The sequence below is a fragment of the Schistocerca piceifrons genome, chromosome 9, assembly GCF_021461385.2.
Source record: "Schistocerca piceifrons isolate TAMUIC-IGC-003096 chromosome 9, iqSchPice1.1, whole genome shotgun sequence".
NCBI lineage: Eukaryota > Metazoa > Arthropoda > Insecta > Orthoptera > Acrididae > Schistocerca > Schistocerca piceifrons.
Window position 1 is genome coordinate 61400504 of NC_060146.1, and position 72089 is coordinate 61472592.

Here is a 72089-nt window from a genome sequence, read left to right on the forward strand (position 1 = left end):
GACGATGATAATGATGAGTACCATGTATTTGTGGAGTTTAAGAATAATGAAGTTTCAGAGTTATTTGTGAATACAGATAAGGTAAGTGATGTTTGTGTTGATGTAAGTGAGAGTCATGGAATACCAGTCCAGTCAAAGTAGTTTTTCATTAATGTCATGCAGAGTAATGATCCAAACAGCAAACATGAGTTATCTGTAAGCCTAGAGAATAAAGGTGAAAACTTTTCGAAGTTTGTTTGGGACCAGATTGATGATAAATGTGCATTCTGGAATAAGTTACCTGTGGTTAGTCAAAATTTGTATCCAAATTAGTGGAATGAAGTGAAAGAAGATCTAAGCAGGAAGTGTAACTTTGACAGTAATATATTTTATGTTCCTTCTGTAATAAGTGATGTTAGTTGTGCTGTGGAACCCTTTCAGTTTGTTCAATCTTTACCTGACAACATGAGTAACCAAAGTAATGCTATGATACCAATAAAGTTGATAAAACCCTTTAAGGACAGTGTGGATGCAGCATTTGATGAAATGAATGAGATCTTTTACATGAAGTGACTAATAAGAGAGATAATGATTCAGATTTTGATGTTCTTATATCAAGATTGATCAGTGCCAAGGGAACTGTTTGATTGATACCCCGGTAGCCCAATTTGTGGCATATCTGAACAATTTACAGACAAAATCCAGTACAGTAAGAATTTTGTGGAAATATGGCAGCATGTGTAAAGATAAGAAAAGCTACTGATAATCAAAGGAAATATGTAAAATATCAAGTACTGCTAACATTTAGTATAGAGGACAACACCTTTGAACATGAATGCGTAATGATACCTAGTGTAGAAGAAAATATACACTATGTCCATAGACTGCGTTTTGTTTGCCATGTTCTACACTATGTGATCAAAAGTATCTGGACACCCCAAAAACATTTGTTTTTCATTAGGTGCATTGTGCTGCCATCTACTGCCAGGTGCTCCATATCAGCGACCTTGATAGTCATTAGACATCGTGAGAGAGCACAGCATGGGGCACTCCGCAGAACTCACGGATTTCGAACGTGGTCAGGTGATTGGGTGTCACTTGTGTCATAGATCTGTACGCAAGTTTTCCACACTCCTAAACATCTCTAGGTCTACTGTTTCCGATGTGATAGTGAAGTGGAAACATGAAGGGCATGTACAGCTCAAAAGTGTACAAGCCGACTTTGTCTGTTGAAAAGGCAGACATCTATGCAGACCATCACACAGGAATTCCAAACTGCATCAGGATCCACTGCAAGTATTATGACAGTTAGGCGGGAGGTGAGAAAACTTGGATTTCATGGTCAAGCGACTGCTCATAAGCCACACATCACACCGGTAAATGCCAAATGATGCCTCGCTTGGTGTAAGGAGTTTAAGCACTGGACAACTGAACAGCGGAAAAACATTGTGTGGAGTGATGAATCATGATACACAATGTGGTGATACAATGGCAGGGTGTGGGTGTGGTGAATGCCTGGTGAACATCATCTGCCATCGTGTGTAGTGCCAACAGTAAAATTTGGAGGTGGTGGTGTTATGGTATGGTCGTGTCTTTCATGGGGGGGGGGGGGGGGGGGGGGCTTGCACCCCTTGTTGTTTTGTGTGTCACTATCACATCACAGGCCTACATTGATGTTTTAAGCACCTGCTGGTTTCCCACTGTTGAAGAGCAATTCGGGGATGGCGACTGCATCTTTCAACACGATCGAGCACATGTTCATAATGCACGGCCTGTAGCGGAATGGTTACACAACAATAACATCCCTGTAATGGACTGACCTGCACAGAGTCCTGGCCTGAATACTATACAACACCTTTGGCATGTCTTGGAATGCCAACTTCGTGCCAGGCTTCACTGACAGACATTGATACCTCTCCTTAGAGCAGCACCCCATAAAGAGTGAGCTGCCATTCCCTAAGAAACCTTCCAGCACCTGATTGAACGTATACCTGCGAGAGTGGAAGTTGTCGTCGAGGCTAAGGGTGGGCCAACACCGCACCCAATTCCAGCATTACCAATGGAGGGTGCCACAAAGTTGTAAGTCATTTTCAAGCAGGTGTCCAGGTACTTTTCATCACATAGTGTATCTTATCTATTGACTGAGTTTAAATTTATTTGTAGATTCATAAAACTATATAATTGTGTGGAATTTAGTATTGAAGATGTGATTTTTGAAGTTCTGTCTTATCTATTGGCTGAGTTAAGCTGTATGATACTCTACTTAATTATGTTTTGTGATAGATTTGTGTTTTAGAATTTGATACATATATGTCATGAGACTAAATGAGTAGATCCTTTCGCAATTCTGAAATAGGATAATATTCATAATTTGTACAGCAAAGATTAGGAATAGTATCTTAGTATATCTGTGCTTATCACTTACTTTGTTCAATTTTTGTTTCATTGTATTTAACTCTGTTTGTTAATATTTCGTCTGAGAATACCTTTTAATCGCACCAGACATAAATTCCATATAGTTGACTTTGAAAAATGAATATGGACAGCGTATCTTGTGTGATGTGAAGAAGGTATTGAACAGCATATTTAGTACATAAAACAATGTTTCAGGTTTTGATGTGAATGCTACATGGAAGTTACTTATCCATTGGAGTGCATGATGTGAACCCAAGGGAGGAAAATGAGAGATGTGTGAGGATTCATCCCTACACTGCTGTATGGCTGTACCCTGCTGGACCAGTCAACTCACAAGAGATCATAGGTGCTGGTTAATGTACTCAAGCATTTGTCAACTACACCAGTGTTGGGAGTGATATTTGTGAATTGTTAGCCAAGACACCTAAAGACAGTGTTATTCTACATAAATGCATGTTTGTTCAAGTAGAGGGTTTGACTTTCCATCACATTATGTAACTTTACACCAGTACATATTTTTTATCAATTGTAAATGAATATTCTAGGTCTTTATGTACATGGGTTAGTTTGTATCAACAAGTAGCAAATAGTGTGGAAGATATTTACAAGTATAGACAATATAACAAGATGTACACATATCTGTTTTCATACTCTGATTATGTCTAACTACGCCTCTGTTTACCTGTATTTATCCTAAATATTGCAATATTGTATCTGATTGGAACTTGCATTGTGGACAGACTCACGCTTAGCTCTATTTTGGGTACCCCTGGTCATTGCAACTGTGTGTGTGTGTGTGTGTGTGTGTGTGTGTGCGTGTGTACGTGCGTGCATGCGCGTGCACGTGCACTCAAGGAGAGCATACAACCACTGATTCAGGCTAGATGCTTCTTACAACTACTCTTTGCAAATAATTGGACTTACTGATATGAGTATGAGCTTTATTCATTTTGCTGTGTCGAAACATTTTTGGCTGGTTTGTACATGGTGTGGTCTGAATTCAGGGGTCGGTACCCACAATGTAAACTTAGGCCCTAATATTTTTCCATTATTTTGAACTTTCATGAGCCAACATATCCTTAAATACTTTGGTTTATGTGGCTGATTGATTTTATACTATTTTCCTATTCATGATTGAGTATATTCTTCTGGTCTGTACCTGTCATTGTGAGTTTTTCGAGTCGGCTCACTCATTGTACACTTAGGCTTTGAAATTTTTCTCTTCTCTTTCGAAGGTTTTAAACGAGTGATTTTATGAATGTAAACTTAAAAATTGTAATTCTGGTAATTTACATTATCTCTGTATCTATTTCTATAGTTTAGTGTTACAATGTTGCAGTTTCAACCTTGTATTAATTGTCTTGTGACAGAATGTTCCACAGACCTGACAATCTTAATGCCATATACTGATATATGAATAGATTATGTCTTGAACAGTAGATTTTTTCTTATGTTTTCTGTAATATGTTATGTATCAGATACTTCTATTTGTTTGTATTCTATCTTTTGGCATCGTTTTGTACACCGATTGGCATACCTTACAGTCTGTCACAAAATATTGTTAACATTCTGTTTCCAAATTTTGTAAGGGGGATATTGTAATGGGACACCCTTAGTGAATATCAAAAAGTACTTTCGAATCTTGTAAAGGCTAAAATTATCTCAGCTGTTTCACTAAAAGAATTTCATATGATTTTTGTATATCTCTCACCTGTTTCATTAAAAGAATTTCATATGATTTTATATACACTCCTGGAAATGGAAAAAAGAACACACTGACACCGGTGTGTCAGACCCACCATACTTGCTCCGGACACTGCGAGAGGGCTGTACAAGCAATGATCACACGCACGGCACAGCGGACACACCAGGAACCGCGGTGTTGGCCGTCGAATGGCGCTAGCTGCGCAGCATTTGTGCACTGCCGCCGTCAGTGTCAGCCAGTTTGCCGTGGCATACGGAGCTCCATCGCAGTCTTTAACACTGGTAGCATGCCACGACAGCGTGGACGTGAACCGTATGTGCAGTTGACGGACTTTGAGCGAGGGCGTATAGCGGGCATGCGGGAGGCCGGGTGGACGTACCGCTGAATTGCTCAACACGTGGGGCGTGAGGTCTCCACAGTACATCGATGTTGTCGCCTGTGGTCGGCGGAAGGTGCACGTGCCCGTCGACCTGGGACCGGACCTCAGCGACTGACGGATGCACGCCAAGACCGTAGGATCCTACGCAGTGCCGTAGGGGACCGCACCGCCACTTCCCAGCAAATTAGGGACACTGTTGCTCCTGGGGTATCGGCGAGGACCATTCGCAACCGTCTCCATGAAGCTGGGCTACGGTCCCGCACACCGTTAGGCCGTCTTCCGCTCCCGCCCCAACATCGTGCAGCCCGCCTCCAGTGGTGTCGCGACAAGCGTGAATGGAGGGACGAATGGAGACGTGTCGTCTTCAGCGATGAGAGTCGCTTCTGCCTTGGTGCCAATGATGGTCGTATGCGTGTTTGGCGCCGTGCAGGTGAGCGCCACAATCAGGACTGCATACGACCGAGGCACACAGGGCCAACACCCGGCATCATGGTGTGGGGAGCGATCTCCTACACTGGCCATACACCACTGGTGATCGTCGAGGGGACACTGAATAGTGCACGGTACATCCAAACCGTCATCGAACCCATCGTTCTACCATTCCTAGACCGGCAAGGGAACTTGCTGTTCCAACAGGACAATGCACGTCCGCATGTATCCCGTGCCACCCAACGTGCTCTAGAAGGTGTAAGTCAACTACCCTGGCCAGCAAGATCTCCGGATCTGTCCCCCATTGAGCATGTTTGGGACTGGATGAAGCTTCGTCTCACGCGGTCTGCACGTCCAGCACGAACGCTGGTCCAACTGAGGCGCCAGGTGGAAATGGCATGGCAAGCCGTTCCACAGGACTACATCCAGCATCTCTATGATCGTCTCCATGGGAGAATAGCAGCCTGCATTGCTGCGAAAGGTGGATATACACTGTACTAGTGCCGACATTGTGCATGCTCTGTTGCCTGTGTCTATGTGCCTGTGGTTCTGTCAGTGTGATCATGTGATGTACCTGACCCCAGGAATGTGTCAATAAAGTTTCCCCTTTCTGGGACAATGAATTCACGGTGTTCTTATTTCAATTTCCAGGAGTGTATAATGTATTATATTTCAGGCTAAAATGTAAGAAAAGAAATTAATTTGTTACTAGTGATATGTACGGTACAGCTAAAATTACTCTTCATATAGAAATATTTGAAATTATGAAATATCTGGCATACTTAAAATTCCTATTATTTATGCAATCCGACCTAATTATTAAATTTATTTCTGGATTCATTTACAAAATAATGATATAGCTTGGTGGAGATTATTCTTCTGTCAAGAAAGTTTGTAATCTCTTTTGTTTGGTAAATTCTTTGGAATATTGTTAGTACCGCAGAATGTAAGTAGTAGTGGACATGCCTCTGAGGCAAATGGACATGTTTTTATATCTTGCAATAACAATATAATTTGTGGTGTCATAGAAAAATGGAAATTGTAAAGACCATGTGATATTGTAAGAATGTGACAAAAATAAAGTTCAAGAGTAAGACAGGCAAATCTTCAAACATTATTATGTCAGCCTCAAGAATCTACCCCTAGATGTGACTGCAGCCAACAGTGAGAAAATGAAGATGAGTAAAAAAGGTTTTTTTTGTATATCTTACACCTCTCAAAGTTTTTGAAACTAATGAAGAGGGTGGAAAATTTAATTTTGATGTGTGGGAGGGTAAGACTATAACACTGTTTCTGTTCCACCAGGTGCAAAACATTACCTTTTGTGGATGTACACAAATCATTGTACAGTAGTTACTACTTTGTCTTAGCTCAACCATTCATTTCTTTTTCTTCTTGTTGTTGTTGTTGTTGTCTTCAGTCCTGAGACTGGTTTCATGCAGCTCTCTATGCTACTCTATCCTGTGCAAGCTTCTTCATCTCCAGTACTTGCTGCAACCTACATCCTTCTGAATCTGCTTAGTGTATTCATCTCTTGGTCTCCCTCTACGATTTTAACCCTCCACGCTGCCCTCCAATGCTAAATTTGTGATCCCTTGATGCCTCAGAACATGTCCTACCAACCAATCCCTTCTTCTGGTCAATTATATTGAATGCCTTTTCATTAGTTATGTGATCTACCCATCTAATCTTCAGCATTCTTCTGTAGCACCACATTTCAAAAGCTTCTATTCTCTTCTTGTCTAAGCTATTTATCGTCCATGTTTCACTTCCATACATGGCTACACTCCATACAAATACTTTTAGAAATGACTTCCTGACACTTAAATCTATACTCGGTGTTAACAAATTTCTCTTCTTCAGAAATGCTTTCCTTGCCACTGCCAGTCTACATTTTATATCCTCTCTACTTCGACTATCATCAGTTATTTTTCTCCCCAAATAGCAAAACTCCTTTACTACTTTAAGAGTCTTATTTCCCAATCTAATTCCCTCAGCATTACCCGACTTAATTCAATTACATTCCATTATCCTCGTTTTGCTTTTGTTGATGTTCATCTTACATCGTCCTTTCAAGACACTGTCCATTCCGTTCAACTGCTCTTCCAGGTCCTTTGCTGCCTCTGACAGAATTACAATGTCATCGGCGAACCTCAAAGTTTTTATTTCTTCCCCATGAATTTTCATACCTACTCCAAAATTTTCTTTTGTTTCCTTTACTGCTTGCTCAATATACAGATTGAATAACATCGGGGAGAGACTACAAACCATGTCTCACTCCCTTCCCAACCACTGCTTCCCTTTCATGCCCCTCGACTCTTATAACTGCCATCTGGTTTCTGTACAAATTGTAAATGGCCTTTTGCTCATTGAATTTTACCCCTGTCACCTTTAGAACTTGAAAGAGAGTATTCCAGTCAACATTGTCAAGGTATAAAGACACGATACAGGATGGGAATGGTCGGTGTTGTTCACGAGCCAATTGATGACAAGTAAGCAGAGATCCGCATACGGGCACCTGCCGATTTTTGTGATTTTGGCTTAGAGCGTGCGGTACCCACACATCCAATTTTTGAACTTTCCTCACTGCAATGCAAATGTCGCATGATGGTTCACGCAGTTCATCACATTTGCTGGTTCTTGAGCACACTGAGGTAGACTGACAAGGATTAATGTGTTTAAATGATCTTCATCAAACTCCAAAGATCTTCCTGAATGTGGAGTCACTAATGTCAAAATGATCCTCCTTAAAATGAGAAAACCAATTTCTTGCTATGGTATGGTCTGTCCAATGACGTCTCACCATACAGGGCACAAAAATGGCTGCCTCCATTGCTGTTACCTCTCTACTGAACTCAATCACAAGAATATTTGAGAAATGTCCTGATTTCTCCATTTGTCACTCCATTTTGTTGTGTCCACAGCTCATCTCCGAATGCCAAACGACATTACATAAGCTCAAACAGCAATCGTGAATCACAAATTAAAAATAACAATTAATGAATAAACCCACAGCTGCTGGAATACCAATGAGTAAACAAAAATGCCACAAACTTATATACCAATCTAATAACCACCCTGGTCATTATTGTGGTGACCAAAATGATTGAGCTCAAGTTGTGGTATGAAGATTATCCCTAAAACATCGACCGAGCGAGGTGGCGCAGGGGTTAGCACACTGCACTCACATTCGGGAGGACGACGGTTCAATCCTGCATCCGGCCATCCTGATTTAGGTTTTCCATGATTTCCCTAAATCACTCCCAGCAAATTCCGGGATGCTTCCTATTAAAGGGCATGGCCAACTTCCTTCTCCATCCTTCCCTAGTCCGATGAGACTGATGACCTTGTTGTCTGGTCTCCTTCCCCAAACAACCCAACCCAACCCTAAAACATCGTAGAACTACCTCCACATTGAAATACATCCAGCATGTAGTAGAGGTTATACACTTCATTCAGTTCTCAGTACAGTCAGAACCTTGCACCATTTAAAAAATTACAAATGCTCATCGTGTGTGGTCCCCTTCACAATGTTCACTAGTGAACTGGTCCAGGTGTCTCTGCATTCACTAACAGAAGGAATACCTGTTGGGTTTGACACAAACTGACAATGAAAAGACATGATATTTGTCTCCCATCCCTGTCAGTTAGGATCTTTTCATGACCACTCTCCTTGTACTGTGTACATGGCTGCAAGTGATACACCATTCTTTGTACAAGTGTTCAACAGTTGGTGCTGATACACCATCAAATATGGCAAATTTTTCAATGAGTGATCACGGGCACGTCCAAACACCGTAGCTCCCTTCTGCCAATTTGGTATGTCTTCATCTCCACCCATCTTACCGTGCTGATTCCATACAAGTGACTGGCACATCTTCATATATACTCTGTGAACCATTGTAAAGTGCATGTCAAAGGCTACATCCCACTGTACCAGTTATTAGGGCTTTTTCCCATTCCGTTCACATACGAACCACGGGAAAAATGATTCTTTAAATGCCACTGTGTGAGCTGTAATCAATCTAATCTTTTCCTCACAATCCCTATGTGAGTGAACCATAGGGTTGTAGAATATTCCAAGAGTCATCATTTAAAGCAGGTTCTTGAAACTTGGTCACTAAACTTTCTCAGGATAGTTCCTGTTTGTCTTCAAGACTCAGCCAGTTCAGTTCTTTCCACATCTCATCGTCAATGACACTCTCCCGTGGGTGAAACAAATGTATTACTATTCGTGCTGCCCTTTTCTGTGTATGTTCGATATCCTCTGCTAATCCTATCTGGTATGGTTCCCAGACACTTGAGCATTATTCTAGACTGGGTCACATGAGTGATTTGTAACAGTCTCATTTGTATATTTTTTTGTTTTGTAAAGTGCACAATTTTACATTTTTGAACATTTATTGGAACCTGCCAATCACTGCACTACTTTGAAATCTTATATGAAGGCCTGCAGAATATTTGTACCACTTTGTTCAGACTGTACTTTGTAGTAGCTGAATGTGTCCTCTACAAAAGTCTCAGTTTACTATTAATATTGACTGCAAGATCATTAATATACTACCAAAAAATCCTCAATCCCAAACAATTTTACACTCTGGGCAACCGCAGCTGTTGAAAGGCGTGAAGTCAGGAATATGAAAAAAGGGAGGAAAGTTTATCTGTTTAGCAAGAGTAATAGAAGGCAGATTTCAGACTACCTAACAGATCAAAACGAAAATTTCTGTTCCGACACTGACAATGTTGAGTGTTTATGGAAAAAGATTAAGGCAATTGTAAAATGCATTTTAGACAGGTACGTGCCAAGTAAAACTGTGAGGGATGGGAAAAACCCACTGTGGTTCAACAAAAAAGTTAGGAAACTACTGCAAAAGCAAAGAGAGCTTCACTCCAAGTTTAAACGCAGCCAAAACCTCTCAGACAAATAGAAGCTAAACGATGTCAGTGTAAGGAGGGCTATGCGTGAAGCGTTCAGTGAATTCGAAAGTAAAATTCTATGTACCGACTTGACAGAAAATCCTAGGAAGTCCTGGTCTTACGTTAAATCAGTAAGTGGCTCGAAACAGTATATGCAGACACTTCGGGATGATGATGGCATTGAAACAGAGGATGACACCCGTAAAGCTGAAATACTGAACACCTTTTTCCAAAGCTGTTTCACAGAGGAAGACCGCACTGCAGTTCCTTCTCTAAATCCTCGCACCAACGAAAAAATGGCTGACATCGAAATAAGTGTCCAAGGAATAGAAAAGCAACTGAAATCGCTCAACAGAGGAAAGTCCACTGGACCTGATGGAATATCAATTCGATTCTACACAGAGTACGCGAAAGAACTTGCCCCCCTTCTAACAGCCGTGTACCTCAAGTCTCTAGAGGAACGTAAGGTTCCAAATGATTGGAAAAGAGCACAGGTAGTCCCAGTCTTCAAGAAGGGTCGTTGAGCAGATGCGCAAAACTATAGACCTATATCTCTGACGTTGATCTGTTGTAGAATATTAGAACATGTTTTTTGCTCGAGTATCATGTCGTTTTTGGAAACCCAGAATCTACTCTGTAGGAATCAACATGGATTCCAGAAACAGCGATCGTGTGAGACCCAACTCGCTTTATTTGTTCATGAGACCCAGAAAAAGTTAGATACAGGCTCCCAGGTAAATGCTATTTTCCTTGACTTTCGGAAGGCGTTCGATACAGCTCCGCACTGTTGCCTGATAAACAAAGTAAGAGCCTACGGAATATCAGACCAGCTGTTTGGCTGGATTGAAGACTTTTTAGCAAACAGAACACAGCATGTTGTTATCAATGGAGAGACGTCTACAGACGTTAAGGTAACCTCTGGCGTGCCACAGGGGAATGTTATGGGACCATTGCTTTTCACAATATATATAAATGACCTAGTAGATAGTGTCGGAAGTTCCATGCGGCTTTTCGCGGGTGATGCTGTAGTATACAGAGAAGTTGCAGCATTAGAAAATTGTAGTGAAATACAGGAAGACCTGCAGTGGATAGGCACTTGGTGCAGCGAGTGGCAACTGACCCTTAACATAGACAAATGTAATGTATTGCGAATACATAGAAAAAAGGATCCTTTATTGTATGATTATATGATAGCGGAACAAACACTGGTAGCGGTTACTTCTGTAAAATATCTGGGAGTATGCGTGCGGAACGATTTGAAGTGGAATGATCATATAAAATTAATTGTTGGTAAGGCGGGTACCAGGTTGAGATTCATTGGGAGAATCCTTAGAAAATGTAGTCCATCAACAAAGGAGGTGGCTTACAAAACACTCGTTCGACCTATACTTGAGTATTGCTCATCAGTGTGGGATCTGTACCAGATCGGGTTGACGGAGGAGATAGAGAAGATCCAAAGAAGAGCGGTGCATTTCGTCACAGGGTTATTTCGTAACTGTGATAGCGTTACGGAGATGTTTAGCAAACTCAAGTGGCAGACTCTGCAAGAGAGGCGCTCTGCATCGTGGTGTAGCTTGCTCGCCAGGTTTCGAGAGGGTGCATTTCTGGATGAGGTATCGAGTATACTGCTTCCCCCTACTTATACCTCCCGAGGAGATCACGAATGTAAAATTAGAGAGATTCGAGCGCGCACGGAGGCTTTCAGACAGTCATTCTTCCCGCGAACCATATGCGACTGGAACAGAAAAGGGAGGTAATGACAGTGGCACGTAAAGTGCCCTCCGCCACACACAGCTGGGTGGCTTGTGGAGTATAAATGTAGATGTAGATGAATTCCAGTTGCAGCTGGTAAAATTGTCGTTTATTGAAACATGACCGGTTTCATGGCTTTAAGGCACATCATTGGTGCACTTACATTGTAAAAACAAAGCACAGTGTCACCACTTTTTACAGATATTAAGATTAGAAAAAATAGAATGTCTAAACCTTACCCACAGCATTAAAAGATCATAGGCACGCCCATCACTCCTAGGCAAAGGCTACTATTCAGAGAATGTCGTCAATGTTATGGCGAGCGAAAGGTAAAGAAGATGTGCCCCATTCATTAAAATTTGCCTGCATCTAAAAGAGAAAATATATTTTATAGTGAGCAGATGATAATTTAAAAAAAAAAAAAACATGTTAGATTGGTGAGAAAGAATTGTCACTGCTAAATGGTTAGTCGCAGCACACGTAAACTACAATAGAGAATCAGGTGGCAGAGTCTTACCAGTATGACAGCTCAGTGCAGGTCAAGGCAAAAGCAGCCCACATAATTGACAAAGAGAGACTAGCTGGCTGGCGGAACAGAAGCTATCCATGTGGACGGTGTGACGTAGTAAACTTATGACTAGGAGTGCTTGGTCACTACCTTTACAAGCAAGAATAGTACAGTATGTTATTACCTATTAGCACCTAATCATACAAACAAGTAAAGTTATCCAGGATGCTATGGTACTTTAATTCCAACTGGCTATTCAACATGAACTATGCATTTTCTTTTTTATGTCTAAATATTTTCACTTCCTCTGCTAAATTCAAAATATAGCTGTTTTCTTTTTTATGAGGTATTTTTAAATTTTTTGAAGGGCTTGTGACGCTGTGCCCCTCTTCACATTAAGTGTACTGTTAATGCGGAGCGAGGATTATTTAGGTTAAAGTGCTTCTGAAATCTTATTCAAAATGACCTACCAGTTTGCCCTATTTTTTAGGGCACTCATTGCATATAATGCAGTATACTCCTGCTCAATTATATTTATTCACCACAGCTTTTTCCTTGTGCCTGAGTTTTCTGCCTGAAACTGAAAATGTAAAATACGCTGCAATAATGCCTTTGGATCTCATACGTCTGCCAATTTTTTTTGGATACTGCACCCAGATATGGTATTCAACAAAAAATAGACCATTCCCTTGTCTGCTCGGCTGGTCTAAGCATTATAAAATCTGCCTCTAATGCACCATGGGAAAGAGTTTCTCTTTTTCAGTATACTTCTATCAACTGCATTAATATGAAGAGGGGCACAGCATCACAAAGCCTTCCGAAAATTTAAAACCCCCCCCAAAAAAAAAAAAAAAAAAAAAAAACAGCCATATTTTGAACACATCAGAGGAAGTGAAAATATGTAGAAATACAAAAGAAAACACACAGTTCACTTTGAATAACCAGTTGAAATCATAGCACCACAGCATCCTGGATAACTTTGTTGCATGATTAGGTGCTAGTAGGTAATAAAATTCTGTAGTATTCTCGCTTGTAAAGGTTGTGACCCAGCACTCCTAGACGTAAGTATATGACGTCACACTGTCCACACGGATAGCTTCCGTTCTGTCAGCCAGCTGGTCTCTCTCTGTCATTCATGCAGGCCGCTTTTGCCTTGCCTTGCACTGCGCTGCCCTGCTGTCACACCGGTAAGACACTGCCACCTGATACTTTCCACATAGTAATTTGCACGTGCCGCCAATAATCATGTTAGCAGTGACACCGCTCAATACAAAGTATATTTTCTTGTTTTAGATGCAGGCAAATTTTAATGAATGGGGCTCATCTTCTTTACCTTTCACTCGCCATGACATTGATGACATTCTGTGAGTAGTAACTTTTGACTAGGTTGACACTGTACTAGGTGTTGACACTGTACTTTGCTTTTTAGCATGTAGGTTCACCTGATGATGTGGCTTAAAGCCATGAAACTGGTCGTATTTTAATAAACAACAACTTTACCAGCTTAAGCGGAATTCTTCCTGACGTCAATACTCAATCCGATCGATCGTAGCTTTGGCAACACGTGTAGGTGTGGTACTGAGTCAAATGCTTTTTTCATAAGCTGAGAAATACTGCATCTACCTTACTGCCTTGATCCACGGCTTTCAAGATGTCATACAAGAGGAGGGCGAGTTGAGTTTCACATGACCTGTGCTTTCCAAATCCATGTCGGTTGTCATGGAGGAGATTGTTCTGTTCTCTGACATGAGTTACATCATTATAAATATTTTGTCGATTTAGCTGGTCGATTCTGAATTTTATAGGTAGCCGTGTGCCCACGCAGTGTGGATCCCAGGACTCATGGTTACTTGCGTAATTCTCAAATGACCAGCTAGTTCCAACAATTATTATTTATACACAGAAATAGAACATCAAATAATAAGATTTTGAAAGTACTACACAGAAGTATTTGTCATTTGGCTGTACACGAGGACTGCACCACCATAACTAAGAGAATAAGTAAAAAAAAGAAGAAGAAGAAGAAGAAGGAAAAATAAGCTGCAACAACAATAATAATTTCACGTGGCTTAAACAATTATCCATTAACAGTGAAATGTTATAAAGTAGTGACTTTTCATTCATATGACAAAAGGTACCTCATATACAGGACAAAGAAATGTTGTATTATAATTCTAAATGTTAATTCCTTTTGAAATATTAATATGTACAATAATTTATAAAATTATTGAAAAATTGGTTTTAAAAAACGGAAATTTGTTGAGAAAAATGTTGGTAGTCTAGGGATACAGAGGATATATGTAGCCAGCTAAGACCACGGGCTCACGATCACCTTGCAGATGCGTCCGCGCTACCTCTATGTGATTCCTCGAGGTCACTGGTTAGTTGCCCTCAATGCTGCTTATCTTCGGAGAGTCCGACCCTGGCCCTAGTTCCTGTGCTGCTGCTTTGAACTGGTGTTAGCTACTCTGTAGCTGGACTGCCCTCGGGTTGAATGGACACCGACTGACAGACGACGCTCTTTGACTGAGGGCTGTTTAGTTTATCGTTACAGCCCAAACTGACTGAATTCCAGCTGAGATTTAAAAAGAGAAATATTAGAACTGTTATGCTATGACAACATGTTGTTTCGAGATAAAGTCTTATTAAAGGACATACAAAACCTTGTCCGTTTGGTATGTTTTCTTACTATAAAATGCTGACAGCAAAAATAAAAACAAGAGGGGTTTTTTCAGACCATTTAGTTATCTCTGATTTCCTTTTTCTTGTCATTTTTACTTGAAATTTGTTATAAGACATTACTTAAGTATAAACAATGTTCTTCCTGAAGTTTATAGCAGGGCAAAATATCGACACACTGCTGACATTGCCCTATATTCATCTATTGATATTATCCCACTCAAACAACATGCAGAGACCACACTTTAATGCCTTTGTTAATGCTGGAAATGTTATAAAATCCAAGCTAAAAGATGCACAAGAAGACATACTGTGTAGCTGTTGCCATTAAAGAAGTATTTAAATGTTTACCTCAGTTTAAACATAGACCAAAATCATCATCAAAATTCATACAATCTAGGCTTTCACGACCGGTATTGTCTTCACTTGAAACTTCCGGACTGAAAGACCGTGAAGATCATCAAAATTCAATAAAATCAGTTTTTAACAACACAATAAGACTGTCTTTCACAACAACTCATCCCCTCTACACCTACATCTGGCATCATCCGCTATGCTGCAGCACTTATCTCTCATAGACAACAGAGATACTCAGCTGATAAAAAAATGGTGTCGGCGTTGCCTGACAAGTCAGAATTGCCCCTGATCTCCACTATTATCAGACACATATAGCTCGTCATCTGCAACTAAATCATGTTATGGAAGGAAACATTCCACGTGGGAAAAATTATATATAAAAACAAAGATGAGGTGACTTACCGAACAAAAGCGCTGGCAGGTCGATAGACACACAAACAAACACAAACATACACACAAAATTCAAGCTTTCGCAACAAACTGTTGCCTCATCAGGAAAGAGGGAAGGAGAGGGGAAGACGAAAGGAAGTGGGTGTCTATCGACCTGCCAGCGCTTTTGTTCGAAAAACAAAGATGATGTGACTTACCAAATGAAAGTGCTGGCAGGTCGACAGACACACAAACGAACACAAACATACACACAAAATTCAAGCTTTCACAACAAACTGTTGCCTCATCAGGAAAGAGGGAAGGAGAGGGAAAGACGAAAGGATGTGGGTTTTAAGGGAGAGGGTAAGGAGTCATTCCAATCCCGAGAGCGGAAAGACTTACCTTAGGGGGAAAAAAGGACGGGTATACACTCGCACACACACACATATCCATCCACACATATACAGACACAAGCAGACATATTTAAAGACAAAGAGTTTGGGCAGAGATGTCAGTCGAGGCAGAAGTGCACCTTCCCTACCCTCTGGCTCCTACCCTTGTAACCGCGCCCGGTGTAAAACCTGTCCCATGCACCCTCCCACCACCACCTACTCCAGTCCTGTAACCCGCAAGGTGTACACGATCAAAGGCAGAGCCACGTGTGAAAGCACCCACGTGATTTACCAACTGACCTGCCTACACTGTGAAGCTTTCTATGTGGGAATGACCAGCAACAAACTGTCCATTCGGATGAATGGACACAGGCAGACAGTGTTTGTTGGTAATGAGGATCACCCTGTGGCTAAACATGCCTTGGTGCACGGCCAGCACATCTTGGCACAGTGTTACACTGTCCGGGTTATCTGGATACTTCCCACTAACACCAACCTGTCAGAACTCCGGAGATGGGAACTTGCCCTTCAGTATATCCTCTCTTCTGGTTATCTGCCAGCCCTCAACCTCCGCTAATTTCAAGTTGCCACCGCTCATACCTCACCTGTCTTTCAACAACATCTTTGCCTCTGTACTTCTGCCTCGACTGACATCTCTGCCGAAATGCTTTGCCTTTACAAATGTCTGCTTGTGTCTGTGTATGTGCGGTTGGATATGGGTGTGTGTGCGAGTGTATACCTGTCCTTTTTTCCCCGAGGTAAGTCTTTCCGCTCCCGGGATTGGAATGACTCCTTACCCTCTCCCTTAAAACCCACATCCTTTCGTCTTTCCCTCTTCTTCCCTCTTTCCTGATGAGGCAACAGTTTGTTGCGAAAGCTTGAATTTCATGTGTGAGTTTATGTTTGTTTGTGTGTCTACCGACCTGCCAGCACTTTCGTTCGGTAAGTCACATCATCTGTGTTTTTAGATACATCTTCGTTTTTAGATATATATATGGCATTACTTACATTTAGCTTTCGAAAATCTTTCTTCATCTGCATTCTCAAAAGTTGTTGAGAAATGTACACAAACACTACACGTATTTTTTGGGAACTTCATTTGTAAATAGGATTAACACTTTTCAATGTTACCAAAACACAGTGTTAATGTAGTTGTTGCATGTGCAGTCCCAATTAGCATTCTCTTATTCTCAAGTCAGTTTGATGCCAATCTGAATTTTCTTTGCTTATTGCCTCCACCTATGTGTGCATGCTTGTGTGATAGCTGTTTGTGATACATTTCATAAATTTCCTTTTACGTGTTAAATAGTGTGCCAGTGATTGGTGTCGTGTAGTCATTACAATCTGTATTCTTTCAGCTAATGCCTTCTATATGTGGAAGTGTTTCTTTGATTGTTAAGTCTATTTTATAGACTTTTTATTTTTAAATCTGATTTTATTTTAGTTGGGGGATGGTTGTGAGCTATTAGGTGGCCAGCAAATGCTCTGAGGTGTCCTGAATATCTTAGTTTTGAAGTTCCTGCATTTTAGTCCTATGTATACTGACTGACAAGAGTTGCATGATAATCGTATATGACTGATCTGTTGAACTTATCTGTGGGTGTTCCCTATGTTCTGTGCTTTTTCTGTGTTGTGTTGTCTATTTGTATCCTATTCGTAGTCCCTGTTCCTTTAAAATGTTTACTATTCTTTGAACTACTTTAAGTTTTGGGTGAGTATGAGCCACTTTCTTTTGGGTGCGAGTACTTGCATCATCGTGTCTTGCATGTGGCCATTGTTTGTATGTCCCGTTCATCTGTGTTGTTATGCAAGGTCTTGTGTACATGTAGCCAGTTCATTCCCTTTCTGTCTACATAGATTTTGACTTACTTTATGTATCTTACAGGTATCATAGCCATTTTCCATTACTATTTGATTTATAGTGTTTTGCTTCTGTTCTGTTTAATCTGTGGAGCACGAATCTGAAGCTTGCTTGTTTCTGTGTCAATGAGCGGTTTAACTGATTGTACGTTTCCACAATACTATAAACCATGAGTGCTGTTTATTCTTTATACAGTGAGATCCAAAAAATTTAATGTTAACATAGAAGAGACAATATTTTAAAGAAACAAGAGCTTCACATATGAAACAGAATAGACAATATAACACAGTAAAAACTTAGAACACAGGACACACACACAAATAAATTCAACAGATCAGCCAACACTTGTCACTAAAATACACAGTGAAAATATGCAAGAACTTTAACACGAGACATCCAGAACACCCCTGAGTTCCGCAGAGTAACAGTTCCCATAGCAAATTTGCTGACCACCTAACAGCCCACAATCAATACCAAATTAAATTACAGACATGTTTGAAAACATTAATATCCAGCAACAACCTCTACCTTCTATCATAAATTTACAAAAGAAGAAAACTTTCACATTCATAAGGCATTACCAGAAGGAAAATAAGTTACAAACGACAACACTACACTACGTGATGGCACAATATTTTAACACATTAAAAGATCTTTATAGAAAAGATGACATAAGTAGCTAAAAAAACACACACATACACACACGGAGGAAAAAAGTCAACGAAACCCAAATTTGGCACCACATTGACTTGAGAAACAAGTGAATGCAAACTGGGATAAAACTCACAACAGCAACACTAACACTAAGATTTGGTAAAGCTGAATAATGTCATTGCAATATGTGTAATGTTTGTGTGTGGTTCTCAGCAACTTATGGGAATGCAGGTAAAACAGGATTTTTGAAAGCTAAATGTAAGAACTAGTCTCAAAATATTTTCACACAAAAAATTATGTTTAGATATAAAGAGATATGTTCTCTTGCAAACTAAACTCCCTTTCCCACCATCTAACTTCAGACGACAAGCACACTACACAATAATGTAGAAAAATTCAGGTAATGAGAACAACAGAAAAAGACCGGTTTTTAGGCATCATGTTTGTAGAATGATTATCACTTAAAACATGTTCACATTTTACAGACATGAACAAAGAATACACACTAATGGTGGCACAAAGATGATGAAACATCTACATCTACAGCTACATGATTACTACGCAGTTCACACATTAAGTGTCTTGGGAGAGTTCGTAAAACCACCTTCAGACTATTCTGAAAAAACTAACCTTTAATTTTTCAGTGGAATTTCTGATTTCTCTTAATGAGACACTCTTCCTAGTTCTTGATAATACAAAATGAGCTGTCTGTCTTTGAACTTTTTTTATGTCCTCTGTCAATCCCATGTGGTAAGAATCCCAACACAAGACGGATGGGCAAGTGAAGTGTGTTTCTTTAGTAGACCTGCTATATCTTGTAAATGTTCTGCCAGTAAAACACAGTATTTGGTTTGCCTTTCCTACAACATTATCTATGTGATCATTCCAATTCAAATTGTTCATAATTATAAACACTAGGTATTTAGTTGAATTGACAGCCTTCAGATTTGTATGATTTTTCGTGTAGCCAAAATCTAATGGATTTCTTTTGCTCCTCATATGGATGACCTAATACTTTTCATGACATAGAGTGAATTGCAATTTTTTGCACAATACAGATACCATTCTGCAATTGGTTTTGATCTTCTGATGACTTTACTAGATGGTAAATGACAGCATCATTTGCAAACAATCTAACATGCAGCTCAGATTTTCTCGTAAGTTGTTTACAAAGATCAAGAACAGCAGAGGGCTTACAACACTTCCTAGAGAAATACCAGATATTACTTCTGTTTTCCATCATGTGACCTTTCTGACAGGGAGTCATGAATCCAGTCAGCCAACTGAGACAATACGCGACAGGCACGCAATTTGATTAGAACTCACTTTCGAGGGATGGTGTCAAAAGCCTTCTGGAAATCTGGAATCAATATGAGATCCCCTGCTAATAGCATTCATTACTTCATGTGAATAAAGGACCAGTTGTGTTTTAAAGGAACAAAAATTTTCTGTATCTGTGCTATGTGTCAATAGATCATTTTCTTCGATGTAACTCGTAATCTTTGACTGCAGCATATGTTTCAAAATCCTACTGCAAATACTTGCCAGTGATAAAGGTCTCTAATTAAGAGGATAACTCCTATTTCCTTTCCTGAGTACTGGTGTGACATGTGCAACTTTCCAGTTCTAAGATATGGATCTTTTGTTGGGCAAATAATCGCATATGATTGTTAAGTATGGAGCTTTTATATCAGCTTACTCTGAAAGGAATCTAATTGGTATACAATCTGGACTGGAAAACTTGCCTTTATTAAAGCTTCACTACACTTTCTGGCCACTGTAGCCGAGTGGTTCTAGGTGCTTCAGTCTGGAACCGCACTGCTACTACGGTCACAGGTTTGAATCCTACCTCCGGCATGGATGTGTGTGATGTCCCTATGTTAGTTAGGTTTAAGTAGTTCTAAGTCTAGGGGACTGATGACCTCAGATGTAAAGTCCCATAGTTCTTAGAGCCATTTGAATCATCACTACACTGAAGATATCTACTTTTAATTTATACTTGTTGGCAACTACAGTTGGTTCAAATTCTGGAATATGTACTTCGTTTTCCTCGAGTCTAGTAATTCCACCTTAGACGCATTGTCTTCAGTAACAATGCCATCACTATTGTACAGTGAAGGTATTGATTGTATCTTGTTGCTGCTGCTGCACATTTCATACAAACAGAGTCTCTTTGCATTTTATGTCAGTTTTTGTGAGTGAGTGATGTTTTGGAAGCTAATATTAGCATCTTGTATCAATGTCTGCACTAAATTTAAAGCTTCTGTAAAACACAGCCAGTCTTGGAGATTTTGTGTTCTTTTAAATTTGGAATGTTTTTTTGTTGTTTCTTCAATATGTTGTGATTTGTTTTGTGTACGATGGCAGATCATCTCCATCTCTCATTAATTTATTCTTTACAAATCTCTCAACTGCTGTTAATACTATTTCTTTGAATGTAACTGACATCTGGTCTACACTTATTTAGTTACTTTGGAAGTCACCATCAACTATAATTTTATGAGTGGAGTAACAATTTGAAATGAGGCTCAAGTTTCCTTTAAACCTTTCATCACATACGAATTTAACTTACAGGAAAAAAATGTTTGTGTAACAGGCAGACCTTATATCAACTAACCATATCTGCCAATACAGCCATTGCAAGGACAACAAAAACGATGAATATCTGATTGAATATTTGTGCACATTTTGTGAGACAGTACTTTGCAATAGATAACTATATGATACGCAAAACGTCTGAGGTTACAATTAATATTGCCTGCAATGTTAATGTTAACATAATTCCTGGGAACATGTCTTACGTTCCAGAATGAAATTTTCACTCTGCAGTGGAGTGTTCACTGATATGAAACTTCCTGGCAAATCACTCCTGAGTAGCTCGGTTGGTAGAGCTCTTGTCCATGTGTGGCAGAGGTCCCGAGTTCGAGTCTCCGTCCAGCGTACAATTATAATCTGCCAGGAAGTTTAACATATAAGATATTTTTACATCTAAATTTAAAGAACAGCAACAGTCAGTCAAAAAAATCTGTAATTTGCTGCAGATCTAGATTTCAACTATAAAATAGTCATCATTGCTGCAGTACTGGAAATTTCATATAGGTACCAACAAGTCAGAGCATAAACTTGTTACAAATGACACTGGCCTTTACATGGCAGAAACAAACATCTACATCTGCCAAAGAGATTCCATTGAAGATGAAATGCTGTGTCCTCCCCAGTATGAAATCTCCAGTCCAGTCAAAAATTTTGCTTGTCACCCTATACAATTATACTTTCAATAATAAGCAGATGTGTGATACTGAGCCAGAAGCTTTCCTACTTGACTGCCTCATTCCATGGCTTTCAAATGTCATGTGAAAAATGCATGAGTCGAGTTTTACACAGTCGAATTTATGGACTACTCCTGGTTGGCATGGAGGTCACCCTGTTCCAGATATCTCATTATGTAGGCACTCAGAGTATATTTTAAGCTTCTATAACAAATGTATGTCACGGACACTGGATGGTAGTTTTGAGGATCATATGGTCATATCTACTACCCCCCCCCCCCCCCCACCCCAATGAACCATGGACCTTGCCATTAGTGGGGAAGCTTGCGTGCCTTGGCGATACAGGTGGCCATACCATAGATGCAACCACAATGGAGAGGTGTCTGTTGAGAGGCCAGACAAACGTGTGGCTCCTGAAGAGGGGCAGCAGCCGTTTCAGTAGTTGCAGCGACAACAGTTTGGATGATTGACTGATGTGGCCTTGTAACATTAACCAAAACAGCCTTGCTGTGCTGGTACTGGGAATGGCTAAAAGCAAGGGGAAACTACAGCCATAATTTTTCCCAAGGGCATGCAGCTCTACTTTATGGCATGGAGACCTGCATCAAACCAGTCTCTGGACTGAAGACCACAACAACAACATCTACCACCCTTCCTGTGGATTGGTATGACCTACGCCTACGACTACTGGAAAAGATTTTTTTTGAGAGAGAGAGAGAGAGAGAGAGAGAGAAGAGATCTCCAGTATACTCTATGAGATCAGAAGTATATAGACATCCTTAAAAATGGGAATTGACAATTAGACATTACTGACATGTGGACCCGCTAGTATAAGAAGAGGTGGAGAGTACTGTGTTGTTAGTAGAGAGCAGTAGCAGCACAATATATGGGCCAGGAGAGCTCTGCGACTTCAAACATGGAGACTAGTCATTGGATGTTACCAGAGTAACAAATTCATCAGGGACATCGCAACACTTCTAAAGCTGCTCAAGTTGACTGTTGATTACATAACTGTGACGTGTACAAAACAAAGAACAGCCACAACTAAACGAACAACAGGTAGAACTCACGTACTAACGGACATGGGACCACTGAGTGTTGCGGAGGGTGGTTGTAAAAAGTAGCATGAAATCAGTGGAAAGAATCACTCGTGAGTTCCAATGCGCTGTCAGCAGTGCAGCTAACGCAATGACTGTGTGTAGGGGGTTAGAAAGAATGGTGCAGAATGGTTGAGCAGTTCTTCATAAGTCACAAATCTCTGTAATCAATGAAAACTGATGACAGAGGTGGTGCAAAGAGTGATGCCAGTCCTCAATGGACTACTGTACATGAGTGACTAATTGGTTAGGTTAGGTTAGTGTTGTTTAACGTCCCGTCGACAACGAGATCATTAGAGACGGAGCGCGTGCTCGAGTTAGGGAAGGATGGGGAAGAAAATCGGCCGTGCCCTTTCAAAGGAACCATCACGGCATTTGCCTGAAATGATTTAGGGAAATCACGGAAAACCTAAATCAGGACGGCTGGATATGGGATTGAACCGTCGTCCTGCCGAAGAGTGACTAATAAAGCTATACTCTGTGGCAATTAGAATGAAGGGTTTGTGTTTGGCAAATGCTGAAGAACATTACCGGCCCTCATGTGTAGTGCCAACATGAAAGAACAAAGGAGGTGGTGTACGGTATAAGGGTGTTTTTGTGGTTGGGTGGTGGTCCCCTTATTCCTCTTAAGAAAATGCTACATGTGGAACAACATGAATACATGTTACAGCAGTTTGGAGATGATGATTGTATCAGCATGAGAGCGGACCATGTCGTTAAACAAAATCTAAGTGGATAATAACATTCCTGAAATTGACTCACATGCTCGGAGTCCGAACTGCTCTAATGGAATGCCTTTGGGGTGAGTCTGAATGTAAACTTCATTCGAGACACCGGCATGCAACATAGGTTGGTACCGATTCTGTGTGCATAGTTTCACTTTTTGCATAAATGTGGGCAAGCAATTTCATCCTTTCTTCAAGAAATAGGTTGACTGGAAAAGTGAAAATGTTACATGTTCTGCATATACTTGATAATGAACTTCACTGAATGTGGGTTTCACTTTTTGCATAAATGTGGGCAAGCAATTTCATCCTTTCTTCAGGAAATTGGTTGACTGGAAAAGTGAAAATGTTACATGTTCTGCATATACTTGATAATGAACTTCACTGAATGTGGGTTTCACTTTTTGCATAAATGTGGGCAAGCAATTTCATCCTTTCTTCAGGAAATTGGTTGACTGGAAAAGTGAAAATGTTACATGTTCTGCATATACTTGGTAATGAACTTCACTGAATGTGGGTTTCACTTTTTGCATAAATGTGGGCAAGCAATTTCATCCTTTCTTCAGGAAATAGGTTGACTGGAAAAGTGAAAATGTTACATGTTCTGCATATACTTGATAATGAACTTCACTGAATGTGGGTTTCACTTTTTGCATAAATGTGGGCAAGCAGTTTCATCCTTTCTTCAAAAAATAGGTTGACTGGAAAAGTGAAAATGTTACATGTTCTGCATATACTTGATAATGAACTTCACTGAATGTGGGTTTCACTTTTTGCATAAATGTGGGCAAGCAATTTCATCCTTTCTTCAGGAAATAGGTTGACTGGAAAAGTGAAAATATTACATGTTCTGCATATACTTGATAATGAACTTCACTGAATGTGGGTTTCCACCCAAAATTTGGGCCTTGTATACTACAAGTTCTGAAAGAACAGACAATGCTTGTGAGGCATTTCAAAGGGTTTTTGGCCATAAATTTTAGGCAGTCGCTAACATTAAAATGAACATCACAGACAGGCCTCACAGATCCAGTAATAAACGTGAAAAATATGTGCAGTATACACAGGGTTTGATTTTAAAGTACAGAAATGTAACCATGACACATTTGAATTTTTTAAAAGCATTTCTTTATATCATCAAAAGGAAAAATGTGTCTGTTTACATACAGTTGCAAGTAGGCTTACTGTAATACTGGACGTACAAAATAGGAAACAAAACTGATCATGTTCTGTCAGCATGAACTCTGCTCCAATATGTTATCAAATGGAGCCACAATGTGTACACAGGTGTCGTCCCGATACTTCACACGAGTCATCCCCCTGCGGCCATACATGATTCCACCCCAAAACATGACTCAACCACCTTGACAAGAGTGGTGGTCTATGATACAGTTGGGGTCTAAATGTTGCCCTCATTGCTTCCAAACACGAATATCAGTATTGTCAGGATGGAGACTAATATGGGTCTCATCAGAAAGGAGGTTTGGGTCCCACTGCTGTGTAGTCCACGAAGACTACACAGACAATTTAGTGGAGGAGACTCGAGATGCCTTTTGGCACGTAACCTCTGCTCATGGAAGCATATTTTGCATGGTTTGTGTTGACACTTCCAAGATTTTAAACATGGCTGCAACAGCAACTGTTGAAATTCTTCACGATAAAGGATGCCCTTGGCACAATTGTTTTATTAATCTCCATTGCATGATGTAATTTTAGATTTTTTACTTCTGATGAAGGTACATTCATATGTACCGAAACCTTGGTCAAGAATTTTAATAAATTTTTATCCTGCAACTGTTTTTGGCTGTCATCCTTTATCGTGTTGGCACTTCCACTTTTGTAGCTGTTTGGAACAGAGCCCGTAGACTTATAACATTGTGTTAAGGGTTCCTGCCTGCTGTTATATGCAGATATCAGACCTGCACAGCCATTGTTTTCCTTCCACGGCCGCTTATGTGACAATGCCCAAGTAATCCTATCGCTAGAAACCTTTTCCTCCTGTCACTAGAAATTTTTTCCAGATTCTAATGACATCACTTTGTCTCACAGCAAAATTTGCTGTGAGGTCCACCTGTCTCATTCCCTGCTCCATTAGCGTGACTACATGGAGCTTCTGATCGTATGTTGTCAGAAACCATCCTGTAGCAACACAACACTCATAATGACAGGCAGCACAAGTTCTGCAATATTTCCAGTTGATATGATTGCCACTGACTGCATTCACATGGACTGTTTCTGCTACAATTACATTACTAACATGCCAATGTATTGATATCATAATGTACACTCATGCTCATAAATTAAGGATAATTGCAGAATATGGTGCCACACAATGTGGCACTACACAAAACTGGTACTAATAGCATAGGCACATAGGGAACACTCATGACACAAATCTGTAAGTCTACGGTATTTGTGATAAGTTGACAAAACTGTCCCGAAACACATGTGCTACAACGCCACTGTTTCCTGCGCATATACCACAACATCAGTATGGGATATGATCACCATGCACACGTACACAGGCCGTGCAACAGGTTGGCACACTCTGGATCAGGTGGTCGAGCAGCTGCTGGGGTACAGCCTCCCATTTTTCCACCACTGCCTGTAGGAACTCCTGAAGTGTCCTAGGGGTACAAAGACACGCAGCGATATGTCGACCGAGAGCATCCCAGACATGCTCAATGCGGTTTAGGTCAGGAGAACAGGCAGACCACTCCATTCACCTGATATCTTTTGTTTCAAAGTACTCCTCCAAAATGGCAGCTCGCTGGGGCCATGCGTTATCATCCATCAGGAGGAAGGTGGGACCCACTGCACCCCTGAAAAGGCGGACATACTGGTGCAAAATGACGTCCCAATAGACCTGACCTTTACGGTTCCTCTGTGAAAGACATGCACGGGTGTACGTGCACCAATCATAATCCCACCCCACACGATCAAACCAAAACCTCCATACAGGTCCCTTTCAAGGACATTAAGGGGTTGGTATGTGATTCCTGGTTCATGCCAGATGAAAACCCGGCAAGAATCACTGTTCAGACTATACCTGGACTCGTCCATGGACATAACCTGGACCACTGTTCCAATGACTATGTACTGTGTTGGTGACACCAGTCTGTACGGGCTCTCCTGTGACCAGGGGTCCGTGGAATGTACCTTGCAGGTTTCCAGGCGAATAAACCATGTCTGTTCAGTCGTCTGTAGACTGTGTGTCTGGAGGCAACTGTTCCAGTGGCTGCGGTGAGGTCCCGAACAAGGCTACCTGCAGTACTCTGTGGCCATCTGTGGGCACTGATGGTGAGATATCGGTCTTCTTGTGGTGTTGTACACTGTGGACCTCCCGTACTGTATCGCCTGGACACGTTTCCTGTCTGCTGGAATCGTTGCCATAATCTTGAGATCACACTTTGTGGCACACAGAGAGCCCATGCTACAACATGCTGTGTTTGACCAGCCTCCAATCGCTCTAGTATTCTATCCCTCGTAACATCATCAATAAGTGTTCTTTGAGCCATTTTCAACACACTGTCACCATTAGCACGTCTGAAACCGTCTGCACATTTACTCGCTGCACCGTACTCTGGCATGCACCAACACACCTCTGCGTATGTGGACTGCTGCCAGTGCCACCGTGTAACGACCGCAGGTCAAATGCACCGAGGTGATTTAAACCCGCAAACCGCCCACCAAAGCGTTGTTTCACCATGTATCAGCATTATCCTTAATTTAAGAACATGAATGTATTTCTGGATCACAAGATTCAATATGGCAATACAACATTTATTTTGAGCACTGTACTCTGACAAGTGCTGCATTATGGGCACGAGTATTTTATGAAGCGTTTTTAACCACACGTACTACTGGTCCTGCTTGGCAGTCATAGATAATGCAAAGTCTTTAGAGACTTCTTTAGAGAAGAAAAATGCTGTGGCGCCAACTTCTGTTCGTGCAGAGTTAACTTGATTCAAAAACTGACCACCACGCACAGTTTACCTATTTCGAAATGTGTCCACGTGTGCAGATGACCACTCCAAGAGCGGGTCCACTTTTGGTTCTGCGTGCTATCGAGATCACCAGCGCAACAACACTACCTTCTCTGGCTTCAGCTCTTGGGGAAGAGTTAGGTGCCATTTGTCCACAGATATTTAGATGCATCACTGACATTGCCCCGAGAAGGAATCGAGCCGTCATAAAGGCAAAGGCAAAAAGAGGGCACACCACAAGTTAATGTCTATTAATCGATGTCCAGATATTTTTGACAGTATAGAGTACTAGATTGGGCAACGGTCTTTCCGCAGTGGTTACACCGGTTCCCGTGAGATCACCGAAGTAAAGCGCTGTCGGGCGTGGTCGGCACTTGGATGGGTGACCGACCATCCAGGCCGCCATGCGCTGTTACCTTTTTTCGGGGTGCACTCAGACTCGTGATGCCAATTGAGGAGATACTCGACCGAATAGTAGCGGCTTCGGTCAAGAATACCATCATAACGACCGGGAGAACGGTGTGCTGACCGCATGGCCCTCCTATCCGCATCCTCTATGAGGATGACACGGCGGTCGGATGGTCCCGGTATGCCACTCGTCGCCTGACGACAGAGTCCATAGAGTACTAGATTAAACGAGGGGCTAGCTCACGAGGGGAGGCCACGATGTTCGGATCATGGATTTACTTCAAACTTTGTACACTTTTAGCAGTCAAATATTATGTTCGAGTAGTAAGACGTACTACTTAGGCGATTTCGATGGAATCGGTAGGGAAGTTTCACACGTCAGTGATGTACCGGTGGACTGCAACCTGTAATTTAAGATAGCGGCGGTCGTGTGGACAGTATCAAGCGAGGGAGTGCAGTGGTTAGCTCTCTGGACTTGCATTCGGGAGGATGGCGCTTCAAACCTAAATTGCTCCAGGCAAATGACAAGATGGCTTCCTTCCGCATCCTTGACACAATCTGAGCATTTCTCCGTCTCTTATGACCTCGATGTTGACGGGACGTTAAACTCAATCTTCCTTCCTTCGTCTGGTTAGCGTTCAAGTACCGTAATCGGTGGGTCGCAGGAGTGAGTCCTGGTTATCATTTTTCTTTACTTTATACTTTTTTCAACACTAGCCATATTATTTCCTACATATTACATTTGAAAGACACGTGCGTTTACATGAACTTTTATTGAATTTCCAATGTTATTTTACTGTTTACTAATTTTTATTACTACGACAACTATTTTGCCACTTTCACTCCTATACACAATTTAAAAACTTTATCCAGCATGTTCAAACTGGTATATATTTGACTGACAACGAACTTCCCGTGAAGATGCTACAGAAATACTGTCAACTGTACATCGACAATTTTCGGTACTGATTTTTACGGAAATGTTTCGTTACGCATGGTTTGCTTCCAGATTGTCGGTAGGACGAGAAATTTTTCGAAATGTCATCGAGCTATGATTTTCCTTAGGAACATTGTAGATTCATTGTGCTTGCGGGGAAACTGCAGTCATACGATGTAGCAGATGCCGTTTTAATTTATGTTTTCTGTCTATGAATGTACGCTATCATCCTGCAACTTCTAATGTCGGAAGCAAATACGACGAATAATCGTACGTTACCCTCATATTCCGCCATATTATAACTCATTCTATTATTGAATGAAGTTATTTCCACCTTTACTTATCGATGTTTGACTTGAGCTCTAAGCCGGCCGAAGTGGCCGAGCGGTTCTAGGCGCTACGGTCGCAGGTTCGAATCCTGCCTCGGGCATGGATGTGTGTGATGTCCTTACGTTAGTTAGGTTTAAGTAGTTCTAAGTCCTGGGGGACTTACGACCTCAGCAGTTGAGTCCCACAGTGCTCAGAGCCATTTTGAACTTGAGCTTTACAAGCCCGTACCTGCAAATCAAAGCGTCCAGTTGCAAAGCAATTCTCGGTACCTTACCTGATTGCGGGTATAAGGGGTTTCTGAAATCACGACAGACTAATAATTTCAGGAAAACCTTATGTGTATGAGCGTATACTTGTCGATCGATATAAATACATTTGTGGTGACAATAAAAATTAGCAAACAATAAAATTTCGTGCAACTATACGTGTCTTTCCCTCATTGTTACCTTTCACATATAATATGTATGAAACGTATATATTATTTACTTATTTATTTTTCGATTATTCCCTTTTAAGATAACATTTGCATTTGAGTAGTCATGATTTCTTCTTCTTCTTCTTCCTTCGTTCTTCCCAAATTCTCTTCACACGCTCGCTGCACTCTCTCTTGCCCCCTCCAGACCATTTACTTCTTCCTTAAAGTCTTCGTCTGTTTCAGTGATCCATGCTGTCTTGTTCTTGTTAGTGTTTCCTATGTCAAAGATTTGCCTCGTGAGCCTGTTGTTGTTCTTCTTGCTGGTATGTCCATAAAATTTCATCCTTCTCTTTCTAAACGTGTCCGGTATTGATTCTGTCTCTTTGTACATCTCTACTGTTGGCCTCTTCATCCAAATTCCTTAGCCGGCCGTGTGGCCGTGCGGTTCTAGGCGCTTCAGTTTGGAACCGCGTGACTGCTACGGTCGCAGGTTCGAATCCTGCCTCGGGCATGGATGTGTGTGATGTCCTTAGGTTAGTTAGGTTTAAGTAGTTCTAAGTTCTAGGGGACTGATGACCACAGATGTTAAGTCCCATAGTGCTCAGAGCTATTTTTGAACCAAATTCCTTCACGAAACACTGGCCCATATATTTTCCTCGGAATTTTTCTAGCTTGCTTTTCAATCTCTCCGGTTTTGGTATGACCGCGAATCCCTGTAGTTTCTGCAGCGCACAGTACTTCTGGTACAACCACTGTGTTGTAATGCCTTAGTTTTGCATTGACAGAGATAAGATTTTTTACTGTCGTGATTCCAAGTGAGCTTATATGGTTTCTGCAATTCGGAGATCCTTTCTTGATTGGCTATGAAGTTCAGTCCTGATGGTCGGATTATCTCTCGTAGATATTTGAAGTGCTCGAATCCCGATCATACATCGAGATTCGAACAGCGATCGCCCGATTAAAAAGCTTGAACACTAATCACATCGTCGCCGCCATCCTAATGGACCACTAAAAAGTGTAACAAGTTCGAAGTAAATTCGTTATCCGGGGCGTCGTGGCCTCCCTTGTCAGCTGCAACATTGATATAGGTAGCAGAAGCCAGTCAGAGTACCCGCCAACTTCTGTGTATTTGTATCGTAAGTGTTTATTCACTTCATCTGCTGCATATACCGCAGAAACCACCGAGCTGCCCGGGGGCCCTGAAATCCGATCTGCTGTGAAGAATCCGCTGATTTCGAAAGCCGACGCACGCAAATGTCGCATGACGCGAGCTATCCTAGCCTTAGCACCACTGCCATATGTAGTGTTCTACTCTGCCCCGTTCATGACAAGAATAAACCTGATGCATAAGAAACACAAAAGCGATGATTGGTCGATAGCCGTAGCACACGTACACTGGTGTTGTTACGCTCTTGGAAGTAGGTCCTACTTATGTATAAGATATAATACTACGAAGTTACGTTAAATGAAACTTTAAGGGATTCAAATGTATTACGTATTTTTTAATCACGCTTTAGCTACGTAGCTTTTATTTCAAAAATCATGTACAGTCACAGTCTCTACACTGTTGTGCTCTGACGATCGCGCTGTTAATACGCAGTGTGAAAATGGCTGAAGCTAGGGTGACCAGGTGCAATTGTTTAAAAACGAGAGCAAACAGCTTCAAAAAGGAGGTCAAAGGAAGAAAAAAGAGGACACGTCAAACGGGTCAACTGCAGATGAGATACCACCCGTCAGCTTTGGCCAAGTCACGTGACTGCCGGGAATTACCGGTAAAACTAGTAGTTAATTGTTACGTATGGTCAGGTGGTGGTTAACTGAGCAATATAAAAAAAATTAAAAACATTGATTGTGGTGACAGTGTGGCGTCAATTGTTTTGTTATGTCAACAGCACGGAATTGTTTACAAAGCGAAAAACGTAAGAAAATGGTTCAAATGGCTCTGAGCACTATGGGACTTGACATCTGTGGTTATGTCCCCCATAACTTAAAACTACTTAAACCTAACTAACCTAAGGACAGCACACACATCCCTGCCCGAGGCAGGATTCGAACCTGCGACCGTAGCGGTCACGCGGTTCCAGACTGAAGCGCCTAGAACCGCAAGGCCACGCCGACCGGCGAAAAACGGTAAGGCCCTTCACCTCCCTTCATTCGACGCACCGCTACCAACATCTACAATTCAAGCAGCAGCTGACGACATGTAAACTGCACTTTAACCTTCCGAATACAAATAAATTGAATAACTATGAAACAATGAAATAAAACCATGACAGTTAACCTGTCTCGTTTTTCTTAACTGTATTGGCCACTGACAAGGGGAGGCCGCCAATTGTGAAATTCAGATTCGATTCATACTGTGCATAATAAAAGCTCATGGCCAGAGGTGTAATGTGGCAAAGCACTAAGATGCACTTCTCAGCCGTTGTCGAGAAAACCGACAGTTAAAAGAAACCGTTGCGGTGAAATACTCTCTACGATTTACAATTTTCTACAGCGTTGTGGCGCAGCGGTAAACGCTCGGGTTTGTAATCCGAAAGTCGCCGGATCGAATCTCGCGCCATGCAATTTTTTTTTTAGTATTTGTTTTTTGTAATTCAAATGTTTATATATATACACACACACATATATATAATTCCCGGCATTCAGTTGCAACAATTATGCATATAATAAGTTGTTGAAAGTCGTTTGTCGTGGAAAAACTGGCGACTTCGAACATGATTATGTTTTCCGCAAACAAAGTTGTATTTCACAAATGTTATTAATTGTCTTCATAATGTTTACCACGTATAGTTAACGGCAGACGTAGAAACGATATTCCGAAACGAATACGTATAGCGTAAGTCAAACGTTCGAATTAGAATAGAGACCCCACGAACACAAATTTGCTGTGGCAGGTATGAAATATAAAGTCCGTTACTCGCTCGTTACACTTGATGGACAGATGTTGAATGGGCCGAAACGAGCCGCCGCATAACAGCGTAGTTGCCTGCTAACTTCGAAAGAAGGTAGATGCGGTCCCTAGCGCAACTTATAACATCGTCGAAAATCAGTGCGGGCGTGAGAGCTTTGGTACACCCTGTTAAACGGAAAAAGGAGGCGGTACAATTGGAGAGCGATCCGCCTTCACCAACATGCATAAGCAATTCATTAATTCGCGGCATGCAACTTTTTTTTATTATTAGTTTTTTGTAATTCAAATATATATATTTAATTCAAATATATATTTGAATTACAAAAAACTAATAATAAAAAAAGTTGCATACCGCGGGATTCGATCCGGCGACATTCAGATTACGAACCCAAGCGCTTACCGCTGCGCCACGACGCTGTACAACATTAATAACCGGTGAGAGTATTTCACCGCAACGGTTTCTTTTAACTGTTGATTTTCTCGACAACGGCTGAGAAGTTCATCTTGGTGCTTTGCCACATTACACCTCTGGCCATGAGCTTTTATTATGCGCAGTATGAATCGAATCTGAATTTCACAATTGGCGGCCTCCCCTTGTGAGACGTACGTTCCAGCTTCACATATCCTACATTCCGCTTCAAATTCATTTCTCCCTTTCTTGAAAGCCGGATATTTCGTTTAGGCATACCCAAATATTTTACGTAACTCGCTTAAAAATTACACTCACAAATCATACGTGCGCTACAGGAAGCCACGCCAATACAAAGCGGAGATACGAAACGAAAATTTTAAATAATCGATATTTGCATTAGCTTATAGGTCGATCAACGATAACATCGACGATCCTGGTGCCGCCTACTAACACCGCCTTCGTGCGTGTTTATCACGATGGCTGTGCCAATAGTTAAAGTATTTAATAAAAGAGCAATAGAACGGGACGGATTGTGGATATAACTGTATTAGGCTCAACTTTGCGAAAACGCCGGACACTGTAAAAATCTGCCCGGACAAAGAGCTAAAAAGGAGGACATGTCCTGATTATTACGGACGTCTGGTCACCCTAGCAAGCTGCTTAGTGTTCCGTAGTGAAACATGCGTGTGTAACACGGTTAAAAAGTGTCGAGAAATGTTTCTCATAAATTCACAGAGATAACCGCCTTTGAAGATTTTCGAGGGACTATAGGCCTATTACATATAGTTGAGACACCAGCTCACATTGTATGTGAGCGTGATAGATTGATAATTTACTGCAATTTATAATTCCGTGGTTTAAATCTTTCCTGACTCTTCTTTTCTCGTTCAATTTGAAACACCTACACCTCGTAATTGTAAAATTCATCATCATGTTTTTATGAATAATGCACGTCTTCTTATTTCATACTGCACGCGAAATTCCTGTTTTCATTTCAAATATAAATTCTTAATTATCGATATTTTATGAAAGACACTTAATAGATAAAAGTTGCTTAAATAAAGAAAACATAACAGTTTAATTTTTGAAGGCAAAAATGAAAAACCAAATACTCTTTATTTGGACTACGTCCATTGTTTTATACCACAGATGTAGATGAGTGTTGTAGGAACATGGAAAACAATCTTTTTCACAGGACTGAGTACACTATACAAATGCGACTTTTTTTACATTTCCCACTGTACAATATGAACCCAACAGAACTGATCTGGGGCCAAGTTAAGGGATTTGGTCCGAAAAATAATGACTGTTGAGCTGCCTGACGTACTGGAAGTAACGCACGGAGCTTTTTCTCATGTCAACTGCCGACGCTGGCGGGCTATAGAACGGCTCGTCATAAAAGATGAAGAGAAAATACGGCGCTTGGCTGACTTCGTGGATTCTGTTGTTGATAGGCTCGTTATCTACGTAGCAGGTGATACTTACAGAACTGAAATGCATTTCTCAGATTCGGATACGGAAGGAGCTAAGAAATTACCAGATTGTAATTAATACATTCAGTGGCTTCAGTATTCAACAGTACGGTCAAATCGCTGCAGTATGCTTTTGCATTTCACACAGCTCGCTCAGGAAAATTACCCTATGTTTAAATTAGAACTCTTGTTAGTAATTAGAATACTGTGCCAGGAGAGAACGAGTCCATTTTATGCTTTCCGTCTGGTCACCTAAGAAGCACGCGGTAATGCTGGACTTTTGCCAGATATTATTTAATTCTTTTTAAAAATTAAATGACTTTCGAAGCTGTATTGTTTCTTTCTTCGTCTCATGAAATGCAACTGCTCACACCTTTGCAGGTTAGCTGGGCCGCTGGCTGCCCAGTGCTCTCAAAGGTTAATGTGCCTGTAAAGCTGTTCTACGGCGTTATAGCTCAGTCTATGTGCGTGTAACACAACATAAAACGTATACCTATGATCGCACTTGACTGTACTGGTCACAGCTTGGCTTCCGCTCCACGTGAAACGAAATCCAATGAGATTCAAGCAGACGCGGAAGAATACATGGCGGAATGTTTACATCAGGTTCATTCTCACGATGAACATTCTTATGATAAACCTGATCCAAACAAACACAAACACGATTATTGGTTAGCAGCCTAACTTCCGTACTCTGATGTATTAACAGCCATCAAAGTTTATCTTAATCACACTTTGGCTACGTAATTTTTATTTTACAAATTTTTATAAATCGTGTACAGCCACAGCCACACACTCTCTGTAAGCGCTACTTATGCTCTGATTGTTCCGCTGTCGTGATCTCGAGGTAGCGTTCTCGCTTTCCGAGCACGGGGTCCCGGGTTCGATTACCGGCGGGGCAGGGATTTTCACCTGCCTTGTGATAACTGGGTGTTTGTGTTGTCCTCATCATTTCATCATCATTCATGGAAGTGGCGAGATTGGACTGAGCAAAGGTTGGGAATATGTACGGGCGCAGGTGATCGCTCAATTGAGCCCCCCACAAACCAATCATCATCATCATCTTATGAACTGCGAAAATGGATGACACTGCTTCGTAATGAAACACGCACACGGAACACCGTTAATGGCTAGAAACAAGTTGTTCTTAATGTTTTTCACAACATTACAGAGAAAAATCAGCTTGGACGCTTTTCGAGAAATACAATATTGTAATTACAAGAGACTGAATTTTACTCCTTTCGTGGCGTAATCAGTAGCGTTGTAAGTTGATAACCGAGTGAAGTGGTGGGCGGCGGTTCCAAACCCGTTGTGATCTACAATTTCTTTTGTTTCAATGCCTAAATCATTTAAATACGAAATTTATCAAGAAAGATGCACGTCTTGTAGTTTCTAATTGCATATTACATTCATTGCAATTACACATTCTTAATTATCGATATATCATAAAATAAGGTTAAAGATTTTGAAGCTAAGAAAACATTACACAGTTAAATTTTTTGGAGAAAAAAAGATGGAAAACAATAATTTCCCCGCAGTCGAGCACATGGTACAAATGCTGCATCTTTACAGTCGTCACATTTAACACCGCAATCAGAATTGATCTGGAACCAAGTTAAGGGATATATCACGAGAAATAACAAGGCATTTAAGCTGCTAACCTGACTGGAAGTAATGCACAAAGCTTTGTGACTCGTCCACTGCCGAGCGATGGTGAATTGCAGAACGGCACATCATAAAAGAGGAGGAGGAAACGTGGACTATTTGGTGGCTTGAGATTCTACTGCTGAGCGCTTCGTAGCGGCACTGAAATGTACCGCATTCCTCGGAGTCCGATATGGAAGAAGAAGGTTACCAGACGACTGAGTGAAATCCCAGCAGTGCACTTTTACGCCGCACATAGTTCATGCAGAAAAATTACCCTTGTTAAAGTCACAAACTTTCATCACTCTCGTTTTTAATTACAGTACTACGTTAGCTAAGATCGAGAGCATCTTATGTTTTCCAGTAGATCACCTAAGGAGTGTCCGAGTTTTATAATTATTTGCTTCTGTTCAAAAATTAAATGACATTCAAGGCTTCTCTGCTCGTCTCTTTCTGCGTCTTTATTACAACTGTTCACATCACTGCAGGTTAGCTGGAGCTGGACCAGGCAGCTGGCTAGTGCTTTCCAAGTTAAATGCGCCGGTAAAGCTATTGCCCCGTATTATCTTGAGTCAATGTACGCATAACGCACAGCATAAAACGTATCCTCATTATCGTATTCGGCTGTACTCGGGACACCTTCACTTCTGCTCCACGTGAAATGAAATCCAATGAGGTTCCAGCAAACACGAAAGAATACACAGTATAATCAGAATGAGATTTTCACTCTGCAGCGGAGTGTGCGCTGATATGAAACCTCCTGGCAGATTAAAACTGTGTGCCGGACCGAGACTCGAACTCGGGACCTTTGCCTTTTCGCGGGCAAGCGCTCTACCATCTGAGGAAGTTTCATATCAGCGCACACTCCGCTGCAGAGTGAAAATCTCACTCTGGAAACATCCCCCAGGCTGTGGCTAAGCCATGTCTCCGCAATATCCTTTCTTTCGGAAGTGCTAGTTCTGCAAGGTTCGCAGGAGAGCTTCTGTAAAGTTTGGAAGGTAGGAGACGAGGTAGTGGCAGAAGTAAATCTGTGAGGACGGGGCGTGATTCGTGCTTGGGTAGCTCAGATGGTAGAGCACTTGCCCGCGAAAGGCAAAGGTCCCAAGTTCGAGTCTCGGTCCGGCACACAGTTTTAATCTGCTAGGAAGTTACCTTGAGGTTTATCTTATGACGAACGGAGTATCATTCACTCACTGTATTATAAAATTAGATCGGACGTCAGTATATACACTCCTGGAAATGGAAAAAAGAACACATTGACACCGGTGTGTCAGACCCACCATACTTGCTCCGGACACTGCGAGAGGGCTGTACAAGCAATGATCACACGCACGGCACAGCGGACACACCTGGAACAGCGGTGTTGGCCGTCGAATGGCGCTAGCTGCGCAGCATTTGTGCACCGCCGCCGTCAGTGTCAGCCAGTTTGCCGTGGCATACGGAGCTCCATCGCAGTCTTTAACACTGGTAGCATGCCGCGACAGCGTGGACGTGAACCGTATGTGCAGTTGACCGACTTTGAGCGAGGGCGTATAGTGGGCATGCGGGAGGCCGGGTGGACGTACCGCCGAATTGCTCAACACGTGGGGCGTGAGGTCTCCACAGTACATCTATGTTGTCGCCAGTGGTCGGCGGAAGGTGCACGTGCCCGTCGACCTGGGACCGGACCGCAGCGACGCACGGATGCACGCCAAGACCGTAGGATCCTACGCAGTGCCGTAGGGGACCGCACCGCCACTTCCCAGCAAATTAGGGACACTGTTGCTCCTGGGGTATCAGCGAGGACCATTCGCAACCGTCTCCATGAAGCTGGGCTACGGTCCCGCACACCGTTAGGCCATCTTCCGCTCACGCCCCAACACCGTGCAGCCCGCCTCCAGTGGTGTCGCGACAGGCGTGAATGGAGGGACAAATGGAGACGTGTCGTCTTCAGCGATGAAAGTCGCTTCTGCCTTGGTGCCAATGACGGTCGTATGCGTGTTTGGCGCCGTGCAGGTGAGCGCCACAATCAGGACTGCATACGACCGAGGCACACAGGGCCAACACCCGGCATCATGGTGTGGGGAGCGATCTCCTACACTGGCCGTACACCACTGGTGATCGTCGAGGGGACACAGAATAGTGCACGGTACATCCAAACCGTCATCGAACCCATCGTTCTACCATTCCTAGACCGGCAAGGGAACTTGCTGTTCCAACAGGACAATGCACGTCCGCATGTATCCCGTGCCACCCAACGTGCTCTAGAAGGTGTAAGTCAACTACCCTGGCCAGCAAGATCTCCGGATCTGTCCCCCATTGAGCATGTTTGGGACTGGATGAATCGTCGTCTCACGCGGTCTGCACGTCCAGCACGAACGCTGGTCCAACTGAGGCGCCAGGTGGAAATGCCATGGCAAGCCGTTTCACAGGACTACATCCAGCATCTCTACGATCGTCTCCATGGGAGAATAGCAGCCTGCATTGCTGCGAAAGGTGGATATACACTGTACTAGTGCCGACATTGTACATGCTCTGTTGCCTGTGTCTATGTGCCTGTGGTTCTGTCAGTGTGATCATGTGATGTATCTGACCCCAGGAATGTGTCAATAAAGTTTCCCCTTCCTGGGACAATGAATTCACGGTGTTCTTATTTCAATTTCCAGGAGTGTATTAAAGTTGTACTGCCGCGCGGGATTAGCCGAGCGGTCTCAGGCGCTGCAGTCATGGACTGTGCGGCTGGTTCCGGCGGAGGTTTGAGTCCTCCCTCGGGCATGGATGTGTGTGTTTGTCCTTAGGATAATTTAGGTTAAATAGTGTGTAAGCTTAGGGACTGATGACCTTAGCAGTTAAGTCCCATAAAATTTCACACACATTTGAACATTTTTGAAAGTTGTACTGACAGTAATCCTGCTTTGTGGGTTTCTGAATGAACTATAGAACATTAAGTTGTGAATTGTATCACACAGTAATCCACTTGAGCCGGGGTGAATCAAAGCACATCACCGTCGGTTGTGAGACTGTTGCATTTATTCATGTTTCTGAAATCTGTTGACCTTAAGTCATGTTTATCTGCGCTATAGGGCCACAACATATATCTGAAAATTCACGAAAAGCTATACCACTGATTTCCCAGATATTCACTTACATGTGAGATCTACGGCTGTGCGCGTAAGGCCCTTATGGATCTCAGCGCCACATATGTATTCTATTCCAGTTATCATGTTGGTAGACATTACTACTTTAGTTTAATCATTTCCACAAACGCCAGTTTGTGTTTGAAGTTAGTTGTTTATTGTGCGGGAATCGGCTTTCGTGAAAAGTGTAAACATGAGCTATGTTGAATCTATTTTAAATGCTAACAGAAAAGTAAAGCTGTGAGGGCGGGTCGCGAGTCGTGCTTGGGTAGCTCAGTCACTAGAGTACTTGTCTGCGAAAGGCAAAGGTCCGCAGTTTGAGTCCCGGTCCGGTACACAGTTTTGATCCGCGAGGAAGTTTCATATCGGCGCACACTCCGGTGCAGAGTGAAAATCTCATTTCGGGAAGTAAATTATCTGGGGAAGTTAGCCAGAAAGGGGCTAGGGCCTCTGACAACACATCCTGTGATTGGGAGAGTGACGAAATCGAATAAGAGTGACTGCGAATATTTAACAAGGGAAATCTACAGTTAGCACAAGTTGTTGGATGGGTACAGCGTAAGAATATCTGATTTGTAACCCGGAAGTGAATTCGTGAACTAATACATCTGTTAGGAATCTTGCACATTTGTCTGAAAAAAAAGGGAAAGCACGAAAATTCCCACTTACAAAAAAATGCGAAACGGAGAGTTGTGAAAGCTTACACATTATTTCGTTATTGCGCTAAACTGTGCTTAATTATGTACGAAATAAAAAAAAATCCGCAAAACCATTCTTCCTTTTGCGAGATATTATCATTATTATTACTGTTATTATTATTGGCATTGTAGTTGTATAAATCTGTTGATAAGCATAACTGTTGTACAGCTGCTGCTATTAATTTCACACTCCAAAATGTATCTGAATCTACAAAATTCCGTACAGCCGGAATGTATACTCACGAGGCGCCACTGGCTGTGGTATTGCTTATTTTCCGGTAATAAACAGCATACTGGCGCAGAGATGTAGCGTCGCACGTTCTGTGTACAAAATAATCATGCTTTAAAGCACCTCGCTGGCTGTCAGAAGGACGCAACAGGATTTACTTACGAGCTGGTGCGCGCAGAGGTTCTCTCACGTTCTCTGGCGCTTTGGTACACTTCCCTGGACAAGAGAATAACAGAAAATACTCGCAAAACAAAACCTCGTGGGCAGTTGATGGCGTCATACGATTCGTAAATTCTGTGATTCGATCCCTCGTTACTCTGAGGATCGTTCGATTAACATCGAAACGAGTGCACGTCAGCACATAGGCTCCAGGACCACTTCCCTGGACAAGGGAACAACATAAAATACTCGCAAAACAAAACCTCGTGGGCAGTTGATGACGTCATACGATTCGTAAATTCCGTGATTCGATCCCTCGTTGCTACGAGGATCATTCGATTAACATCAAAACGGGTGCACGTCAGCACATAGGCTCCAGGACCACTTCCCTGGACAAGAGAACAACATAAAATACTCGCAAAACAAATCCTCGTGGGCAGCTGATGACGTCATACGATTCGTAAGTTCCATGATTCGATCCCTCGTTACTCCGAGGATCGTTCGATTAACATCGAAACGGGAGCACGTCAGCACATTGGCTCCAGGACCTGAATCAACCTTGGTTATGTACCAGACTGTGACACTTTAAAGGTGTGTAGACACATGCCCTGTGTACACAATGAGATTTTCACTCTGCAGCGCTGATATGAAACTTCCTGGCAGATTAAAACTGTGTGCCGGACCGAGACTCGAACTCGGGACCTTTTCCTTTCGCGGGCAAGTGCTCTACCAACTGAGCTACCCAAGCACGACTCACGCCCCGTCCTCACAGCTTTACTTCTGCCAGTACCTCGTCTCCTACCTTCCAAACTTAACAGAAGCTCTCCTTTCTTTCAGGAATGCTAGTTCTGATGATGATGATGTTTGGTTTGTGGGGCGCTCAACTGCGTGGTTATCAGCGCCCGTACAATTATCCAATCTTTGCTCAGTCCAATTTCGCCACTGTCCTGGATGATGATGAAATGATGAGGACAACACAAACACCCAGTCATCTCGAGGCAGGTGAAAATCCCTGACCCCGCCGGGAATCGAACCCGGTGTGGCGGCAGCACCGTCCAACGCACGAAGGGCTGAACTCCGGCACTGCCGACACAAGTAGGGGCAGCTGTACCGTTATGCGGAATTTCGGCAACGGTGCGTCGCACACCGGACCGCACGGGAACAAAATTGCCATCAGTGCGAGCTAGTCGACGCGACGCGACACACGTCTCCCCAGTTCTTCCGCCGCGGACCACGTGCGTCGAGTCAACGTGACTCCGCCGTAAATGCGTACGCGCGGTCGTAAACGCAGTCGCCGTTAAATTGTCTTTCGTTTCTTCGCGGACGTTACGGCGCCTCCGGTCGCGCCAAGAGCAGAACATTCTGTGACGCGGTCTTTTGTCTCGCTCGGTCCACGCGGTCGCGCCACGGCTCGTCACTGGAGTGTACACCCTCCGGGATCGGTGAACGAGCCGTGCCGCCAGTGCAACGCGCCTATGTAGACGGACATTAGCGAAGTATATTATTTGTCATTTATTGTAACGGCAGGAAAAATAAATGTGTCCTGTCCAGAAACCGCTTTAGTCATTTACTGCCACAAAGCCTCTCCCATGAGCATAGTGCGTGGGCGCGGCGATAAATGCCGGTTCACTGCACATGAGCGACTGTAAGCGGAGATACAACACGTTCCCGCTTCACTGGTGACCCCGACGTGATCTGAGGCTAAAAAAAACACGTGGTGACAAACGTTCGTCGGTACGAGAGACGTGGAACCGCGAGTGGGCTTGCGCGCATACGCCCGCGCCGAACAGTGCTCCGTAGTAATTTTTTTTTAACTAACTTTTTTTTGTATTGCTTTTGTGTGCGTATATTTTGATCGCGGACTGCTTAGTGTTATTTTTTTTCTTTTCGTGTGTTTCCCTTGTGTTATTTTCACTGTGTGCTTTCCTCTTGTACGAGAATTCGACTCTGAACTAAGATGGCGACACTAGAGGAGTTGCGAAAGACCGTCGAAGAACTGCTCGCACGCAACACGAGGCTAGAGAGCGAGCTACAGGCACGGACTACACGCGCGGACGCCGTCGCTAACTTGGCCGACAGGGTGCACGACGCGCTGACAACGGCGCCTAGCACCGCGGCTGCGGCAGCTTACGACTCCGTCCCCCCACCTCCGTGGCGGCCAGCGCCTCCCGCACCCGCATCGGATGCCGACCTGCACCAGCTAGTGCAAAACTTGACCGCGCAGGTGGCAGCTCTCGCGACGCAAGTCGACCGGTTGGCGCGCTCACAGCAAGAGGGCAGCACGCGCCGCAGCGGCAGCAGACCGGGCGACAGGCGGCGTGGCTCGCGCAGCCGGCAACGCAGCAACAGCCGCTCCAACGGTACCCCGCCGACGTCACACCACGCACAAAGCGGCTACTGCTGGTACCACGCCCGCTTCGGCAACGAAGCAACCAGGTGCCGCGCTCCTTGCTCGCACCCAAACGCCAGCTGCGACCGGACCTAGGCGCACCCGGCTGCAATATGATATCGAAGCGTCTGTTTGTTGCGGAACGGGGGGCAGGCGTGAGGTACCTCGTCGACACGGGTTCGGACCTCTCGATCTTCCCCCGTTCTATGTTACGAGACCGCAGGCGGGCCGAGGCACTCTGCCTTACAGCGGCGAACAACTCCACTATTAAAACTTACGGCACACACAGCCGCAATATAGATCTGGGCCTACGGCGCACGTTCTCGTGGACTTTTACCGTGGCCGACGTCAATGAGCCGATCCTGGGCGCAGACTTTCTCGGCCACTACGGGCTACTAGCCGACATCGCAAACGGCCAGCTCATCGACGCCACGACTAAGTTAAAGATAGCGGGACAGCGCCGGCAGGCTGCATACTACAGCGTTAAACCCGTGAAGTGCCCCGGACCGTACGCTGACATTCTGGAACAATTCCCCGACCTCACCCGCCCAGCCGGTGCACCGAGAGACATCAAACATTCGACGGTGCACCACATTATAACCACACCCGGACCCCCCACATCGTGTCGCCCACGTCGACTCGCGCCGGACAGACTCGCAGCAGCAAAGGCAGAGTTCGAGGCCATGCTGCGGCAAGGCATCGTGCGACCATCGAGCAGCCCATGGTCATCGGCGTTGCATTTAGTGCCCAAGAAAGACAATTCGTGGCGCCCGTGTGGGGACTATCGCGCCCTTAATTCGCGAACGGTGCCGGACCGATACCCAGTCCCACACCTTCAAGACTTCAGCTACGCCTTGGCGGGCTGCGCGGTGTTCAGCAAGGTTGACTGCGCAAAGGCGTACACCCAAATTCCGGTGGCGCCCGAAGACATCGAAAAAACAGCCATCGTAACGCCCTTTGGGCTTTTCGAAAGCCTGTTTATGACTTTCGGTCTTCGGAATGCTGCCCAGACTTGGCAGCGGTTCCTGGACGGCGTCTTGCGAGGCTTGCCATTTTGCTTCGCGTACCTCGACGACATCTTGGTGTATTCCAAGTCGCCCGAACTCCACCGCCGCCACTTAACGACCATCTTTCAGCGCCTGAGTGAAGCCGACATCGTCATTAACCCCGCTAAATGCGAGTTCGGCGTGACGGAAATTGAGTTCCTCGGCCATTTAATTACGCCCACCGGATCGACACCGCTACCGGAGAAAGTTAAGGCAATACAGAACATGCCGCGTCCGCAGACGCACAAAGAATTACGACGCTACCTCGGCATGTTGAACTTTTATCGTCGACACCTGCCCAACGCCGCAGCGGTGCAAGAGCCGCTGACTAAGGCGTTACAAGGTCCTATCTCTAAAGGGAAGACCCTCGTGAATTGGACAGACGCAATGGAGCAGAGCTTCACGGACTCAAAAAGGAATCTCGTGGAAGCGACGCTGCTCGCGCACCCGGTACATGACGCGGACTTAGCTGTAGTCGTGGACGCCAGCCAGGCCGCCATCGGCGCGGCGTTACAACAGCGCGTCGGCGGGAGTTGGCAGCCTCTCGGTTTTTTCTCCAAAAAGCTTTCCGATTCGCAACGTGCTTGGAGCGCTTATGACCGAGAGTTGCTTGCGGTGTACGCGGCGGTGAAATACTTCCGACCGTCCATAGAAGCCCGACAGTTCATCATTTTCACCGATCACAAACCCATTACCCACGCGTTCGAGAACAACCACACTAAGTGTTCACCGCGCCAACTCCAGCAGTTAGAGTACGTGTCGCAATTTTCGACTGACATTCGACACATTTCGGGGATAGACAATATCGTCGCCGATTGTTTGTCCCGAGCGTGTGCCGTTATTTCACCCCCTGTGAACTTTGAGGACGTGGCCCAAGTACAGGAGAGTGACGAAGAACTGCACCGCTTCCGTCACGACACTTCCAGCGGCCTGCAACTGGAGCTGGTGCCTGTCCCCGGCTCCGCACGGAAGATTTGGTGTGACACCTCAACCGGCACGCACCGACCGTTCCTCCCGGGGAAATTCCGGCGCAGTGCCTTCGACCGTGTCCACGGACTGTCACACCCCGGCATCAACACCACTGCGACGCTCGTGGCTGCGCGTTTCGTCTGGCCCGGGCTTCGGAAGGACTGCCGCGAATGGGCGCGCACTTGCACGTCATGTCAGCGCGCCAAAGTCGGGAGGCACACCCACGCACCCGTGGGCACCTTCCCGGACGCGACACGCCGATTTGCGCACGTCCACGTGGACCTCGTCGGCCCGCTTCCTCTCTCACAAGGCAAGCGGTACCTCCTCACTATGGTGGACCGCTTCACTCGCTGGCCGGAAGCAACGCCCGTCGCGGACGTCACAGCCGAGACCGTCGCCACCGCATTCGTCGACACCTGGGTGGCACGCTGCGGATGTCCCAGTCACGTGACAACTGATCGCGGCCGCCAGTTTGACTGCGCGTTGTTCACGCACGTCGCCAGACTGTGTGGCACCCGGTTACACAGGACAACCAGCTACCATCCGGCGTCGAATGGCATGGTCGAACGGTTCCACAGGACTCTCAAAGCCGCTCTAACCTGCCACGACACCTCATGGCCAGAGGCGCTTCCACTGGTGCTGCTCGGCCTGCGAGTCACGCCGAAGGAGGAGATCGGCGCATCACCTGCCGACCTCGTTTACGGGCAATCTCTGACAATCCCGGGCGATTTTGTCGAAGATGCAAGTCTCCCACGCGACGCCGTGGCACCCACTCTGGCGGAACGTCTGCGCAGTCACATGGCCGGCCTCCGAGCGCACGCACCGACGCGGCACGGCACCGGGAAGATATTCGTCCACGCCGACCTGCAGCGCTGCACGCACGTCATGTTGCGTACCGACGCAGTACGGCCGCCTCTCCGACCGCCCTACAGTGGACCGCACCGCGTGATCGCCCGAGGAGACAAAACGCTGGTCCTCGAGTGCAACGGAAAGCCGTCGACAGTGTCAGTCGACCGCGTCAAACCAGCCTACGTCTTGCCCGCTCCATCAGCCACGCATTTCTTCGACCCGGCAGAAGATCTGATCACGGACGACACGCCCTCTGCCAGTGGTCAGACGCAACCCGCACCCGAAGCCGCCGGTGACGCACAGCCGCAGCCTGCTGTCATCGCGCCGCCACGTGCGCCTCCCACCACCACGCCCAGGCAGCTGGTACGGCCGCCCGGACCGCGCCCACCACAGGCGCACCGGTCGCCCCCACCACAGCCGCCAGCGGACTACGTCACGCGCGCCGGCCGCCGCGTCCGATTCAAACGGCCGTGCTGCGTCGCCAGCGCGCCACGACACCGAAACCGGCAATCACGCGTCTGAGCCGCCGAACGCCGTCAGAATTCGGCGCCCACGAGCCGCCGTCCGCTGTAGAGACCCGACCTCCAGCTGCAAGTGCCTTCGGCCGGTAACTCCAGTCGAGCGTTCGTCACAGCTCCTGGACCCGCGTTCGCGTCTTTTGCCTCCGCCGCGTCGGGCGTTGAGGCCGGATCGGCACCCGCGCCAGCTTACCTCATTCGCTTCTCCGTCGAGCTCCGGACATCGCGCACCACACCGCCCGGCTTGTCCGTAGTAGCTCCCGGACCCGCGTTCGAGTTCCGACGGTACCGCACTCGCGCAAGCGCCTTCGAGACGTCGCCACCAACGACCTGCAACGCGCGCCTTCACGCGCATCGCTACGGACAGTCGCAGCCAGTGCCTGCTGCCGCTGTCACTAGCCGCCAGCGCGAGGACACGCCCACCGCACGCTCGCCGGTCCGGCGCGCTGACGTCACGGGCCGCCGCCCTTCCGACGCCGACCGACCCCCGCCAAAGCTGCCGCACTGCCATCACGCAGTGCACGAACTTTAAACACACGCGAACGATCGCCGCGTTTTCGCAGCTACGGAGCTCCGCTCTCCAAGGGGGGATCTGTGTGGCGGCAGCACCGTCCAACGCACGAAGGGCTGAACTCCGGCACTGCCGACACAAGTAGGGGCAGCTGTACCGTTATGCGGAATTTCGGCAACGGTGCGTCGCACACCGGACCGCACGGGAACAAAATTGCCATCAGTGCGAGCTAGTCGACGCGACGCGACACACGTCTCCCCAGTTCTTCCGCCGCGGACCACGTGCGTCGAGTCAACGTGACTCCGCCGTAAATGCGTACGCGCGGTCGTAAACGCAGTCGCCGTTAAATTGTCTTTCGTTTCTTCGCGGACGTTACGGCGCCTCCGGTCGCGCCAAGAGCAGAACATTCTGTGACGCGGTCTTTTGTCTCGCTCGGTCCACGCGGTCGCGCCACGGCTCGTCACTGGAGTGTACACCCTCCGGGATCGGTGAACGAGCCGTGCCGCCAGTGCAACGCGCCTATGTAGACGGACATTAGCGAAGTATATTATTTGTCATTTATTGTAACGGCAGGAAAAATAAATGTGTCCTGTCCAGAAACCGCTTTAGTCATTTACTGCCACAAAGCCTCTCCCATGAGCATAGTGCGTGGGCGCGGCGATAAATGCCGGTTCACTGCACATGAGCGACTGTAAGCGGAGATACAACACGTTCCCGCTTCACCGGGACCCCGTGCTCGGGAAGCGAGAACGCTACCGCGAGACCACGAGCGGCGGACTGCTAGTTCTGCAAGGTTCGCAGGAGAGCTTCTGTTAAGTTATCAAAAATTGATATCAACATTTCAGGTCAGAGCTATATATTAATATTCAGGATGAAAGAATATCAATGATAAGATACCCTGTAAACAACGCTGTCATCTGTGAAGCTGAAGAAGAACTGCAGGTCCTGTTAAATGGAATGAACAGTCCAGTGCGACCGATTCTAATGTTCCCGTGTTTGGAGTCCTTATCATGCAGTCATGACAATAGAGATGTGACAAATTCAGAGACGAACTGCTGGTATCGTAAATGCATGTTTTCAAGAGGCACAAAAATGCATTTTGCTGACAATACATCCCGATGAAGTTGTCCAGCAACATTGTGGCCATACGAATTGTAGCCACAAGTACTGTAACATTACCGGCGACTAGTGCCCGGCAATGTTTGTAGCAATTCATTTCCGGGCCAGCAGTGTTTACAAAGGGACCACGCTACTGCCACAGAATGAAGGAACGCCAACATAGAGTGATAGCGGCTCTACTGCTTTTACGATAGGCGTTCAATAACTGATGCAACAAATTTTTGTTTCTCGGCCTTGGTCGAAAAAATGTGGAACTTGTTGTGCGATACCGTGAAATACTCCTGCTTCTGTCTCTGTAGGTTCATGAAGTTCCGATGGTTAGTGCCACTACGTACAGGGTGGTCGATTGATCGTGACCGGGCCTAATATCTCACGAAATAAGCGTCAAACGAAAAAACTACAAAGAACGAAACTTGTCCAGCTTGAAGGGGGAAACCAGATGGCGCTATGGTTGGCCCGCTAGATGGCTCTGCCATAGGTTAAACGGATATCAACTGCGTTGTTTTCAATAGAAACCCTAACTTTTTTACTATAGCTTCGTGTAGTACGTAAAGAAACGTGAATGTTTTAGTTGGACCACTTTTTTCACTTTGTAATAGATGGCGCTGTAATAGTCACAAACACATGGCTCACAATTTTAGACGAACAGTTGGTAACAGGTAAGTTTTTTAAATTAAAATACAGAACGTAGGTACGTTTGAACATTTTATTTCGGTTGTTCCAGTGTGATACATGTACCTTTGTGTGAACTTACCATTTCTGAGAAGGCATGCTGTTACAGCGTGATTACCTGTAAATACCACATTAATGAAATAAATACTCAAAATTATGTACGTCAACCTCAATGCATGTGGCAATACGTGTAACGACATTCCTCTCAATAGCGAGTAGTTCGCCTTCCGTAATATTCGCACATGCATTGACATTGCGCTGACGCATGTTGTCAGGCGTTGTCGGTGGATCACGATAGCAAATATCCTTCAACTTTCCCCACAGAAAGAAATCCGGAGAAGTCAAATCCGGCGAACGTGCGAGCCATGGTATAGTGCATCGACGACCAATCGACCTGTCATGAAATATGCTATTCAATACCGCTTCAACCGCACGCGAGTTATGTGCCGGACATCCATCATGTTGGAAGTACATCGCCATTCTGTCATGCAGTGAAACATCTTGTAGTAACATCGGTAGAACATTAAGTAGGAAATCAGCATACATTGCACCATTTAGATTGCCATCGATAAAATCGGGGCCAATATCCTTCCTCCCATAATGCCGCACCATACATTAACCCGCCAAGGTCGCTGATGTTCCACTTGTCGCAGCCATCGTCGATTTTCCGTTGCCCCATTGTGCATATTATGCCGGTTTACGTGACCGCTGTTGGTGAATGACGCTTCGTCGCTAAATAGAACGCGTGCAAAAAATCTGTCATCGTCCCGTAATTTCTCTTGTGCCCAGTGGCAGAACTGTACACGACGTTCAAATTCGTCGACATGCAATTCCTGGTGCATAGAATATGGTACAGGTGCAATCGATGTTGATGTACCGTTCTTAAAACCGACGTTTTTGAGATTCCCGATTCTCGCGCAGTTTGTCTGCTATTGATGTGCGGATTAGCCGCGACAGCAGCTAAAACACCTACTTGGGCATCATCATTTGTTGCAGGTCGTGGTTGACGTTTCACATGTGGCTGAACACTTCCTGTTTCCTTAAATGTAACTATCCGGCGAACGGTCCGGACACTTGATTGATGTCGTCCAGAATACCGAGCAGCATACATAGCACACGCCCGTTGGGCATTTTGATCAGAATAGCCATACATCAACATGACATCGACCTTTTCCGCAATTAGCCAACGGTCCATTTTAACACGGGTAGTGTATCACGAAGCAAATACCGTCCGCACTGGTGGAATGTTACGTGACACCACGTACTTACACGTTTGTGACTATTACAGCGCCATCTATCACAACGCGAAAAAAGTGGTCCAACTAAAACATTCATGTATCTTTACGTACTACACGAATATGTAATAAAAAAATGGGGGTTCCTACTTTTAAAAAACGCAGTTGATATCCGTTTGACGTATGGCAGCGTCATCTAGCGGGCCAACCATAGCGCCATCTGGTTTCCCCGTTCAAGCTAAACGAGTTTCGTTCTTTGTAGTTTTTTCGCTTGATGCTTATTTCGTGTGATATTTGGCCCGGTCACTATCAATGGACCACCCTGTATAGCCTTCAGAGTGACATCTGTAACAGATGTTCGTTCCAAGCAGAGAGCTATCATTGACTTGCTTTTGGCGGAAAACCAGAGCATCGCCGATATACTTAGGCGCTTGCAGAACGTCTACAGGGATCTGGCAATGAACAAACGCACGGTTAGTCGTTGGGGCGAGGCATCTGACATCACTGCAAGGTCACACAAATCTGACCGATCTGCGTGACTCTTGGCATGTTGGAACGTGTGGACACTCTCATTCGAAGTGACAGACGGATTACAACCAAACACCTCGCTGCACAACTGGACGTCTCTGTTGGTAGAGCGGACACACCTGTCCACCAGCTGGGGTACTGAAAGGTATGTGCCCGTTGGGATCCACCCTACAGCCCTCATCTCGCACCTTCCAACCTCCATCTCTTTGCCCTAGTTGAGGATGCACTTTGTGGAAAGCAGTACGTGGATGATTGGGAGGATCTTGATGCATCAAGACATTGGCTCCGACGTCAACCAGTAGAGTTGTACTATGCGGGCATACAGGCCATGACAGTATGGTAGCGTAAAGCTGTCGCATTGAACTGAAATTACGTTAAAAATAGATTTTTATTTCCAAAAGTGTGCTGAATAACATGGAGTATTGGAATCCTGAATGAAAGCGACCTGCTTTCAGAAAAAAATTGTGTTGCGTTACTTATTGAACACTCCTCGTACACCATAAAAGGAATCAAGTCAGAAAGAACAAGAGAAATAGGGCTTTGTGAATACATTGCTTTTTGGGTTAGCGGAATGCCAAAAAATCTAAATCGTGAACTGATGCTGAATACAAATCATTCCCAGAATTTTACTAGAATGTGAAAACACAAATTCCAATTGATACGAGAACTGCTAAAACCAGTACAAAAGTGAGAGACTGCATATCAGTTACAACCCGATTGCCGATCAGCCTTCGGTTTTTAGCTGCGGGTGGTTTGTACATAAGTTTAGTGTCATCAATAAGCCTCTCGGTACCAATAAGTGCGCAAAGCTTTGGTAGACGGACAACGATTTCATTACGGTTAAGTCTGAAATAAATTTTTTGTTTATATTTTCTTTATGCTCACAGCGCACGGAAAGACATGATACAGTCCACAAAAAAAATCTAGTGTGTTTCCGATTTCATCTGCAACAGCATGGTAGCCCTAATTTTCTGAGTGGGAGCTTTATATACATTACCTTGTACGTTCCACCGCTCTGGTCATTAATGAGCCACGTTTATGAAAGTTATAGACCTCTCGTTTGACAACTTCTCTATTGCTGTACACAAAACACTCACCAGAAACAAACAATAACAAGTCGCGTACGTACGACCCGAACTTTCGAACAAAAGCCAAACAATATTGTACCAGCTCGGACATGTGACTGCTGTGCTATCGAGAGTGTTGCTAAACCAGCTTTTTCACAGCTAACTCTGGCTTCTTTTTAATATCATTTTGCTAGCAAATGAGTGACTTAGCTGCCGTCAGGAAGAAAGACTTTTTTCACCATCATCTGGCTTTCTTTCTAGTTTTTTCCGTGACTATAGGAGAGAATTAAAATCCATATTTATTAAAGGGAAATGCAGAAATAACAAGGCGCTGAGGAATGAAATAAACAGAAAGTGCAGGGAAGCTATGGCGAAATGCTTGCATGAAAAATGTAAAGAAATCGAAAAGACGTGATTGTTGGAAGGACTGACTCAGCATATAGGAAAAACAAAATAACCTTCCGCGAAATTAAAAGAAAGTGTTTTAACATTAAGAGTGCAACGGGAATTCCACTGTTAAATGCAGAGAGCGGATAGGCGGAAAGAGTACATTGAAGGCCTAGGGGAAAGATTTGTCTGATATGATAGAAGAAGAAAGACGAGTCGATTTAGGAGAGATAGGGAATCCAGTATTACAAACAAATTTAAGAGAGCTTTGGAGGACTTAAGATCAAATAAGGCAGAAGTGTTAGGCAACATTCCATCAGAATTTCTAAAATCATTGGGGGAAGCGGCAACAAAGCAACTATTCACGTTGGTGTGGAGAATGTATGAGTCTGGTGACATACCATCTGACTTTCAGAAAAATATCATCCACATAATTCCGAAGACTGCAGGAGCTAACAAGGGCGAGAATTATCGTGCAATGAGCTTAACAGCTCATGCGTCCAAGTTACTGACAAGAATAATATACAGAAAAATGGGAAAGAAAATTGAGGATATGTTAAATGACGCTCATTTTGGCTTTAGGAAAGGTAAACGCACCAGAGAGGCAATTCTGGCGTTGTGGTTGATTATGGAAGCAAGACTAAAGAAAGAAATCCTATGAACGAGTCTTGACTTTTCTTTAGTCTTGCTTTCTATTATCAACCGCAACGTCAGAATTGCCTCTTTGGTTCGATAATGTAAGATGGTGCAACATTTTCGAAATTCTGAGAAAAATAGGGGTAAGCTATAGGAAGAGACGAGTAATATACAATATGTAGAAGAACCAAGAGGGAAGAATAAGAGTGGACGACCAAGAAAAAAGTGCTCGGATTAAAAAGGATGTAAGACAGGGATGTAGTCTTTCGCCACTACTGTTCAATCTGTACATCGAATAAGCAATGATGGAAATAAAAGTTCAGGAGTGGAATTCGCTGATGATATTGCTATCCTGAGTGAAAGTGAAGAAGAATTACGTGATCTGCTGAATGGAATGAACAGTCTAATGAGTACTGAATATGGTCTGAGAGTAAACGAAATAAAGACGAAAGTAATGAGAAGTAGCAGAAATGATAACAGCGAGAAAATTAACATCAGGATTGATGGAGCAAGGAGAACATCAAAAGCAAACTAGCACTGGCAAAAGGGGCATTCCTAGCCAAGAGAAGACTACTAGTATCGAACCTAGTCAACTTCCTGGCAGATTAAAACTGTATGCCGGACCGAGACTTGAACTCGGAACCTTTGGAAAGGTCCCGAGTTCAAGCCTCGATCTGCCAGGAAGTTTCATATCCGCGCACACTAAGCTGCAGAGTGAAAATTTCATTCTGTAAACATCCCCCTGTGGCTAGGTCATGTCTCCGCAATATCCTTTCTTAGGAGTGTTCTACAAGGTCTGCAGGCGAGCTTCTGTGAAGTTAGGAAGGCAGGAAACGAGGTACTGGCGGAATTGAAGCTGTTAGGACGGGTTGGTAGCTTTCCCCCGAAAGGTAAAGGTCCCGATTTCGAGTTTCGAATTGGCACACAGTTTTAATCTGCCAGGAAGTTGCCTATGTTTGATAAATGAACATAGGTGTTTAGGAACAAATTTCTGCGAATGTACATTTGGAGCACAGCATTGCATGGTAGTCAAACGTGGACTGTGGGAAAATCGAAACAGTAGACAATCGAAGCATTTGAGATGTGGTGCTACAGACGAATGTTGAAAATCAGGTGGACTGACAAGGTAAGGAATAAGGAGGTTCTGTGCAGAATCGGAAAAGAAAAGAATATGAGGGAAAACACTGATAAGGAGAAGGAACAGGATGATAAGACATCTGTTAAGACCGGAGGGAATGACTTCCATGGTACTAGAGGGAGCTGTAGAGGGCAAAAACTGTAGAGGAAGACAGAGATTGGAATACGTCAAGCAAATAATTGAGGACGTAGGTTGCAAGTGCTACTCTGAGATGAAGAGGTTCAATAGGCAGCAAGTCAGAGTTCTAAGACACGAGATTTCATTTAAGAATGAAGAGGTACATTAGATCAAATTAAGCAACTTATACAGCCTTTTAAATAGTGAAGTTACACAGCAGAGACTGACAAGTGCATATATTTGACATAGGTTCTATGGCAAACAGTAAGTGATGTTGCTATAATGAAAGCAAAAGAAATAAAAATCTTAAATGCAGCAAGGAAACATTGAAAAGAAAGGCTAGAATTTCATGTAAATAATGACGGAACTCTCAGAGAATACGATTCGTTAAACAACAAAATTTGTAAATTTCTTCAATACGATATGCGAACGTACAGCAAACAAATGCTAAGAGAAATAATTGAAAATAACAAGAGTGTTTGAAAACAAAACACTAACTTTATACTACAAATGGCAAATGATTATTCTTCTAGGTCTATATGTTTGCATATTTGCAGTTGAAGGAGTGAGTAAGAAACACAGGCACTGACAGCTAAAATGAAATTCCGCAAGTAATACGAAATGAGGTGTATAAAACAGTTCAAAATGTAAAGATAGGTAACATTCCTGAAGAATGATTAAAGCTGCAGGAAGACTGATACGTATAAGAGCAGTTCAAATAAGTTTTTGCGGAATAGCTGTGACAGATACACTTCCCTAAAACTGGAACGATGCTGTAATTATTCTCCCTCAAAGAAAGGAGGCGATCAAAATAAAAAAAATTTAACAGACCTAGCACTCTCCAATCCACGAAGTACAAGGGAAAATTTGAGGCCGGCCGGTGTGGCCGTGCGGTTCTTGGCGCTTCAGTTTGGAACCGCGTGACCGCTACGGTCGCAGGTTCCAATCCTGCCTCGGGCATGGATGTGTGTGATGTCCTTAGGTTAGTTGGGTTTAAGTAGTTCTAAGTTCTAGGGGACTGATGACCTCAGAAGTTAAGTCCTATAGTGCTCAGAGCCATTTGAACCATTTTGAAAATTTGAGACCTCTAAGAAATACAGAAATTTGTAAATTTAAAAGCAACTCTGAAACGTACCGGAATATAGAAAATGTAACAAGGGCAATCATGAATGGATTAATCATTTACGAGCATTTAAACAGAATAGTTTACAATAAGATAATAAAAGGCATCTTTAAGTACCTCTGAAAAAATAGACAACCTAGATCATATAAATCGAAAATATACATCACCACGTATACTACAACACAAGAGAAGAAACAAAATGAATCATTTCAAAACGTAATGAGTTAAAAGCATAAATTTTCTTGGGTGGAAACGGTAATAGGAAGTAACTGGAGTAGAAGACACAGCGAAATGATAACAGAATTTTCAGTGAAAAGAAAGTAAAAAATCATCCAGATATAAAATTGGTTCGTAATTCTCGGATAATTGAAACAAAAAAACCTAACATTTCAAAGGCATCAAAATCAGTATGCTGAAAATACACTTTTTAGTAATAAAACAAACACGAAAACCAGCTGATAGTTTGGTAACACAGTGCGTAGCTGAGTATTAACAAAATAGAGGTAATTCGGAAAAAATGAGCTAAAAACGTAAACAAAACACGGATAATATGGATGTGCCGAATTTTCACATTAGTCGATATTTATAATGCGTCCAACTTCTGCACAATGTAGATAAAACACTGCTGGAAAATCGGTACCCTGGCGAAAAACCCAGCGAAATCTAAATGGAAAGAACACACTGCGAAGTGAACGAAAAAGAACGAGGATAGCGCAGTAAAACATTACAACAGTCAGATAAGTGAATTTTTTTCGGATCTGTAAATTATGATACATTTTTTTTTAAACTAAGGGCGGTCTTCTCACTCAATAATAGGAAACTTACATACTGTGAATAAAATGCAGTTTAGTGCTTACATATAACGTACTAAAACAAGTACTTATACATGCTATAAAAGAATGTTTCCAGAAAGCATGGATACAGCATATTTTACGCTTCTTCGCAGAACTGTCCCAGAATATTACATCATATTCAGTAGAAACAAGCACGTAAATTTCCCACACTTTCGTCTATAAAATAACGGCCATGGGCAGGAAAAAGCAATCGAAGTTACAACCGGCGGTTGTAATTATTTTACTGCTAGCTTGGATAGCAACGAAACTAAACAAAGAGTAAACCACAGCATCAGAACAACGCATTTCACTTTATTTTCCTAAAACTTGAGAATGAAGACTTGAATTCTGAAGGAACTTTGCAATGGTTATTTACAAATCCGCCATTATCTGTACAGAAGGATACATTTGTAATTACAAGATAACGCCTGTTTACATCACGGTTGTAGCCTAAATAATACAGAAGCTGACAGGTCGTAAACCTCGCTTCTAAAATGTCCTATGCACGAAGAAACGCACTTGATAATTACAATTAACCCCCGAAAAGCGCCATGCAGAAAACCAATAAAGGAATGTCGTTGCTGGCAATAGCAAATATTATTTTATAGCAAACAAAACTAATAATTCACGACGATGGGTGGAAGTGCTCCTCTGAGATGATGGGTATAGCAAACAAAAGCAAGATGAAAGGCCACACGAAACCAGCTGGAGAACTGGACGACTAAAAACAAAACAAAAAAAATGTATCTTTCGATATACTATATCTACGTGAGAGAAGCGTTACCTCTACGACCGTTCTGCTGCGGCAACACTCTACCGATGGACTGAAAACGGTGCCAGATCTGTTCTTGCGTGCCCGTTACAACACGTCTTACCGTTTCCCTTAGCACACAGAAAGAGACCCAACGCTGCAGCTGCGAGGCAGTTGGAGTGCTGAGCGCAGCAACGGGGATTCCCCTGTCGGTTCTGCGCACTTCTAAGTGGCAAAGGGGCAACTGTATAATTCCCGAACTGACTGTATCGCATACAAGCAGTAATAACCTATGTCTGTTTCTGCTGGAATTCATTAGTTGTTTTCTTTGTAAGTACATACCAATAAATAAAGCTTTTTGCAAGACGCAGTAGTTTGATCCGGACCCGTGTGCCGCGCTGTCGTCGCCTTTACTTTTCACTTCGACTACTAGAGGACCCTAGCGTATCCATCCTTCTGTGGCATCAGTTCTGTTGTTCCACGCGTTCAGTTCTTCCCTATCCAAGCGCCGACGTCAGCCGTAACATTCAAGGCTGCAGTATTACGACACTGTCTTATTTTTCTTCCTAAATTTAGATCTTTAGAGCTACCGAGAACGCACTTCGTGAGATTCGCAACAGTTATCTACATCTACATGCATACCCAAATCACCGTGAAGCCCATGGCAGAGGATATTTAGAATTGGGCCACATGCAGTGCTCTCTTCCTGTTACAATTGCTTATGCACCGCAATACGAATGACTGCTAAAATGACTTGAAACTGATTCCCGAAACTTCGTAAGTAGGCTTTCGTAGGATATTTGCTTCTATTTTCAAGCATCTGCCAATTCTGGTTTTTCAGCATTTCCGTGATGCCTTCACTTTAGTCCAATAGGTCTGTGTCCATTTGTTCTGTTCTTTTTTCAATACAATTTCTGTTAATATTTTTCTCAGTTGCAGATATTCGCCTGTCGGCCGCTGTGGCTGGTTTTTCAGCATTTCCATCATGACTTCACTTTCGTCCAATAAGTCTGTGTCCATTTGTGCTGTTCCTTTTTCAACACCATTTCTGTTAATATTTTTCTCAGGTGCAGATTTTCGCTTGCCGGCCGTTGTGGCCGAGAGGTTCTAGGCGCTTTAGTCCGGAACTACGCTGCTGCTACAGTCCCAGGTTCGAATCCTGTCTCGGGCATGGATGTGTGAGATGTCCTTAGGTTAGTTAGGTTAAAGTAGTTCTAAGTTCTAGGGGACTAATGACCTCAGATGTTAAGTCCCATAGTGCTGAGAGCTTTTTTTTTTTTTTTTTTTTTTTTTTTGAAACAGATCAGTTGGGCAATCTTCCGTAGCAATAGCGGAAACCACGCAAATAGTAGCGGCGAACTGTCATTGATATGAAGATATTTTTGAAGATATACGCCTGATCAAATATTTTGTGTTAATACATTCAGTATCCCCTGTTAGTCTTATGTGGTATGATCTGGGACTCCTCTCCCCCCCCCCCCCCTCTCCCCCACCCACTTATAACACCATCGCCTGATGCCTTTTTTTGGCAAATTTTATAAATTAGTAATTTTAATAAACAATTTTGGAACAGTGATCAAAAATTTTACAAAATTTTTCTTTCAAAAATTCAGTCTTGATCACACCACGTATGCTTCAAGAACATATGTGACCGGTTTCGGTCATATCACATGGCCATCATCAGACCCACGGCAACCTTCGAAGATGGTAGGTGGAGCACTCTTATCAGCTGCTCTGTTGACACCACAGCAGCTATTGACGATAAAATCTACACTGTTAATATTTTGATTAACACGTATATCGTTCAAATACTGAGAATAGCATACAAAAAGGGGGGATAAAAGGAAAGGATCATCATAGATTCTTTATCAAACTGTTGTTGTTGTTGTGGTCTTCAGTCCTGAGACTGGTTTGATGCAGCTCTCGATGCTACTCTATCCTGTGTAAGCTTCTTCATCTCCCAGTACCTACTGCAACCTACATCCTTCCGAATCTGTTTAGTGTGTTCATCTCTTGGTCTCCCTCTACGATTTTTACCCTCCACGCTGCCCTCCAATACTAAATTGGTGATCCCTTGATGTCTCAGAACATGTCCTACCAACCTATCCCTTCTTCTAGTCAAGTTGTGTCACAAGCTCCTCTTCTTCCCAATTCTGTTCAATACCTCCTCATTAGTTATGTGATAAAACCCATCTAATCTTTAGCATTGTTCTGTAGCACCACATTTCGAAAGCTTCTATTCTCTTCTTGTCTAAGCTATTTATCGTCCACGTTTCACTTCCATACACTCCATACAAATACTTTCATAAACGACAACCTGACACTTAAATCTATACTTGATGTTAACAAATTTCTCTTCTTCAGAAACGATTTCCTTGCCATTGCCAGTCTACATTTTATATCTTCTCTACTTCGACCATCATCAGTTATTTTGCTCCCCAAATAGCAAAACTCCTTTACTACTTTAAGCGTCTCATTTCCTAATCTAATTCCTTCAGCATCACCCGACTTAATTCGACTACATTCCATTATCCCCGTTTTGCTTTTGTTGATGTTCATCTTATACCCTCCTTTCAAGACACTATCCATTCCGTCCAACTGCTCTTCCAAGTCCTTTGCTGTCTCTGACAGAATTACAATGTCATCGGCGAACCTCAAAATTTTTATTTCTTCTCCATGGATTTTAATATCTACTCCGAATTTTTCTTTTGTTTCCTTCACTGCTTGCTCAATATACAGATTGAATAACATTGGGGATAGGCTACAACACTACCTCACTCCCTTCCCAACCACTGCTTCCCTTCCATGCCCCTCGACTCTTATAACTGCCATCTGGTTTCTGTACAAATTGTAAATAGCCTTTCGCTCCCTGCATTCTACCCCTGCCACCTTCAGAATTTGAAGGAGAGTATTCCAGTCAACATTGTCAAAAGCTTTCTCTAAGTCTACAAATGCTAGAAACGTAGGTTTGCCTTTCCTTAATCTAGCTTCTAAAATAAGTCGTAGGGTCAGTATTGCCTCACGTCTTCCAATATTTCTACGGAATCCAAACTGATCTTCCCCGAGGTCGGCTTCTACTAGTTTTTCCATTCGTCTGTAAAGAATTCGAGTTAGTATTTTGCAGCCGTGACTTATTAAACTGATAGTTCGGTAATTTTCACATCTGTCAGCACCTGCTTTCTTCGGGATTGGAATTATTATATTCTTCTTGAACTCTGAGGGTATTTCGCCTGTCTCATACATCTTGCTCACCAGATGGTAGAGTTTTGTCAGGACTGGCTCTCCCAAGGCCGTCAGTAGTTCTAATTGAATGTTGTCTACTCCTGGGGCCTTGTTTCGACTCAGGTCTTTCAGTGCTCTGTCAAACTCTTCACGCAGTATCATATCTCCCATTTCATCTTCATCTACATCCTCTTCCATTTCCATAATATTGTCCTCAAGTACATCGCCCTTGTATAGACCCTCTATATGCTCATTCCACCTTTCTGCTTTCCCATCTTTGCTTAGAACTGGGTTTCCATCTGAGCTCTTGATATTCATACAAGTGGTTCTCTTTTCTCCAAAGGTCTCTCTAATTTTCCTGTAGGCAGTATCTATCTTAACCCTAGTGAGATAAGCCTCTACATCCCTACATTTGTCCTCTAGCCATCCCTGCTTAGCCATTTTGCACTTCCTGTCGATCTCATTTTTGAGACGTTTGTATTCCTTTTTGCCTGTTTCACTTACTGCATTTTTATATTTTCTCCTTTCATCAATTAAATTCAATATTTCTTCTGTTACCCAAGGATCTCTACTAATCCTCGTCTTTTTACCTACTAGATCCTCTGCTGCCTTCACTACTTCATCTCTCAAAGCTACCCATTCTTCTTCTACTGTTTTTCTTTACCCCATTCCTGTCAATTGTTGCCTTATGCTCTCCCTGAAACTCTGTACAACCTCTGGTTCTTTCAGTTTATCCAGGTCCCATCTCCTTAAATTCCCACCTTTTTGCAGTTTCTTCAGTTTTAATATACGGGTCATAACCAATAGATTGTGGTCAGGGTCCACATCTGCCCCTGGAAATGTCTTACAATTTAAAACCTGGTTCCTAAATCTCTGTCTTACCATTATATAATCTATCTGATACCTTCTAGTATCTCCAGGCTTCTTCCATGTATACAACCTTCTTTTATGATTCTTGAACCAAGTGTTAGCTATGATTAAGTTGTGCTCTGTGGAAAATTCTATCAGGCGGCTTCCTCTTTCATTTCTTAGTCCCAATCCCTATTCACCTACTAGATTTGCTTCTCTCCCTTTTCCTACTCTCGAATTCCAGTCACCCATGACTATTAAATTTTCGTCTCCCTTTACAATCTGAATAATTTCTTTTATTTCATCATAAATGTCTTCAATTTCTTCGTCATCTGCAGAGCTAGTTGGCATATAAACTTGTGCTACTGTAGTAGGTGTGGGCTTCGTATCTATCTTGGCCACAATAATGCATTCACTATGCTGTTTGTTGTAGCTTACCCGCATTCCTATTTTCCTATTCATTATTAAACCTACTCCTGCATTACCTCTATTTGATTTTGTGTTTATAAACCTGTAGTCACCTGACCAGAAGTCTTGTTCGTCTTGCCACCGAACTTCACTAATTCCCACTACATCTAACTTTAACCTATCCATTTCCCTTTTTAAATTTTCTGATTATGGATCTGACATTCCATGCTTCGATCCGTAGAACGCCAGTTTTCTTTCTCCTGATAACGACGTCCCCCTGAGTAGTCCCCGCCCGGAGATCCGAATGGGGGACTATTTTACCTCCGGAATATTTTACCAAAGAGGACGCCATCATTATTTAACCATACAGTACAGCTGCATGCCCTCGGGAAAAATTACGGCTGTAGTTTCCCCTTGCTTTCAGCCGTTTGCAGTACCAGCACAGCAAGGCCGTTTTGGTTATTGTTACAAGGCCAGATCAGTCAATCATCCAGACTGTTGCCCCTGCAACTACTGAAAAGGCTGCTGCCCCTCTTCAGGAACCACACGTTTGTCTGGACTCTCAACAGATACCCCTCCGTTGTGGTTGCACCTACGGTACGGCATATCTGTATCTCTAAGGCACGCAAGCCTCCCCACCAATGGCAAGGTCCATGATTCTTTGGGGAGGGGGGGGGGGGGGCACGAGGCAGAGAAACACAATAAAACGAAGACACGAAGGAAGACAAGTACTCCGATTTGTCAAAAGTTGTCGTCAGCGTCACGATTGCTGTACTGAACAGAAGTTAATCTTGGATGATATATCGGTGTGCGTGTGTTGTAGGGGCAAACAATCAATTACAGAAAGAACAATAAAATCTGAATCAACAGATAAAAAAAAAATTACTCCAGCGCAAGTTATTTCTGGAGTTACGTCGGACCGTTGTTAATAACTGGACGTAGCAACGGAGTAGTAGACAGCAAAATTTCGTCCTCGCTATGTATGATGTGAAAAACAACGGTAATGATCAAATCAAGAATCAAGATTTTATTTCATCACGGAACTAACCGGGCATACAAATAAAAATAAACGATTGCAGTTTACCAGTTCGCACACGCTGAGAAGAATGTTGCGGGCAGATAACAGAATATTTCTAAACCACGCGAGGTGTTGTGTTCTTACGAGCGTTGCACGTGCTGTTCCACGTCATACCGACGGGGACCAACATCGTTACGAGTCGCGCCCCCTCCCGGCGAGTGAAGAATAAGGGAATGGACATCACACTAAGTCCACTGTTTCCGATATGATACTGAACTGGAAACGTGTAGGGACACGTACAGCAGAAAAGCGTACAGGCCGACCCCGTCTGTTGACTGACACAGACTACCGATAGTTGATCTATCCAGACCATCACACAGGAATTCCAAACTGCATCAGGATCCATTTCAAGTACTATGGCAGTTAGGCGGCAGGTGAGAGAACTTGGCTTTCTTGGTCGAGCGGCTGCTCATAAGCCACACATCACGCCGGTAAAAGTGGAACGACGCTTCTACATCTACATCTACGGGATTTCTCTGCTATTCACAATAAAGTGCCTGGCAGAGGGTTCAATGAATCACCTTCATGCTGTCTCTCTACCGTTCCACTCTCGAACGGCAAGCGGGACAAACGAGCACTTAAATTTTTCTGTGCGAGCCCTGATTTCTCTTATTTCATCGTGAAAAACATTTCTCCCTATGTAGGTGGGTGGCAACAATGTTTTCGCAATCGGAGGAGAAAATTGGTAATTGAAATTTCGTGAGAAGATCCCGTCGCAACCAAGAACGCCTTTGTTTTAATGATTGCCACTCCAATTCATGTATCATGTCTGTGACACCATCTCCCCTGTTTCGCGATAGTACAAAACGTGCTGCACTTCTTTGTTCTGCCAATGAATCGTAGTCTTTGGTTTGCTCCACCCACAATATTATCTGTGTGATCGTTACAATTTAGGCTATTTGTAATTGTAATCCCTAAGTATTTTGTTGAATTTACAGCCTTCAGATTTGTGTGACTTATCGCGTAATCGAAATGTAGCTGATTTCTTTTAGTACTCATGTGAATAACTTCAGAATTTTCCTTATTCAGAGTCAATTGCCACTTTTCGCATCATACAGATATCTTATCTAAATCAGTTTGCGAGTCGTTTTGATCGTCTGATGACTTTACAAGACGGTAAATGACAGCATCATCTGCAAACAATCCAAGACGGCTACTCAGATTGTCTCCTATGTCGTTAATATAGATCAGGAACAATAGAGGCCCTATAAAACTTCCTTGGTGAACGCCGGATATTACTTCTGTTTTACTCCATGACTTTCCGTCTGTTACTACGAACTGTGACTTTTCTGACAGGATATCACGAATCCAGTCGCACAACTGAGGCGATACTGCGTAGGCACGCAGTTTGGTTAGAAGACGCTTGTGAGGAACGGTGTCGAAAGCCTTCTGGAAATTTAAAAATATGGAATCAATTTGACATCCCCTGTCGATAGCACTCATTACTTCATGAGTATAAAGAGCTAGTTGTGTTTCACAAGAACGATATTTTCTGAAACCATGCTGACTATATGTCAATAAATCGTTTCTTTCGAGGTACTTAATAATGTTCGAATACGTATATGTTCCAAAACCCTACTGCAAATCGACGTTAGTGATATAAGCCTGTAATTCAGCTGATTACTTCCCTTTATGGGTATTGGTGTGACTTGAGCAATTTTCCAGTCTTTAGGTGCGGATCTTTCTGTGAGCGAATGGTTGTATATAATTGCTAAATATGGAGCTATTTTATCAGCATACTCTGAGAGGAACCTGACTGGTATACAATCTGGACCGGAGGCCTTGCCTTTATTAAGTGATTTAAGCTGCTTCGTTACACCGAGGATATCTACTTCAATGTTTCTCATCTTGGCAGTTGTTCTTGATTGGAATTCAGGAATATTTACTTCGTCTTCTTTGGTGAAGGAGTTTCGGAAAACCGTGTTTAATAACTCTGATTTAGCGGCACTGTCACCAGTGACTTCACCGTTGTTATCGCGCAGTGAAGGTACTGATTGCGTCTTGCCACAGGTATGCTTTATGTATGACCAGAATCCCTTTGGGTTTTCTGCCAGATTTCGAGGCAGAGTTTCGTTGTGGAAATTATTAAAAGCATCTCGCTTTGATGTACGTGCCATATTCGAACTTCTGTAAAACTTTGCCAATCTTGGGGATTTTGCGTTCTTTTAAATCTGGCATGCTTTTTTCGTTGCTTCCGCAACAACGATCTGACCAGTTTTGTGTACCATGGGGGATCAGTCGTTAAGAGCATTTTTATCAGCTTCTTTAAATAGATATATTTTGTATTTCTTTTTGATAGTTGTAGGTATTACGCTATTCAGCCTAGTAGCAACTGCCTTGTGGTCGCTAATCTCTGTATTCGTCACAATACTATTTGTCCAGGATTATTTGTTACTAAAAGGTCAAGTATGCTTTCGCAACCATTTACGCTTCGAGTGAGCTCATGAACTAATTGTTCAAAATAATTTTCTTAGAAAGCATTCAGTACAATTTCGGATGATGTTTTATGCTTGCCGACGGATTTAAACGTATAATTTTTCCAGCATATCGAGGGTAGACTAAAGTCACCACTGACTATAATTGTATTAGCAGGGAACTTATTTGAAATGAGACTCAAGTTTTCTTTGAACTGTTCAGCAACTATATCTTCTGAGTCGGGGGGTCGGTAAAACGATCCAATTAATAGTTTAGTCTGATTGTCAGGTATAACCTCTACCCATACTATTTCACACGAACTATCTACTTGAATTTCGCTACAAGGCCAATTACCCTTAACAGCAATAAATACTCCACCACCAAATGTATTTAATCTATCCTTTCTGAACACTGTTAGATCGTTTGAAGAAATTTTGGCTGAACTTAATTCCGGCGTTAGCCAGCTCTCTGTACCTCAAACTATTTGAGCTTCAGTGCTTTCTATTAGGGCTTGGAGCTCTGGTTCTTTCCCAACACAGCTACGACAATTTACAACTAAAATACCAATCGTTTCTACCTTGCTGTCTTTTACCTGCCCACTATTAGACGGACGTCCCTTCTGTGGTTCCGTGAGACCCTATAACCTAAAAAGCCACCTAGTCCCTTCCACACAGCCCCCGCTACCCGTGTAGCCGCCTCCTGTGTGTAGTGGACTCCTGCCCTATTAAGCGGAACCTGGAAACCCACCATCCGACGGCGCAAGTCAAGGAATCTGCAGCCTACATGGTCAGAGAACCGCCTGAGCCTCTGATTCAGAGCCTCCACTCGGCTCTGCACCAAAGGACCACAGTCGGTTCTATCGACGATGCTGCAGATGGTGAGCTGCACCTTAATCTCGGAAGCAAGACTGGCAGTGTTAACCATTTCCGCTTGCTGCCCGAAACCAGACAGAATCTGCTCTGATCCAAAGCGACACACGTCATTGGTACCGACAAGAGCCACCACCTGCAGTTGGCCACACCCTGTACTCTTCATGGCATCCAGAAGCACCCTTTCCACATCCGGAATGACTCCCCCCGGAATGCACACAGAGGGCAGCTATGTTCCTAAGGGGCCCCATAATGCGACTAACATTGGAGCTCCCAACTACCAGCAAACCCACCCTCTGTGAATGCCCAGACCTTGCGGGCCGAGAAGCTTCCTCTGGAACGGGGTGGACGACTGCATCCGGCTGAGAGACATCATAAGCCACGGATAACGCCCGAAGCCTGTTCGTCAAACGAACCAGGGAGACCCTATGATTGGCCCCTCAGAAAGTTTTTCGCTGCCTGCCAGACTTTGAAATGATCTCCCACTCGACCACGGGTGAGGGGTCAACCTCAGTGCAGGCAGTAGCCGGGGAGGCCACAGCAGTGGACCGATTGGAGGATACGTGGGACGTGCTCAATGTCCCCCTCATCCCCATGCTCGATCCCCCACAGTGACGCCCCTTGGCAGCAGCCTCAAGCTGTGTGACGGAAGCCAAAGCAGCCTGGAGCTATGAGCAGAGGGTCGCCAACTCCTTGGTGTAAGGAGCGTAAAGATTGGCCGACTGAACAGTGGAAAAACGTTGTGTGGAATGACGAATCACGGTACACAATGTGGCGATCCGATGGCAGGGTGTGGGTATAGCGAATGCCTGGTAAACCTCATCTGTCAGCGTGTGTAGCAGTAATATTCAGAGGCGGTGGTGTTATGGTGTCGTCGTGTTTTTCATCGAGGGGGTTTGCATCAATTGTTGTTTTGCGTGGCACTATCACAGCATAGGCCTACATTGATGTTTTAAGCACCTTCTCGCTTCCCACAGTTGAAGAGCAATTCGGGGATGGCAATTGCATCTTTCAGCATGATCAAGCACCTGTTCATAATGCACTGCCTGTGACATAGTGGTTACACGACAATAACTTCCCTGTAATGGACTGGTCTGCACAGAGTCCTGACCTGAATCCTATGGAACACCTTTGAGAAGTTTTGGAATGCCGACTTCATGCCAGGCCTCACCGACCGATAACTCTCCTCAATGCAACACTCCGTGAAGAATGGACTGCCATTCCCCAATAAACTTTCCAGCACCTGACTGAACGTATGCCTGCGAGATTGGAATCTGTCACCAAGGCTAAGGGTGGGCCAACACCATATTGAAGTCCAGCATTACTGACAGAGGGCGCCACGAACTTGTACGTCATTCTCAGCCAGGTGTCCAGGTAGTTTTGATCACAGGTTGTATGGTTCTTTATTTACACAAACTGGCAATTTTACTTAACTTGAATGGAGTCCATGTGTTGTGGTACAAGCTCATCAGTAATAGTCCACTATATTCACTGATCTTGTCACTATGTAGTGTCATAGCCTGTGATGAACTAAACCTGCTCTGCAAGTATACTGACATCAAACTGGATGAGTGAGTGAGACTCTCTGGTGAGCGGCGGCGGCCTAAATACATGCTATCGAGAGGGCGTTGTCGGCACGTTGCTTGTGGGGGTGTCTCTGGCCTCTGTTGTGATAGGTGCTCTTGATCCAGTGCCTACTAATCGATCTTCGTACTTTGTCTTTGCTGACAGGTGTGCTGCTGACAGCTTACACCAGCACGATAACAATGAAAGACGCCAGACAGCTGTAATATTCTACAATATCTGTTAGCTGGCTAACTGATTTTAGGCTGTTAAGCAATGAAAAGGGGCCGTCGCTGGGGGTATATTATGTGAAACAGATTCTGGCAGAAGTTGCCTTCATTAAAAGTTATCTGTTTGTGGCGAAATTATCTATTCTTAGTTATAGGTATGTTTAGGGATATTTTACTTTTTTTTATGTCATAGGTTCTCAGAAACCTCCTTCATCTGTATTACAGCCCTCTATGGGTGTGGATTTTGAACACGAATAATGCACAACGGATTCTTTTGTAGGGATCAATGAAGGAGTTTTCCGTCATAGAACGCAGCATAACTATTGGCAGTCTGTGCCATTAATATTTATAATTGTTAAAGGGGTATCGGGTTCGTTCAGGCATAGCTTACTGAAGTTATTCTGAATAAATTAGCTTTATTTCTTTCATAATTTAATATAATGCTGGGTGGAGGTGAAGCCTCTTATTACTTTACACAACTGCAAGCAACACGCACGCTATTTCTGGGGAAGGTGGAATTCTTAACAGACAGGATTGCATCTTATCAGACACTAGTAATTTTCTCGCTACTTTAATATTAAAACACATAGGACAGGATAGACAAGAGCTCAAACTTGCACCTAGTGCACAGATTCAATATAGCATGCAATGGGGTGAGGAAAGAGATCGGCTTAGCATTAGACGATGAAGCTTTCTTTTCTATACTCCTATTCTGTACTGAATAGCAACTTCAGTTAGAATTTAACCAGTATCAAAGGATACTGCATGTGTACATGGTAGCTACGACCACGTGGGTTCAAAGTGGCTTTCCACATGCTTACAAGATTTTAATCAAACGGTTGAAACTGTGTAAATGCCTGTACCGTGAGGCGGTAGCAGTTTATTTAAATAATCTATTGCTTCTACTCGAGTTTCTATATAGGTGAGCGTAGCTGCCTTGTTACTAGTTCGACACACGTGGAGCACGTGGCCCCTATTTGTACACAGAAAACACACATTAAAAAATCAATAAACCCTTCCAAAATTCCTAACACAAATAAACTGAAAGTCACACGGTTTGTTACCTAACTCTATCGTATAGATGGACAATTTCACTATCCAAGCCTAATGTTGCCTACCCTGTGGCGTGAACACAAAGACATACATATATCACTCTCAATACACAAAAATCATACAACAGAAAATAATCAAAATAACCATGAGCGGAATCATTGCTTTCCCTATTCAACGCTGGGCTGAAAAAGAGTGGGTTAGTCACAAATATCTAGTGTTCCAATACCTTTTTCCATTAGCAATCGAGACGGACATGCTGAAGGCACGTCCACTCGCTTACCCTTTCTTTGCAGAACAGCCACTTATCATGGCGGAGCTCCTGAGAGGCTCTGGTATTCGGTGGAGGGGGTAGCCTGGCCAACCTCTCCCCGCTAAACCCAATGTTCTCACATTCTCTTTGACAAAGTTTTGCCTGTGGTCGATCTCTGCCACTCAAGCCCAAGGAAACGAAGTTGGCACTACTACAGTCTACCAAGAGTTGTCTGCTTCCAAACTAATGGCTGACATCGCTTCAGGAAGGATGGGAATAGGTTGTAAAGGATATTTCACGTGCGTGAACATATTAACATTAAATAAATAGTCTACACCATAATAAATATTCTACAACATAATAAATCAACGTTCCATCCTACATCATGGGAGTTTCGTGGCGCCCGCGGTGGGTCCGCGTTACGAGAGAGAGAGAAAAACGGCAAGTTTATGCTGTCCTTTTAAGAAGATACGATTGCAAAACATCATATTTAATCATGGTACGGTACATACAGTGCCGTTTCATTACTCCATGCGTAGATGGAACGAAATGATCCGGAATGTTCTGCCAGTGGGAGGACAGTTTCGGTCCATTTCGTTAAACCAAACAACAAAAATAAAGTGGAGAGCGCAATCAAAGTTGAAACATTATCTTCCTATAGGCACCCTGAAGGGGTCTTGTAGCCTGACAGTATGGCAAATATCACTACAGGTGGGTTTTCTCCCTAACATTTTGGAGACAAACACTTAAACTAAACAACATTTAAGTTTACACAATTGATGACAGGATGAGATTTCAAACAAACATTAAAATCTGTATGTCCAGTGAGGCTGGTTATTACATGAACCTTTTCTAATATGAGTCACAGATGGTACTAATAATGATAATAAACAAAATATTTGACATTTACAATTAGTTTTACGAACTACAATTGTGAAAAAGAGAAATGAAGTATTGTACAAACATAAATAATAATAATGCACAAATACATTGCTTGCCTTTCAGGTAGGTTTCTCCTGAACATTAAGAGCCCTCAAAAAATGAAAATAAAATTTAAATTTACATAGTTATAGAAAATCATATGACATACATTACATTTTGTCCTCTCATTTGAGGGCATAAAATCATCATATGTTCACTATCCAGTGATGCTGGTCATTAAGCGAACGTTTTCAGATATAGCACATAGACACTAATAATAAAGACATTCGATATTTAAAGCTAGTCACATTAATTAAACTCTGTAAAAAATGGATCACCTTACAGATAGGAATAATTATACTAGAACTGCTGCTTCACAGCATAATTGTTTATGACTTTGTGATATTTATTATAGGGCACATAAAATAGAAATGTGGCAAGGAACTTAGGTCAGATGGGATCAATGGTCCCTAGCGCTGCACAAGATACTTAAAAATACCTAGTGGTAAACTTTGAAGAGAAACACCAATTGACACTGAAATGTGTGATTTCTATTGCAAGGGCTCATATAAGCACAGTTTTTACATAATAGAATTCATCAACACAAAGGTAAATAATAGTTTAAAACTGTTTGCTGAGTCACAGCATCATGGTGCTTGTGACCACAAAATTTGAAACATCACACTTTGAACACAAAAACGCATCAAAATAATGAAACAATTTTATGTACACTGATGAGGTCCTGTTTGCTTCAGTCTTCGTCACACGTGGTTTTCACTGGGTGTATCAGGGGTGCTGGGGTGGACGTTTCTTCTTAAGGCGACTTGGAGGATTGACTACCAGGGGACCACTGTTTAAGAAGGGAGATAAAGAAATAGCATCAAATTTCTGTCCAATTTCACTGTTGCCAGCATTCTCAAAAATTTTAGAAAAAGTAATGTACAGTCGGCTTTATAACCATCTTATCTCAGATAACATACTGTCAAAATCACAGTTTGGATTTCTAAAAGGTTCTGATATTGGGAAGGCTATCTACACTTACAGTGAAAATGTGCTTAATTCATTAGACAAAAAATTGCTGGCAACTGGTATATTTTGTGATCTGTCAAAGGCATTTGACTGTGTAAATCACAATATCCTTTTAAGTAAATTAGAATATTATAGTGTAACAGGAAATGCTGCAAAATAGTTCAAATCTTATATCTCTGGCAGGAAACAAACGGTGTTATTAGGAAAGAGACATGTATCAAGCTACCAGGCATCATCCAACTGGGAACTAATTACATCTAGGGTCCCACAAGGTTCCATTTTGGGGCCCTTATTTTTTCTTGTGTATATCAATGACCTTTCATTAGTAACATTACCAGATGCCAAGTTCGTTTTGTTTGGCGATGATACAAACATTGCAATAAATAGAAAATCAAGTGTAGTCTTAGAAAGATCAGCTAATAAAATATTTGTGGACATTAATCACTGGTTGCTAGCCAATTTCTTGTCACTAAACTTTGAAAAAACACACTACATGCAGTTCAGAACTTGTAAGGGGTGTCCCACAAGTATATGTCTAACATATGATGACAAGAAGATAGAAAAAGTGGACGGTGTTAAATTCTTGGGATTACAGCTTGATAATAAATTCAATTTACAATTTGTACAGAAACCAGATGGCAGTTATAAGAGTTGAGGGACATGAAAGGGAAGCAGTGGTTGGGAAGGGAGTAAGACAGGGTTGTAGTCTCTCCCCGATGTTGTTCAATCTGTATATTGAGCAAGCAGTAAAGGAAACAAAAGAAAAATTTGGAGTAGGTATTAAAATTCATGGAGAAGAAATAAAAACTTTGAGGTTCGCCGATGACATTGTAATTCTGTCAGAGACAGCAAAGGACTTGGAAGAGCAGTTGAATGGAATGGACAGTGTCTTGAAAGGGGGATATAAGATGAACATCAACAAAAGCAAAACAAGGATAATGGAATGTAGTCTAATTAAGTTGGGTGATGCTGAGGGAATTAGATTAGGAAATGAGGCACTTAAAGTAGTAAAGGAGTTTTGCTATTTGGGGAGCAAAATAACTGATGATGGTCGAAGTAGAGAGGATATAAAATGTAGGCTGGCAATGGCAAGGAAAGCGTTTCTGAAGAAGAGAAATTTGTTAACATCCAGTATTGATTTAAGTGTCAGGAAGTCATTTCTGAAAGTATTCGTATGGAGTGTAGCCATGTATGGAAGTGAAACATGGACGATAAATAGTTTGGACAAGAAGAGAATAGAAGCTTTTGAAATGTGGTGCTACAGAAGAATGCTGAAGATTAGATGGGTAGATCACATAACTAATGAGGAAGTATTGAATAGGATTGGGGAGAAGAGAAGTTTGTGGCACAGCTTGACCAGAAGAAGGGATCGGTTGGTAGGACATGTTCTGAGGCATCAAGGGATCACCAATTTAGTATTGGAGGGCAGCGTGGAGGGTAAAAATCGTAGAGGGAGACCAAGAGATGAATACACTAAGCAGATTCAGAAGGATGTAGGTTGCAGTAGGTACTGGGAGATGAAAAAGCTTGCACAGGATAGAGTAGCATGGAGAGCTGCATCAAACCAGTCTCAGGACTGAAGACCACTACTACTACTACTAATAAATTCACCTGGGAGGAGCACACCACAGAACTGCTGAAGCGTCTTAAGAAATCGCTGTTTTCAATGCGAATTTTGGCAGACATAGGGGATATAAAAATGAAAAATCTGGCATACTATGCTTACTTTCATTCCATAATGTCATATGGGATTATTTTTTGGGGTAATTCATCAAGCCAAGCTAAAGTCTTCCAGATACAAAAACGTGGAGTAAGAGTTATATGTGGTTTTAACTCAAGAACAGCCTGCAGAAGCCTGTTTAGGGAACTAGGGATACTAACTACTGCTTCCCAATATATTTATTCCTTAATGAAATTTGTCACTAAAAATATATCACTTTTTCAAACCAACAGCTCAATCCATGGAATCAATACTAGAAATATGAATAATCTTCACATGGTTTTAAAGTCATTTAGTCTTGTACAAAAAGGTGTGCATTATTCAGGAACACACACTTTCAATAACTTGCCAGCAGCCATAAAAAAGTTAACAACCAATGAAATTCAC